Source organism: Megalobrama amblycephala, linkage group LG1, assembly GCF_018812025.1.
Source record: "Megalobrama amblycephala isolate DHTTF-2021 linkage group LG1, ASM1881202v1, whole genome shotgun sequence".
Classification (NCBI taxonomy): Eukaryota; Metazoa; Chordata; class Actinopteri; order Cypriniformes; family Xenocyprididae; genus Megalobrama; species Megalobrama amblycephala.
Window position 1 is genome coordinate 24,430,853 of NC_063044.1, and position 53,199 is coordinate 24,484,051.

A 53,199-nucleotide genomic window follows, 5' to 3' on the forward strand; every position below is an offset into this window, starting at 1 on the left:
TCATCTTCGTGTAACTAAACGAGCCAATGCACATTGGCATGCAATCATATGCATCAGCTGCTTGCCTCGCAGCGCGGGTATATAATGAGCAGCAGGTGCGTTGCATCTTCAGCTTTTCGCTTCGGAGCCAAACTTCTGCAACACTGAAGAAAGCTACTGAAAGCACGAGTGTGAACGACTCAGCTCTTCGAGACGTCTCTTGGTTGCGGTGCAGGCGGACAGCGCAGCAGCGGGGCCGATTTCTCCTTTGTTTTTCTTTTTTTGCCTTTCTGTTGAGCAAAAAGCTGTAGTCAGCGTGAAGGCCGTTCTCACGGCTGGTGAAACGGTGCGCCTAGAGCGCTAAAAGCTGTTATTACAGCTGGTAAGAGAGCGCCTTCAAGGAGAGTGCACACGACAGGCTGCACATTTCCCTGTCTGTGCTGCACAGCGGCCTTTCCCCTGCGTGCTTCAGCACCTAAAAGAGTCAGTCCTTGAAAGAGCTTACACTTCTAAAAGAGCTTTTTACAGACGATGTCGTTTTTTACAGTATGTCATTTCGATGCTGTGCGTTACCTGGCGCCTGCGGTCGTTACCTGGCGCCTCGGGATGGTCACCAACGCTGTATCGCGTGCTTGGGCTTAAGGCACGCTGAGGCGGAGTTTGTGGACGAGTCATGTACCCATTGTGGGAAGATGACCGTCGCGGAGTTGCGGTCGAGACTCCACTTCCTGCAAGTCTCAGGGGTGGAGTCCCGGTCCCGATGCCTCGTTCCAACCGTTTTTTCCTCCTCAGAGGGTTGCTTCGGGCAGTGGGGCCGGTGACTTGAGGATCACGGTGAGCGCGCTTCCCCCTTCGGGGAACCAACCCCTAGGAACCCTCACCCCTCTTGCACTCCGCAGCCAGTAGAGCTGCCCGGTTGGAACGCGGTGGACCACCCCAGAGGTGTGTACCATCCGTTACCTTCGGAGCTCCCCAAGATGACCAGATGTCGATCGCTGCATCGGAGGGTGAGCCTGATACTTCTGGGGATGAGGATTCGGCGCAGTTGCCTCCTTCGGGAGTGACTTCTGTGCCCGATTCGGACCCGGAAATGATGGCTATGCTTTCCCGGGCCGCCAACAGGGTCGGGCTCGTGTGGAATCCTCCACCGTGTCCCGAGCCCTCGAGGTTGGATGATTGGTATCTCGGGGTGGCAAGGGCTGGTTCTCAGCCAGCCCCACCCCAGTGCCTTTCTTCCCGGAGGTGCATGAAGAGCTCACTGGCACGTGGACGGCACCTTTTACTGCCCGAAACCGTGTCGGTGGGTCCTCCTCCCTCACCACCCTTGATGGTGGAGCGGCTAAGGGTTACGCGAGGCATACCCCCTGTGGAACGGGCCGTTGCTATGCAACTGTGCCCTAACTCCACCTGGCGGGGGGAGCCGTCTCTCCCTTCCCGGGCCTGTAAGTACTCGTCGGATCTTACCGGCAAGGCTTATCAGTTCCTGTGGGGAAGCCGCTTCCGCCTTACACGCTATGGCCATTGTTGCAGGTCCATCAGGCCAAGGCACTGAAGGACCTGCACGAGGGTGGTCATGATCCCGCAAGTTCTGCAAGAGCTTCGTGCCGCGACGGACCTCGCGCTTCGTGCGACGAAGGTTACGGCGCGGTCAGTGGGTCGTGCGATGTCCACGTTGGTGGTCCAGGAACGCCATCTCTGGCTGTGTCTCGCGGACATGAGGGATACCGACAAAGTCAGGTTTCTTAATTCCCCCGTGTCCCAGACCGGCCTCTTCGGCGACGCGGTCGAGAACTTTGCCCAACAGTTCTCGGCTGTACAAAAGCAGTCTGAGGCCATCAGTCACATCCTGCCGAGGCGGTCAGCTGCTGCACCTCCACCGCCGCCCGTGGCTCACCTCAGACTGCCCGTCGCCGAGGGCGCCCCCTGCAGCCACCCCCGCTCCCACGCCGGCAGCAGCAGCAGCCTCCATCCAAGCGGCGTTGTGGAGCCGGTCGCGGGCGGGGTGCCCAGCCCGTCCAGCACCCCGTAAGAAGAAGGGTGGCAAGGCCAAGTCCAAGCGGCCCTAGGACGGGCGACCCGGAGATGGATGGGACTGCTCTTCAGGAGGTGGTTGACCGCACCGCTCCTTCCCCCGGAGGAGGGCCGGGTGGAGAATCTTTTGTTCCCCTTTTCTTTTTGTTCCGCCGCTGGCTCAACGGCCAGCGGTACCCAACTTTTTCAATAAAAGAGCAGTTTCCTCTATCTCCAGGTCCGAAGAGGGCTCGGAGAGCAGTGGCCAGGGCTAGAACCTCACCACTCTCATCCACCTCTTCTGTCGCCAGCGGACAGCAGCGAGCAGCAGGTAGGCAAAACCTCGACTGCTCCCTCTGTCCACCCGTGGAAGCAGGTAAGTGTCCCATGCACAGCACACTCGCAGAGTGACCCCGCTTCGGGCCGCCTCACACAGAGAGCCTCGGCTGCCCTCGCCTTGCTGCCCCCCCCGGTACGCCGGTGGTCCCCTTGGTGCCGCTTGTGCGGTCTCTGAGAGCCTGGCTAGCGCTCCCCAGTCCGTCTCGCTGGCTCCTTCGGACCATCAGGCTCGGCTATGCGATTCAGTTCGCCCGGCGTCCCCCGGTCAAGTTCAGGGGCATCCTCTTCACTACAGTGAAAGATGCCGATGCCCCTGTCCTGCGTGCGGAGATCGCAGTCCTACTGGCGAAGGACGCGATAGAGCCGGTCCCTCCAGCCGATTTGAGGTCAGGGTTCTACAGCCCCTACTTCATTGTACCCAAGAAAAGCGGCGGGTTACGACCGATCTTGGACCTGCGAGTTTTGAATCGGAGCCTCCACAAGTTACCGTTCAAAATGCTCACGCAGAAACGCATTTTCGAGTGCATCCGTCCCCAAGATTGGTTTGCAGCGATCGACCTGAAGGACGCGTACTTCCATGTTTCGATTCTTCCGCGACACAGACACAGCCACCCTTCCTGAGATTCGCGTTCGAAGGTCGAGCATATCAGTACAGAGTCCTACCCTTCGGGCTGGCCCTGTCTCCCCGCGTCTTCACGAAAGTCGTGGAGGGAGCCCTCGTTCCCATGAGAGAACAGGGTGTTCGCATTCTCAACTATCTAGATGACTGGCTCATTCTAGCACAGTCTCGGGATCAGTTGTGCGAACACAGGGACTTGGTGCTCAGTCACCTCAGCCAGTTGGGGCTTCAGGTCAACTGGGAAAAGAGCAAACTCGCCCCAGTGCAGAGGATCTCTTTTCTCGGTATGGAGTTGGATTCGGTCGAACAGATAGCACGCCTCACGGAGGAACGCATGCTCGGTCGGTGTTGAACTGCCTGAGCTACGTTCAAGCGGCAGGACAGCGGTCTCCACTGAAGCTCTTTCAGAGGCTCCTGGGGCATATGGCGGCTGCAGCGGCTGTAACACCGCTCGGTCTGCTTCATATGAGACCGCTTCAGCACTGGCTTCACGGCCGAGTCCCGAGATGGGCGTGGCAACGCGGCACGTTCCGGGTGCCAATCACTTAGGAGTGCCGCCTAACCTTCAGTCCGTGGTCGGACCCTTTGTTTCTCCGGGCAGGAGTGCCCCTAGAACAGAGTGTCCCGGCATGCTGTGGTTCTCACAGATGCTTCTGCCACCGGCTGGGGTGCCACGTACAACGGGCATGCAGTGTCAGGGTCTTTGGACGGGACCCCATCTGCATTGGCACATCAATTGCCTCGAGTTGCTGGCAGTACGCCTTGCTCTGAGCCGCCTCAAGAAGGCCTGCTTCAGGGCAAGCATGTACTGGTCCGTACGGACAACACTGCGACCGTTGCGTACATCAACCGTCAAGGTGGTCTACGCTCCCGTCGCATGTCGCAACTCGCCCGCCATCTCCTCCTGTGGAGTCGGAAGCATCTGAGGTCGCTTCGCGCCATTCATGTTCCCGGTGTGCCTCAACCGTGTGGCCGACGAGCTATCACGAGCTGCGCTGCCAGGAGAAGTGGCGGACTCCACCCCCAGGTGGTTCCAGCTGATTCTGGCAGAAAATTCGGAGAGGCTCAGGTAGACCTGTTTGCCTCACCAGAAACCTGCCCACTGCCAGTTGGTTTTACTCTCTGACCGGCGGCACACTCGGGCACAGATGCCCTGGCTCACAGCTGGCCCCGGGGCCTGCGCAAATATGCGTTTCCCCCAGTGAGCCTACTTCGCACAGACTCTGTGCAAAGGTCAGGGAGGACGAGGAGCAGGTTCTGTTAGTTGGCGCCTTACTGGCCCAACTCGGACCTGGTTCCTCAGAACTCTCATTCTCCTCGCGACAGCCCATCTCCCTGGCCCGATCCCTCTGAGGAAAGGACCTCCTTGACTCAGAGACGGGGCACTCTTGTGGCACCCGCGTCCAGACCTCTGGAAACCTCCATGTCTGGTCCCTGGACGGGACGCGGAGGTTCTGAGTGATCTCCCGCAAGAGGTACTGTAGACACCATCACTTCGGCTACGTGCACCTTCCACTAGGACGTGCTCTACGCCGTTGAAGTGGAACCTGTTCGTCGAATGGTGCGCCTCTCGCCGAGAAGGACCCCCGATCATGCTCGGTCGGAGTCCGTGCTTTCCTTTCTGCAAGCAATGGGTTGGAGCGAAGGCTGTCCTCCCTCCACCCTCAAAGGTGTATGTTGCCGCTATCTGCCGCATACCATCGACCATGCAGTTGAGGGTAAGTCCCTGTTGGTCAGACACGATCTGGATCGTCAGGATTCCTTGAGGGGGGCCAGGAGACGGTTAAATCCTCCTCGTCCCTTCCTCCATACCCTCTTGGGATTTGACCCTGGTTCTCACAGCTCTCCGGGGTGCATCCCTTTGAGCCTTTGCAATCAGTCAGACCTGAAGACTTATGTCTCTTAAGACGGTTGCTTCTGGTTGCATTGGCCTTCCCTGAAGAGGGTAGGGGATCTGCATGCATTTTCGGTCGACGAAACGTGCCTAGAATTCGGGCCCGGTGATTCTCACGTGGTATCCTGAGACCCCGGCCTGGATATGTGCCCAAGGTTCCTACCACTCCCTTCAGGAGATCAGGTAGTGAACCTGCAAGCGCTGCCCTCGGAGGAGGCAGACCCAGCCCTAGCTTTGCTCTGTCCCGTCCGCGCTCTGCGACGTTTACGTGGATAGAACGCGAAGCTTCAGGACCTCAGATCAGCTCTTTCATCTGTTACGGAGGCCAGCAGAAGGGAAAGGCTGTCTCCAAGCAGAGGATGGCCCACTGGATAGTGGATGCCATCGCCCTTGGCGTATGAATCCCAGGGCGTGCCCTTGCCCGCTCAGGTTGAGAGCCCACTCCACCAGAGGGGTGGCCTCCTTCCTGGGCGCTGGCTCATGGCGCCTCGCTGACAGATATTTGTAGAGCTGCGGGCTGGGCGACACCTAACACGTTCGCTAGGTTTTATAGCCTTACGTGTAGAGCCGGTATCCTTCCACGTGTTACTCGCATCCACTAGTCGGTAGGCACGTGTTGTAGGCCCACTCTTAAGTGTCGGCTTGCAATGCCATTCCCGCCACTGGCCGGATACGTGCATACTTCTCTCCAGTCGTGTTCCCCGCTTGGCGAACCCTGTCGAGCTCCTCCGCCTCCCCCTTCGGCTCGGACATTGCGGAGTGTCTGATGCCAGGCCTACATCCGTCGCTGACGCTGTCTGTTGGCTGGGGCCCATATGCCGTGACCCCTCTACGTGAGCGGTCCCATATGTGTATTTTCCACGGTTTAAAACTCCCTACGGGCCGAGTCCGTGTCTTTCCCTTAGCAGAAGCCAGCTCTGCTGTCACCTGTCAGATGAGTCTCCCCCTACCAGGTGGAGCCATCCCAGGGACTCCATATGCGTACTGCCCCCCGGGCCAGTCCATGTGTGTATTTCCCACGTAAACTCCTCCCCCATTGGGTAGGTAGTGGTCTCCGCAGCGTCCCTTACGGGTTCGCTTCCCCAGTGTGTCTAGTTTACTTAGTGGGTAGTGGTTAGACAGCAGTAGACTCTCTCGGTGTAAGCTCGCCCCCTTCACCGCCAGCCGGTGCTATGGGCGGCTGAGCTTGCGCTGGGCACTGGAAGGGGTTTCGTAACTGTGGCGCTTTAGTTGGGATCCCAATTCGTCGGTCACTACTGACGTACGTCGAACGTGACCGACTGAAAGGGAACGTCTCGGTTACGTATGTAACCCTCGTTCCCTGAAGGAGGGAACGGAGACGTACGTCCCGTCGCCACAGTTTCTGTACCCTCGCTGTAGCTGCGGACACCAGTTGTCTCCTCAGCGAAAAAACAGAGTGCGATTGCATCCGCTTCCTATTTATATACACCTGTCGGGGCGGTGCGCATTATGCAAATATCGCACACCAATTCCATTGGCTTGTTTTAGTTTACACTCGAAGATGATAGGGCTCTCTAAGCGATATCCCAATTCGTCGGTCACTACTGACGTACGTCTCCGTTCCCTCCTTCAGGGAACGAGGGTTACATACGTAACCGAGACGTTTTGTGGATAACACTAATAATATTTTGAAAAAAATGTGTGCAATGTCTATTCCTAATACGGAGAATCGGTAGGTTTGGAGTAAGTCAAAACATATTGGACATTGGTAGAGTCAATCATTGGTAGAGAGTGTGCTGACCTATAATTTAACCTCATGGTTATGGGCATCTTAACTGTAAGCAGAAAAATAATCTGGCAAGAGTTACTAATATTGCATTGGCAGACCACAGGTTAAGTTGGGTGAGGTTTACACCTCAAGATGTGTTGGAAAAGTGAAGTGTATATTAAAAGACCCAACTCATCCTCTGTGTGATCAATTTGTTTTATTGCCCTCTGGAAGATGATTTTTAATGCCTAGAGCAAAAACTAATATTGTGTTCCTGCTGCGATAGGATTTATTAATCAAAAAGCTATGTGATTCAGTATGATGGTTGTTATGTGTCTTGTAGTAGGTGTCTGTATGTGTATTTGGTTTCGCTGGTGTGGTCAAAGACAAATTTCAACCTTGGTTGACAATAAAGATGTATTGGATTGGAAGAAAGCCACTAGATGGCACTGTGTTAAAGTGTTATGTGTGGAGTACAATATAAATAATTATAATATAAATAATATAAATGTATAATAACATATGATATAAAAAGAAGAAAACACATGTTCAACTAAGAAATAAAAGACAGACATGTTGAGTCTGCACTGAAGACTTTTTATTAACATTACCAAACAAAACACAGTGTGTGTGTGGCTGTCAATAAAACTGAAGTCAGAATAGTTTTATTGTATATTTTAAGTTTCACAACATTCTTTACACATTATTTATAGTGATTCTTTACAATACAAATGGTTACAAAACAGCTTTAAAGAAAAACTCTTACATTTTGTAGATTCTTCTACTAGAATTTGAGTTGTTTTCTCACCAGATCACATGATTCTTTTCCATTAATATGATAAACGTCATTAAAAAAAAAAAGTAATTTACATAGATATAATAGTGTAACATTTTTATGAGAGAAAATCACCTCAAAATCAAAAGAAAGCCATGACATGCATTTACAAAAATAAAGCATTTTAGGATCAGGATGTTTCCCATTATTGTAAAATTAGGTTTGTTATGAAATTTGTATTTTAGTCTGAACCCCATATTTCAATGTATTGTTTCGCTGAGGAGTGAATGGATAGACCAAAAACAATATTATAAAGCAGCATCTAACATCTATAATAGCGATCATTTTCATATATAACACACAAAACATAAAATACGGCTGGAGAAATAATATTATTTACAGCTGTAAGTCACTTCCAGATATTGACAGCTGACATGGATCAGAGTTTGAAGCACTTAGTTGACAAGAAGTCTTCACAACGCACCTTATAAAGTAAAAACAAAAGGGAACAAAGATTGTTATTTATTATCGTCAACATAGCTTGTATAAAGCTAAAGAATGTCAAGATTAGTAATTCAATTAAACTTCAAAATTTAGGATAAAAATTGTACATAATAAAAACAAATGGCTTACTTAGACACATTTATGAGTCACGTCCAGGTATTTATAAGTTCCAGGACAAGGATTAGAGAAAAGTGAGTTTGATGCAGAAACAGCACAACTCGTTTTTCTATTGCACCTGATTCATGAACAGAAAATAATAAGTACGTAAGATTAGCTTTAATGTACCGAAGACATAAGAACGACATTTTCCTTGCTCTTGTAAAATACATAAAATGAAATGTAAACATTTTACTGTTATCTGTCAATCTTACCGAGAGGAAACTATAATGGTGACTGGTGTTCTGCATTTCGTATTTGAGATCTGAGAAGCTGGAAGCCCATGAGCACATGTTGTGTGATCGGTCCGTCCGTAGGTGGCTCTAATAATCCTTATTGTTCCCCGACCTGATATAAAGACAAAGAAAACTGTGGTCTTGAGAATTGTGGTAAAGTTTAAGAAATTCTCTTCCACTGCTTCATGACTCTCTCATTCTGTCCTGTTTAGGCAGAGAAATATTAAAACTACTGAATTACTCACTACAGCTGAGGATCCCAGATCTTCCTTCACAGATCACGTATGCATCTATACCTGCAGAGGGGAAACATACAAGATTATATATTACAATTACTTGAAATAAAATAATGTAGATCTGTACTTGATTATGTTGAATCAATTGCTGTTCTTACCATGTTGGCACAGGATCAGCAGCACTGAAAATCAAAGTCAAACAGAAACAAACTGAAACACTGAATTGAACAGCTGAAATCATGTCAGTTGAGTCGAATCTAAATCATTACTTACAAAGGATCCCGCTTAGCTTTAGCGTCAGCATGTTGAAGGTGTGAACCAAAGGGAAACTCAGGAAATCTGTTGAGGAGGAACATGGGAGCATGGTTTTTATAGCAGACACAGATGCATTATCATTTGTTTACTGTAGATAACCAACACGGAAATGGGAGTTTATAATCTCAGAAATTTCAAATCAAGCAAAATTCTAAAAAAACGAAAGTTTTCTGCTAAGAACTGCATGGATTTGAGACAATATTAAAGCACTGAATTCAACCAACACCATTATGAAAAAGTATGTGAACCACTAGCAGTGGTCTGTGCAAATGTGCAAAATTTTAACACAATGAGAGGGATCATACAAAATGCATGTTATTTTTTATTTAGTACTGTCCTAAATAAGATATTTTACATAAAAGATGTTTGCATTTAGTTCACAAGACAAAAAATAGCTTAATTTATTAAAATGACCCCGTTCAAAAGTTTGTGATCCATTGATTCTCAGTACTGTGTGTGGTTACCTGGATGATCCACGACTCTTTGTGTGTTTTGTGATGGTTGTTCTTGAGTCTCTTGTTTGTCCTAAACAGTTAAACTGAGCTCTGTTCTTCAGAAAAATCCTCCAGCTTCTGCAGATTCTTCAGTTTTCCACCATCTTTAGCATTTTTGAAGCCTTTCCAACAGTGACTGAATGATTTTGAGATCCGTCTTTTCACACTGAGGACAACTGAGGGACTCAAACACAACTATTAAAAAAGGTTCAAACATTCACTGATGCTCCAGAAGGAAACACAATGTATTAAGAGTCGGGGGGTGAAAACTTTTGAACAGGATGAAGAGGTCCAAATTTTTCTTCCGCTTGAAATATATATATATATATATATATATATATATACATATATATTTTAGTACTGCCCTTCAGAAGCAACAGAAGATACTTGCATGTTTCCCAGAAGAAAAATTAAGTACAATTTACCTTTTAATTCAAACGTTTTCACCCCCCATCTATTAATGCATCATGTTTCCTTCTGGAGCATCAGTGAATGTTTGAACCTTTTTTAAATAGTTGTGTTTGAGTCCCTCAATTGTCCTCATTGTGAAAATTACTAAATAAAAAGATTTAGTACATTACTAAATTAAAAATAACATGCATTTTGTATTATCTCCCTTATTTTGTTAAAATTATTCACATTTTCATAGATTCTGCAAGTGGTTCACATACTTTTTCTTGCAACTGTATATAAAAACCTTAAACTCAAGCTTTATAAATTCAGATGTAGCAATACAAATAACTACAGTAAATGAGGAAATTGTGACAAATAGATAGTTTCTTTTGTTGATTGTTAACTTGGCTTATTGATTTTCATGATCATATTGCACCCTATTTTACTGCTTGCTTTGATCATATCTTCAGTCACCTTCATGACTCAATTGAGAGTCCTGGAAATCGAAACATGCAGATAATTAATCAGGAGTGCTCAATTCTCGACACTACTATAAAGGACATGTGTGGTTTCGTGGGTCATAAAACACTTCAGGTTAAAGACCAAGCAAAGATCACAAACTATAGATAAATGTAATAAAAGATACTGGAGATGATAATAGGATACGATAATAGGATATATTTATATTTTTTTTATCATTTTTTATCATTTTGAGTCTGGGTCACATTGATTATTTATGCCTTTGCCAGAATTCAAACTTTCTCATTATTTCTTTCATAACATCATCACTGCGACACATTATACCCAGAGTTATGAATCCCTGTGCTGAAACTGCTTCCTATTCAAGTCATTTTGCAGCACCACACACCACTCTTGTTCACGCAGATGCATTCTGGGATCAAGTGAAACTGATGAATCTGTTTCTACAATTTCTGAAGGAAATGTCAGTGGAGAAGATGTAGTGTAGATTCAGTTAAAATCCAGAATATTCAATACCAGTAAATGCAATTCAGAGGAAAATAAAAGTATTATGGTTGAAGCTCATATCTAACTCGCATCCTATTATCATCTCCAGTATCATTTATTACTTTTATCTATTGTCTGTGATCTTTGCTTGGTCTTAAATCTGAAGTGTTTTATGACCCAGGAAACCACACATGTCCTTAATATTAATGTCGAGAATTGATCACTCCTGATTAATTATCTGCATGTTTTTATCACATGCAACTCACAGATGAAGAGAACAATAAAAAGCAGCTGATTTAAAAATAGGTCAACAATATCCAAGTGCAAGCACTAGTCCCAGTTGGTCTAGCACAGTACACGTGGCAAGATTTGTTTTCTTAAATGGACGTATATTAAAGTAATTATTGACATAAAAAAATGCATCTTCAGCAGTTTCTTGAAAATGGCTAAAGACTCAGAAGCTCAGGTTGAGGTAAAGGTCCATGAGAGGGATTTTGTGCCTCTTTGGGAGCTTCTGGAGGGTGCATAAGTCTGAAGTAGTGAGTTTAAGAGCCAGTGGTTGATCTGTAGGCAAACATTAAAGCTGATGAAGTCAATCACAACTCCAAGGTTCCTGGCTGTCCTGGAAGGAGTTATGGTTGATGAACCTACAGTATCTGGATGGAAAAGTTGTGATGAAGTGTTGGGTTTGCACCGACCACAAGCAGCTCTGTCTTCGCGAGGTTCAGATGAAGGTGGTAGTCCTTAATAAAGCAAGAAATGTCTGTCTGTCAGGCAAAAAAGTCTTAATACAAACGCCCCAAATGAAACACTGATCACAATGACGGTGACCAAAATTTTCAACATCAACATCTAAACCTCTGTTAATTCTCAATAAGAACTGCATACAAATGACCAAAATAAAGTCAATCTGGTTAGTAATAAGTAATGATGTTTGTGGAGTTGTTTAATCCTCTCCTGAGATCTTAATGTCTTTTCAGTTGATTTCATCTAAAGCTGTGGCTGGAAGTCAGATGTGGTTCTTCAGTGATTCTACTCATTATCATCAGCTGTTCAGTAACCTTGATGACCCTATTGAGAGTCTTGAAAATTTCCAGAAAAGTTGTTACTAAGTAACTCTGAATGAGATTTTATTACTGTTACTGGAGGATTTTTTTTTTTTTTTTTTTTATAACTGTGAGTCCGGGTCGCATTGATTATTTAAGCCTTTACCAGTATACAGACTTTTTCATTATTACTTTTTTTCAAAACATCATCATCAAAACACATCCAGTTAAGGTCCAAGGATATTCAGTAAACCAATTCAGAGGAAAATAGAAGCATTATGATTGAAACTCATCTGAAACTCCTATTATCCTATTATCTTTTTTATCTATAGTTTGTGATCTTTGCTTGGTCTTAAACCTGAAGTGTTTTATGACCCAGGAAACCTCAAACGTTATGTCCTTTACATTATTGTCGAGAATTGAGCACTCCTGATTATTTAACTGCATGTTTTGATCACATGCTAAAAAATAGCTTTAATAAATGGTGCGTCATTCAGACACGCATATCACAAACATTTACATTTAATGAACTGATGAAGAGAGGCAGAGACGTGCTCAGACATTTTGGGGGGCAGGGGCTCAAGTGGAAAAAAGGGCACTTCATATAATTATTTATTTAAAAAAATAATAAACCCTTAAATATATTAAGACAACTCTGACTTCCTTACCAATTTATTTTAATTCCCTCACACTCACACAATTGTTTTATTCTTGATTTCTACAAAATAATCAGTTCACACAAAGACCATGTTCTTCTTTAGTATTGGTTTATCACAAGAGCAACATCAAAGGAAATAATGCCACAGTGTGCATGTTTTCTCCACTACAATTTTCAAGTAGCTATATATTTTGAATAAATGACTGCACAAAGGAGAGGGACATAGTTTCACTAATAATTTGTTTATTTTGCACAAATCAGTAAATCGTTTTAATTATTTTGGTGTTATTGGAATACTTCTTTCATGTAGTGGACAATTTTAAGATTTTGGTTAATTTTTGCTGTCTTTTATTCTAATGGAAAGAAAACTTAACTCTAACCCCACATATTTAGATGGTGTTTGTTTTAAGCCTACTACCCCCCATCTGTTTGCATCTGTAGATTTCTTCTAAATTAACCAAAACAAGCTAATCTGCACATTTAAACACATCAAGAGTTTTTTCCCCTGAAATGTTATAAATACATTATATATTATAACAAATGCCTGCAGAGGGCGCCAAAAGTCTGGTGATTTTTGTTGTTACACAACACAGCTGTTACGGTACTGGTGTAGAGAGACGAGGCAGATACGGATTTCCACAATACATATACTTTTACTAGAATAAACCAAGGCAGGAACACCAAACATACACGTTAACACAACAGAGAACGGAAAAGGAGTGCAGGGAGTGAGTGCAATATATAGGAGTGCTGACAATAGAGTCCAGGTGCAGGTGATCCGTGATGATGAGGAACTGACAAGGGAAGTGAGTGCAGGTGAGGAGAACAGGAGGATCTTGGGATATGGAGTCCAGGGAAACAAGGGATCCGTAACAGTACCTCCCCCTCCCGGTAGGCGCGTCCTCGCGCCGTAGATGAAACAACCGGGAGGGGGGCGGGCGCCCTGGAGACCTCAAGCTGGTGCAGGGGGAGGAGCAAACTGGAGTGGAGGTCTCCAGGGCAGGTTCAAAAGCCATGGCGGGTCAGGGGCTGAAGGCAGCCATGGCGGGTCAGGGGCTGAAGGCAGCCATGGCGGGTCAGGGGCTGAAGGCAGCCATGGCGGGTCAGGGGCTGAAGGCAGCCATGGCGGGTCAGGGGCTGAAGGCAGCCATGGCGGGTCAGGTGCAGCGGGCAGCCATGGCGGGTCAGGTGCAGCGGGCAGACATGCAGCGGGCATACATGGCGGGTCAGGTGCAGCGGGCAGCCATGGAGGGTCAGGTGCAGCGGGCAGCCATGGCGGGTCAGGAGCCGAGGGCGGCCATTGCGGGTCAGGAGCCGAAGCCGAATTGTCGCCGAGCCCAGGCGGCGCTGAAGGACCGGCGGGAGATGGCGGAACCAGCGGCTCCACCGACCGAAGCGCAGCCGGGGCTCCAGAAGGCCGCAGTTGAACACAGACGACAGACAACAGAGTGAACACCAGGGGGAGTGAGGAAGCCAACTGGAAACGAGGGACGGAGGGACGGAGCGGAGACGGAGGAGTGCAGTCCAGAGGGGAGGGCAGGCTGACGAGGGACCAAGGTGTGAACGGGGGCAGGATGGAGACTTGTGAGGCTGGAGGACTGATGGGCAACGGTGGAGACGAGGGAGGTTGGAGCCAGGGTGTAGGTAATCGCCCAGAGGTCCGAGGTGGAGATCTGGGCGAGGGGCTTGAGGTGGAGGTGACGTGTAGAGACAAATGGAAGGAGGCGGGAGAGGGAGGCAGGGAGGGAAAACAGTCTTTGGGTTGGAGGATACAAACACACAGTTCATAGTAGGAGCGGCTGGCTCGGCGGCGGCTGGAGCTGAGGGCTCGGCGGCGGCTGGAGCTGAGGGCTCGGCGGCGGCTGGAGCTGAGGGCTCGGCGCCGGCTGGAGCTGAGGGCTCGGAGGCGGAGACTGGCGCTGCTTGCTCGGCGGCGGAGACTGGAGCTGCTTGCTCGGCGGCGGAGACTGGCGCTGCTTGCTCGGCGGCGGAGACTGGCGCTGCTTGCTCGGCGGCGGAGACTGGCGCTGCTTGCTCGGCGGCGGAGACTGGCGCTGCTTGCTCGGCGGCGGAGACTGGCGCTGCTTGCTCGGCGGCGGAGACTGGCGCTGCTTGCTCGGCGGCGGAGACTGGCGCTGCTTGCCCGGCGGCGGAGACTGGCGCGGCTTGCTCGGCGGCGGCTGGAGCGGCTTGCTCGGCGGAGACTGGAGCGGCTTGCTCGGCGGAGACTGGAGCGGCTTGCTCGGCGGAGACTGGAGCGGCTTGCTCGGCGGAGACTGGAGCGGCTTGCTCGGCGGAGACTGGAGCGGCCTGCTCGGCGGAGACTGGAGAGCTTGGCTCGGCGGAGACTGGAGAACTTGGCTCGGCGGAGACTGGAGAACTTGGCTCGGCGGAGACTGGAGAACTTGGCTCGGCGGAGACTGGAGAACTTGGCTCTGTCCAAAAGTCTATAAGCCAGGCCACCTCACTTGGTGGCTCGCACAGGGGTGGAGCTGCAGGCTCGGAAAGGGCTGGAGCGGGCTCGTTCATCCCCTCAAATACAATTAAAATCCCCACAGGCACTGGAGCTGGCTCTGTGGGGACTGGAGCGGGCTCTGGAGAGACTGGAGCGGGCTCTGGAGAGACTGGAGCGGGCTCTGGAGAGACTGGAGCGGGCTCTGGAGAGACTGGAGCGGGCTCTGGAGACACTGGAACGGGCTCTGGAGAGACTGGAGCCGCTTTCTTCCTCCTCCTCCGCTTACTGGGCCCAGTAGAGGAATGTGGGTCCAGCATGGGGCAGGCAGGGAGTTCGCTGGAGGGGTATGCGGAGGAAGACGGAGGTTGACTGACTGGCCCGGCCAGCCGTGTTTCTGGATGGACTAGAGACAGACACCCATCCTGAACCCAATCCACGATAAATTTGGAATCATTTAACCATAAAATGGAATTTATGGTTTCGCTTAAGGAGAAACGATAATCGGGTTCACTAAAACGGATGGTGTCATCATCTAGTCCATCCAGAAACAGGGAGATCAAAACTGCTTCAGGCCAGTCAGACACATAAGCGAGCTCTACGAACTCCTCCACATACCTCTCCAGCGAACGACCTACCTGCAGGAGCCCGATAAGGCGTTCGCTGGCTGTCAGGGTGAGAGGCGTTGGAGGAGCTGAATCCAGGGAGCCGGTGAAAGTCTCCATTTTTTTTTTTTTTTTTTTTTTTTTTTCCTGTGGAAAATCCGGTCGTTCTTAGGTCCGTTCTTCTGTTACGGTACTGGTGTAGAGAGACGAGGCAGATACGGATTTCCACAATACATATACTTTTACTAGAATAAACCAAGGCAGGAACACCAAACATACACGTTAACACAACAGAGAACGGAAAAGGAGTGCAGGGAGTGAGTGCAATATATAGGAGTGCTGACAATAGAGTCCAGGTGCAGGTGATCCGTGATGATGAGGAACTGACAAGGGAAGTGAGTGCAGGTGAGGAGAACAGGAGGATCTTGGGATATGGAGTCCAGGGAAACAAGGGATCCGTAACAACAGCACGATCAAATCCACGTTTAAAGCTAACCACCATAATTAAAACATATATATTTTTATATTATATATTATTATATTTATTATTATTATATTATAATATATATTGTGCATAGCACATTAAAATAATTGAAATTATTATATGACATAAATTACATTAGTATCAAATCAGGCAGATGGGTTGCTTGTGGTCAAACTATTAACGCGGCATTAAACATGTAAATAAATCTCACCCTTAAATAGTTTCACAATAGTTTCACAAATTTCACATACATAGGCTGCCTGAAAGAAATGCATGGGATGAATCCATCTAGGGCTTTTTTTCTTTTTCGCTTCTCATCACCAGACAGCAGTTGTATTTTCCCGGGAATAGTTGGCACAAGTTTTCAGCCAGCAGCAAACATGAGGTGGGATGTGGCGCGTGTGCGGGAATGAGTGGCGTGTCGCGGAGGGAGGGCAGCTGAACTCGACAAAGCCGACCTAATATATGGTATTTATTATTTTTTTAATTATTATTTATTCAGTAAACATATTTTTGACAGGGAAGCTGTGTGCAAACAGGAATATTTATTCATTTATTTTTTTTAAAAAAGCATCCCAGAAAAAAGGGCACTTTGTCTTGAGGAAGAAAAAGGGCAGGGGGTCAAGCCCCCTTTTATGTCTATGTGCACATGCCTGAAGAGAGGTGTGACGTGTGCTCTCTTTGGCTTGGATCTGTTGCAGAGGCTTGGCAGTGGATGCTGGAAGACCTAAGAGAGCATTACAATAGTCCAGTCTGGATAGAACAAGAGCTTGGACAATGAGTTGTGTAGCTTGCTCCGATAGGAAGGGCCTGATCCTCCTAATAATGTATAAGGCAAATCTGCAGTTCTAGCAATGAATTTGGGATTTTGCTGGGCACCAACTCTGCCACTTATATTCAAATCCCATGTATACATTGTTTTTTGAGCTTAATTTAGTGTCTGCTGTGTGTAACATTACCTACCATTAGCCTTTACCATTTACCTGAGAACATCAAATCACTGATTTATACATTAACCTGTAAGAACACACACATTATTGTCCTCATTTTCAGTTAATTTTCACTTTCACTTATTCTTTTCTTAAGGTTTATTCATATCCCTATAAAATAAACATCTCTTAGCATGTAAATAAAGAAGGTCCTAATGAAGCACATGAGGTTGTGTAAAGGCTTGTAACAATCAAATTGATAACAATAGCTTTAAAGCCATGTCAGTGGGCAGTAAATGAGTATAATAATGGCTGTAGAGTAAGAGATGATAATTAATGGTGAAAACATTGTAAGTTAAATTAATATCAGAACAAAAGTTCAACAGAATTATTGTAGACAAACACAACACAAGTAACTTCCAATTATTTGTTGGGTTAATTAATGAAATGTATATTGTGTATGTTGTTTGGTTAAAAATCCATACAGGTAGTGGACTTAAATTGTTTTACTTTGGATTACTTTGAATTTATGTCTGAAAATATTATATGAATAAAGGAATAAATAAAGGAAAAGAAACCAAGACAGATGTTTTCACTCCATCGCAGATCTTCTTCTTCGCCACCAGGAGGCGCTAGCAGCTGTGTATCCCATATATCAACCACAACTGCTCTCCTGCGTTATAAACATTTATCAGAAATTCACACATTTCCATCCCTTTTATCACGATCTTAGTCACCCTCTGCACTTCATCTCCCAGAATCCTTCCTGGTCCACACATTCTAAAATTATCACAGCTGTCTGTCCAACCCAGTATCACGCCAAAGCATCTAATACACACGCTGGTCCACTAGGCAGTGGTTCTCAAACTTTTTAGCGTGGAGAGTACCCCCTGAAGGGTTACCATCCTTCTGCGTACCCCCTCTCTTCCACTTCGACTGCAGTCACACCTTTTCCAACAATATTTGCCCCCTAAATTGATTTTCCAGTGCATATTTTTACGTTTATGAATAACTTTATAAAATAAATAATGTTTTAAATAAAAAATGTTTAATAGAGAAATATGCAATGATGGTAAAACGAAAATAAAACTGCCAGCAGATGGCAGCAAGTCACTGTTTTTATGAGTGAGTCATCGAGTCATTCATTCAGTAACGAAGTGGCTGTGAATGAATCATTGAATCATTGACTCTCACGATTCGTTCGAAGCCGCATTCGTGTGCTCTGGTTTTCGTTAGAAATATTTTTTCGTTGCAAAATAGAGTAAATACTGACAGTACTGTGTTTAAAATGTTCGTTTTGTTTTTTAACCTGTTGTATAATAATGCACGTTTGCAGTCATGTGGATATTTGGGTACAATTGCATTCTTCCCTGATTCTTCCTCGTTATCAACATACAAGAACTCACACAAGGTATGTTTTTTGATATACCTTGATATAAATCCACTATCTGTGTCTATTTGTTCTTCATGCAAGTGCTAAATCCCCACGTTTACAAAGGTGCATTGTCGAGAACGACAGTAATTTAGCGCGATTTAAGGCAGCAGATTCGGCACGCAATCTATGCATGCTGCTTGTGTGGATGCAGTCATTTTAGACTGCAACACATGAGGTAATTTGATTAAATGTAATGGATTTACGGCATTTTGCCAGTTAGAAATACATGCTCGGTTTTAATATTTTTTAAGGTATGGTAGAGTTAAGTTAACTACTCCTTATTTTGTTTGCGTACCCCCTGTTGTCACCTCACGTACCCCCAGGGGTACGCGTACCCCAGTTTGAGAAACACTGCACTAGAGGATGAGTGTCAGTGTCACGATTTGCCTTCTAGGCCTGAAAATGACACGCATATATGAAGGTGAAGTACCAGCAGGGGGGCTTAATGTCAACAACTTCCCACATAATTCCCACAGAACTGGATATTGTAAGCCATAATATTTCTTCAGGTGCGGTCATTTAAAAAAAATGTTTCTGTATTCTAATGTTATATTTGTGTTTGTGGACTGTGGAGCTTTTTTTATCTATGGTGCGGTCATGAATGCTATTGGAGGACTGTTTGATTTTTCTTTTCTTTTTTTAACATTATTTTTCCTGTCTTTGAAGAAAATGAAGAGACTTTCTGTTTTTGAACAGGTGGCTATTCTTGTAACATTGAGGTAAAACTTTAACTCTGAACTGAAAAATATCCGATGTGGAATGAAACATCTGTAATGTACTTTTGAGTGAACTGAGAACCATTTGAGCATTCTATCAGAACTGTTGTTGTTTTTCTATTTTAGAGTATTATTGTTGAAAGAAAATAAAATGAACAAAACTTTATTTATTTATTTATTTATTGTACATTTCTTGGTGAAATCGTAAGAGAAGTGAAACAATGAATTTATTTCATGACTATTGTTTTCTTTATTCATTCTCTACTCTATTTAAGAAATAAGTGTAAAACTTCTGTTATCTTGGAGGGGCATTCCTACTGTCTTGTGGGCTGATAGAGGGGAAGAGGGGTTAATCAACACCAGTATACTCTGGGGAGCTACCGTGTATTACTAAGTTCCAGAGCCTCAATCCTCATCAGTCGCTGCTACAAAAGGCAAAAGCAACATTAACAAGGCAGATAAAAGCATATATATATATATATATATATATATATATATATATATATATATATATATATATATATAAGTAACATCTTTTTGTCAATAGCATATTCAAAAATTTCAGCTGAACTGTAAATTAAATTATGCCAGATTAAATTGTAATACTTACATATCCTAAATTATGTCCAAAAATGCTGAGATCCATAGAGAGAAAGACTGCAATCGACGATTTAGCCAATTTCAGCCTGTCTGCAGTGAAGGGGAAGCTGTTTGAGACATGCAAGAAATCACTATGTGATGATTTTTCTCCTCCCTACAGTACTTAACCCACCTGTGCGCTGATATTAGGACCTTCCTGCAAAATTTCACTGTGGCGCGCTTTTAAACCAGTATTACAATAACATAGGCAGAAAAAATTGCTTTTGTTAGGACATTTAAGTAACTATATGATAACGTTAAAGCTTACCTCAGAAATCTTACTAGCAGTCACCGGCGCTTAGTTGCAGTCGAGACCTTTAAAACGCGCATACAGTAAATATTAAATTCCATAATCTAACAAAATCTTTTGTCAAATGAAATGTTAACGAGTTTACCGTGGTAAAGATTTTTTTTTACCTTGCTTGCTGGTCTCTCTCTCTCTCGGGGAGAAGTCTTCATGGGGTGCATTGGTACACCGGCCACAGACTGTGGCGCTGCCGCGCTGGTTCTGTCTCTAACATACCCTGGACGCGAACGACGCAATCCAACAAAAGACAGAACCCATTACAGTAACTGTTTGTACCGAATGCTCCGGCACAACACGACAAATCCCAGACATTGGGACAGTATAACTTACTGATTCCCCGTTATATGTACGGTACTCCGAGTCCAAGCGCTCGCGCTATTTCTGACACAAGGTTTGCATTTTGTAAAGGTCCAGTAGCTTCAGTGTGTTCAGTATAGACAGCCGCGGGCTGTTAGCATTGTAGACACGCGGTGTAAGGCAAATCATGCCAAACCAAATGTACAAAATAGGAAAATAAAAAAACACGATGGAATGGAGCCAGAGGATCCGTTACAGCAAATACAGTAGTACACTGCAAATTTTTTTTTTTTTTTTTTTTTTTTTTTTTATTATGCATCAAACAATGATACAAACACACAGACAAAAACCTCTACAGGAATGACATTTCACAAAATCTTAATGTAAAGTTCCACAAACAAATAAGAGAAAGAAAAACAAAAAAAAATAAAAAATAAACAACATCTTAAAACACATACAGAGGAAGCATTATGCATCAGAGGTATTACCAAACAAATCATCATAAGATTTCAAAAATCTGTCACTTTTCTTGTTTTTAATCAATTTAAGAGATTTGAGAAAAGCATCAATCTCAATTAAAAAGTGTGAAAAGGTAGGCTGCGAGTTAGAGAATTTTTGTTTATGAATAAAAAATTTTCCAGATAAAATAAAAAATTAACAATATAATTTATTGAAGTATTAGTTGAACCTTTATAATAACAAATTATATCTTTTAATTGAAAGGATTTGGAAGAATCAAGATGTTGACCTATATGAAGATACAAGCTATTCCAAAAGTTTTGAGTTTTTTTCACATTGGAAAAATAAATGGATCAGCGTTTCCTCATTATTTCTACAAAAAGAGCAAGAATTGTTAATCTCCATATATTTTGCCACAGTTCCATTTACAGGATATATTTTATGTAGTATTTTAAAATGAACTTCTTTGGTTTTATTTGGGATGCAGTATTTATGAGGTAACAGCCAAGTTTCCTTCCAGTCTATAGAATCAATAAGAGATGCCCAATAAAATTTGCCTTTAGGAGTATTACATGTTTTATTTTGAAGTATTTGTCTAATATGCTTATTATTACATTTTTTGTTAAATATACTAATTCCATCTAAAATCAAATCAGGTTCTTTTGTGTCACTCTTACTAACAGTTAGATGACATTTAACAAGTTGAATTAGACCAGAAGGAACCGCTTTAATTACTGCATTATATTCTTTAAACGGTAAGGGGAAATTATGAACAGACATAAAGTTTTCATAAGACAAAAAATTACCTGATTTATCAAAAATAGAAAGAATACCAATTATATTCCTATTAAACCATGTAGAGAGAAAAATAGATTTATTCCTAATCATTATATCAGAGTTGTTCCACAGAAAGGTTTTATGTGGTGAAAAATTGTGGGTGTAGCATAACTTCCAAGCAAGAAGAGCCTGCTGATGAAATTTGGACAGTGCTACTGGCAATCTATTAGGTAAGTAGTTACATTTTAATAAAAAGGGAAGGCCACCAATTTTTGTGAAAATATAATTCGGAATAAAAAACCATAAAGAACTGGGATTAGTTAAACATCTTTTAATCCAATTTATCCTAAAGGTGTTCACTGTGTCACCAAAGTCTAACACTTCAAGTCCACCTTTTTTCCATCTGCCTTCATTTGAAAATAATACCTCCAGAATTTGCCCTTTAAATTTGTGCAAAAGAATTGAAACTCCAGCAGAGTGATTGGAACCATGGCTACAATAAATTAAATTACCCCATTGATTCTTCCAGAATTTAACATCCAACTCAGATGAATGGGTTTCCTGAAGGAAAATTAAATCAGTTTCGCAGCTTTTACAAAATAAAAAAATAGCTTTCCTCTTTACCACATCGCGCATTCCTCTTACATTTAAAGACATAACAGACAATGAACTAAACTTGAAATCCATAACAAGTAAATAAAAGATAAAACAAAATATAAAGTATGTACCAACACCTGAAGAAACTGTATGGAAACTTTACTTTAAAGGAAGGAACGATATACAACCAATTAGGGTCATGGAACAAATAGACCTATATTGTAATATTGAACCTAGATAATCACTGCTTTAATATAACCAACAAAACAGAAAAAAAAAAAAAAAAAAAAAAAAAAAAAAAAAATTGATTAAAATAAAAAAATAGTACTACAAATAATAATATGACTGGCAGAATGTAAATAAATTAATCTGTGCTAACGAAAATCCAGCATACGATTTAACATAAGAGTCAAGTTTAGCAGTAAACTCTAGATTGGATCATTGAGAGAAAAAAAAAAAAAAAAAAAAAAAAAAAAAAAAAAATAATAATAATAATAAAAAATTCAGTCTCTGCTCAGATATAAAGCACTTATTAACCAGGAGAATCAGCTAAAATAAAGCTGGATACCGTTTAAACCCAGAAAGAACAGAAGAATGCATGGGCCTACTACCCTACTTCACACTGGCAAAGTCAAATCTCTTTCCATCAATTAGAGCAAACGATCCACGGAAAGAAGCCTTTTTCCCTTCATCTCGGGCCTTCTTGACCAATGGCCAAAGCTTTTCTCTTGCCACCCTGTCCTCTGGGGATAAGGCCTCAGTAAGTCGTAGCTTGTTGTCACGCAGGAACTTACAACCTCTGGCAGCTTGCCAAACAATATCTCGGTAACGACGAAGAGCAAACAGGATAATTATAGACCTGTGTGTACCATCATTTCTTCGCGGGCCGAGACGATGGGCGATATCCACCGCATCCTCCATCCTCTCACTGATGCCAGGAACCACGTTGCCAAGGATATCGATTGCAACACGACGGACATCTTCTCCATCCTTTTCTTGTACACCATGCAGCTTCAGCGTCCACCTCCAACTGTACCGCTTGCAGTCTCCGACCTCTTGTTTTAAAGTTTTGTTCATCTGTTTAAGATCCTGAATCTCAGCAGATACGACTCTCAAGGCCTCCTTGTGAGTAGTCACCTCGGTAACAAGCTGATGTACGGTAGAAGACAAGCTTTCAATTTGCTGTGCTGTAACGGCAGTTGTCTTGTCAATAGTTGATATTTTCTGGAACATCTCGTCTCGAAAATCGCGAATGGCCGCTAAAATTTCAGAGGACGACACATCGCGCTCACTGTACTCTCTCTTAGACTTTTTTTGACTCGGCTTTAGAGGGGTGTCGGGAAGAGGAGAAGCTAGAAGGCCATAAATGTTAGGTTGAGAGTCAAACCACTTGCTCGTCGGCTCTTCGCTGTTCGATGCAGTTTGGATCTCAGATGAAAATGTACATGCACTTTGAACAGGATCCATCTGTGACTCAGGTGCAGGTACTGACATGGTAGCAACTGGAGCTTGTTTGTTTCTCTTTCTGCCCATAAATTTGGCTCAAAACGTGAGATTAAGCAACAATCTTGTTTACTTGTTCACTCATATAAAATATATAAGCTATGTTGGTTGTAATACCGTCCAACCTAAAACTTTCCCGACGACACTTCAGAAACACCACCTCCTATCTTGCCGCCATCTTGGCTCCGCAATCGTACACTGCAAATTTAAAAAATACAGTAAATCGCTGTATGACGTCACAGAAAATTCCCATGATGCAAAGGGAATCACAGTTATTTACTGTAAAGAGAATTAGCAGTATAAGGGTGATATATGGTAAATAACTGTAGAAATTACAGAAATGTCTAACAGTGCTGGTCGTCCAAGATATATTGCAGCAGAAGATAAACTTACCCCTACAATGTAGTTAAATTCCCTGCTACATTAATTTGGCATCACAAACAGGATCATACTTAGCCTGTTTTTTGTTGTAGTATTCTGTCCCAGGTCTGTGAGCAAGCAGAAAATTGGCAGAACTGGAAGAACTGAAGAAGGAGTTTGCTGAGATGCAGAGGAGGTTAGCGGAGCAAGCTGGTGCAATGGATCATGCCAGAATGCAACAGCGAAAAGCTCTGTCATTGGCAAGGGCAGTAATGGAGCAGCAAGAATCCACATGTGCACCCCCAGCAACAGTCTATAGAGAGTGTTAGTCCTTGGACCAAGGGATGATTTCCTAAAAAGAGAGATGAAACGGAGGATGAAGGAAGAGCAAAGCTTGACTTTTGCACAACAGATGCAGGATGCCATCACATGGTCTGAGGAAGCACAGTCTGAAGGTAACTTGAAGACTTGAAAAAACTTAAAAGTTGTATTGTGAAAATATGATGCTAATATACTTTTTAAAGATGGTACCCTTTTTGTTAGTATATTTGCAATGTACTATTGAAAAGGGAATGGAGGGGGTGGAATATAGCTTATTTGTAATATACAGTTTGACACGTACTTGATGATAACAGATGCTTTTTTGATACTCCAACAATATATATATATATATATATATATATATATATATATATATATATATATATATAAATATTTAAATGCCTTTTATAATGATCATGTTAATCTAGAATCAGAGCGTAATTTACAATGCATAGGCCTAAATTCATCCACTTTTCCAGAAAGACATAAAATCATGTGGCCAGTGTACTGGATGAAGAACATGTTAATGAACCACTTCTGACAAATTATGTTTGAAATGATTATTATTGCCTCTGACATCAACATCATTGTGTAGACCTATTTTACAATCTATAAATGTTTTATCCTATAGTTCCTATGTATTTTTAATGATCTGAATCATAAAATAAACATAAACATGTGGTTGAAAACACTGAACATGTGACAAGTGCTGAATGCATCCGTCACTGGCTTAGCAAGTCAGAATCTCGTAATAAATGTAAATCCGACAGTGCTGGCGTGAACGCACCTTGATCCCACCAATGTGATCATAAAAGGTTAATCACACATCAGCAGCACTTGGAAACAACACAAACAGTTTCAGATTGATCAACATATCATTTGACCATTATTCAACTAAAAAGTCAAAAAAAAAAAAAAAAATGAATAAACACTCGCAGAAATCAAATTCGCAGAAAGAGCTGCTTATGGTGATTTCTCCTGGCGAGTTCAAGTCTGACTGGATTTTTTTGCTTTTGCGCCCAGGGAGCAAATTGGGGGTTAGGTGCCTAGCTCAAGGGCACCTCAGTCATTTCCTGCTGGTATTGAGAATCAAACCCACAACTTTTGTGTTACCAGTCTGACACCTTTAACCATTAGGTCACAACTGCCCCAATTTAGGCCTATTTATTAGGCAGTATTACGTTTTAACGGAAATTACTATGAAAACTGCCCAAACTCGTGCTTTTGGGGCTATATGTCTTTTTATTTAATAAAGAAAATGCGAAAGTGTAAAATGAATGAAGGTCAATGTTACAAGAAGGACATGTCTGATCCAGTTTGCTTGCATGTTTTGAGATTATGCTGGCTGGTTTTGAGAAAAGAATGAACAAGTCTCTATTAACTAACCACTATGGATCTATTTGAAAGTTAAGACATTGAGACACACTTACATTTACAAACCCCCAAGTAACTGTTGCTGATGCAGTGGTACAGAGAGTAGTTACATTAGCTCATGCATGTGTGCTGTTAATGGTTACAAGAGATTTACATATATAATGTAAATAATAATCCAGGAAATATGTGTGAAATACAGTGATTTAAAAAAAAATTGAATATTAATTAGGATATTTTGCTTTAATTTTACAGTTTTTGTTTGGTAGCTGCTTTTGCCAGTCATTGATTTTTTTTTTATTTTTTTTTTTAATGGGCTTTAACGCCTTGAATTTTACCCTTTTTTTTTAATGTATACTTTTTACATTGTAAGTATCAGTAAACAAAATGCTGCACGAAATAAGAACCAAATCCTTTGTACACCTTCCCAGAAATGATATTTATTTATTGTCTATAAGACAAGTTCTACTAATCTTATCTGGTTCCAAAATATGATCCATTTTCATTTTTATTTTATTTATTTATTTATTTTTTTTGACAAGGGCTGAATATTTGGAGAACGTTCTTATAACAAAAATCTGTTAGCTGAATAAATAGCCACATGGTCAATGCATATATTGCAAATATAGGCATCATGTTTAGCAGTATTCCCATTTTTGTTCCGTAAGGACCGTCTGACTTTCATTTGACTCTATGTGAAACTGAAAGTGTCCGACTTCACAGCCTTCTTCATCACCGAGGATATACAGCACTTCAGCAACGCCGCAAATATCGACGGATCTTTTGCCAACAGCAAAACAGCAATTAAACGCTTGCAGAAATCAAGACTTAGAACGCGCTGTTTGTGTTCATTTTTTTTCAGGTGAGTTTACCTCTGACCTCAGCTGTGAGTTCACAATTGTGATGATATGACAATGTAAGAACTCTGCGCTGTTCAACGTTCCTATAATGGAGCGGGACATGGAATATTCGGAACAATTACATGTTCCTCGAACTCTTTTAAATAATTCTAAAGAATTATTTAATTCTTTAGAATTTTTACAGGGTCCAGGCAACAGGAATTGTGGTGTCCAATAACTGCATTGGAAAAACTACTTGAAAAAAGTTCTGTTTTTCAACAGGTTTTTAATTTCCAAGAATGTTCATACGTTGAATGTGTTTTTTTGACCTTGATGGATAATATATTTCAAAAGCAGATCACGTGAGTGCATCCTCTCTCTTTATTCAGAAGAACTTAAGAAACCCGCTAAGTGAGTAATTATAGCCTACACAACAGCTTACTGCTGAGTATAAAATAGCGGACGAGGCACTTTATTTACATAGTGACGTCACCTTTACTTTAGGTTTAGTTGATGTCAAGTGTTGAGCATAAATGGCGCACAGGTAAAGTGATTAACAACGAATGAACATTAACATGTTAAAAACCGTGAAGATACATCAGAGTCAAATACAGGCAATGACGGTTGTTAGCCTTATTACGATTTTCACATCGAGGTAGCAACAGCGTTGCATAATTTTAATTCATTTAAAACTGGCAGATATACATTTGGAAAAAAAAAAATCATAACTTCAAAGTCTCTTGTTCTGCGAAATTTATGCAAGAATATTAACATCCGAGTTAGTAGACAGGCTATTTATAGTCAACAGAATGTGTTAAAAGGACCATCAAAATAAAGTGAAACCAGATGTTGATCCAGGAACATGTTGTACTTGGTGAAAATCACGTTCACCGTGATTCTGAAACCCAAATTGTTTTTTCCTGTCATTGTTGAAAAATTTGTATGTTTTTGAAATTTGTGTTTTGCAGCCAGCAGTAGTCCGGATTTACATTGGCCCAGCCAGGGGCGTAGTTTGTGTCAAACTGCAGTGTGTATCATCTCTCTTTCTGTGTGTTTAAAAGGAGAAATGGCAGAAGCCAGTATTTCAGTGGATCAGGACGAGTTCAACTGCTCAGTGTGTCTGGATCTCCTGAAGGATCCAGTGACGATTCCCTGTGGACACAGTTACTGTATGAGCTGCATCACTGACTACTGGAATCAGGAGGATCAGAAGAGAATCTACAGATGTCCATTATGCAAACAGACCTTCACTCCAAGACCGGTTTTAGGTAGGAATGTGGTGATCGCTGAGATGGTGGAGAAACTGAAGAAGACGAGACTCCAATCTGTTCCTGTTCCTGTTCCTCTTCCTCCTCCTGTTCCTGCTCGTCGTCGTCATCCTCACACTGGATCTGGAGATGTTCAGTGTGACTCCTGCACTGGAAGAAATCAGATAGCAGTGAAGTCATGTCTGGAGTGTCGAAGCTCTTACTGTCAAAATCACCTTGAACATCATGAGAATCTCTTTAGAGGTAAAAGACACAATCTGATGGATGCCACTGGACGACTGCAGGACATGATCTGTCCTCAACATGATAAAATGCTGGAAATTTACTGCCGTACTGACCAGCGGTGTATCTGTATGCTGTGTTTGGTGGATGAACACAAAAATCATGACACTGTATCAACTGCAGCAGCGAGGACTGAGAAACAGGTACTGCTTAATACTGGATCTCAGTGAGCGTCTCTCCTCATTTGCTAAGTGATTTTTCTATCAGGGAAACTGAATTTTTGTGTTTTACTGCTCAAAAGTTTGGGATAACTGTTTTTTTTTTTGTTTGTTTTTTGTATTTTGATCAAATAAATGCAGCAATGTTGAGCATACAAATCTTTTACAAAAACATTTATTCATTAATTTAATCATTTTTGTTTTCTGCAGAGTCATTTGGATGAAACACAGAGAAACATCCAGAAGAGAATCCAGCAGAAAGAGAAAGATATTCAGCAGCTGAGAGAGGCTGTGGCGTCTCATAAGGTGAGTTTGGAGAAGAAGAGAAGTTCGAGTCTCAGTTTGGACTTTCCTCCAGTGATGGAGCTCTTCTAGTCCCACTGAAGCCACTGTGTGATTGTGATGTGTGTAACAGCGCTCTGCACAGACCGCAGTGGAGGACAGTGAGAGGATCTTCACTGAGCTCATCCGCTCCATTGAGAGACGTCGCTCTGAGGTGATTCAGCTGATCAGAGATCAGGAACGAGCTGCAGTGAGTCGAGCTGAAGAACGACTGGAGCGACTGGAGCAGGAGATCATTGATCTGAGGAGGAGAGACGCTGAGATGAAGCAGCTTTCACAAACACAGGATCATGTTCATTTCCTCCAGGTAACACAGATCTTCTCAAACACTGAGGACTTTAACAAGCTTCTGGAATTACAGGGAGTTTGTGTTTTTATCTTTGTGTCTGTAGAGTTTGTCGTCTGTCTCTCTCTCTGGATCTACAGATGGCTTCACTGTCAGTTCTCATCTGTCTTTTGATGAAGTAGTGAAATCTGTCTCTCAGCTCAGAGACAAACTGCTGCAGTTCTGCAGCGAGGAGACAGAAAAGATATCTGGAAGAGGTAAATACTCATTTATTGTTAGAAATGAGTTCAGCACCATTCATTAAATATATAAATTGTTTAATTTCTTCATGCGAATTAACTATATGCATGGAGTGTTCTTTAGAACTTCTGCAATAATATAAGCCAGCTGGAAAACTTCCGGTGAAATGTCAATAGCATCAATAGTGTAATACGTAGTTAATAATCAAAATATAGTCACTTAAATAGTCAGGCATAGCATTAATTTAGTTATTTAAACATAAGATGACATAAAAAATAAATAATAAATAAATAAAGATGTACCTTAGTGTTCCTCCTTGGCTAAATTCAATTCAACCATCGTTTTCACACTTTTGTGTGAAAAAAGCGTCAAAAATGAAATATTTATTGTGCACTTTAAGTTCATTGAATAAAATGCGAGTTCCCTTTCAAGGGAACTCGTGTTGCGTCGAGAAATGACGCTATGGGAACGCAACACGTGATGTCGTCCTAAGAGCAAACTGGATGAACGCTTCCTGCCCTCGCGAGCACAACCTCCGTGCCGAGGCCTCACGATTTTTCCTGATTTCCACACCGAGGTGTCGAGATCCTGGAAGAAACCAGCCTCCTATCGGGTGCATAGTGCTCAAACCATGCACTATGCATCGATAGTGGGGCTTAAAGAGCACGGTTATGGGGCAATGCCAAAAGTGGAAGAGACGCTTGCGAGCTATCTCTCTCCACAGTCAACATCGTCCCTAAAGGCCCCAACGCTGCCCACTAAGCCAGTAAGAGTCACATCTGGTTTAGTGGGCAAAGCATATCAAGCCTCTGGTCAGGCTGCAGCATGTCTACACACTATGGGCATGTTGCAAGCCTACCAGGCGGAATTGCTAGGAAATATTGATGAGTTTGTCAGATTTGTCTCTCCGGGCCACCAAGGAGACGGCTAGATCAGTAGGCCATGCTATGGCAGCCCTGGTGGCCACAGAGAGGCACCTATGGCTAAATCTGAACTCCATCAATGATAAGGACAAGAACTTCCTTATGGACACCCCTGGCCTCTTTGGTGACGCAGTCAATACTGTTGTAGAGAGGTTTCAGGAAGCCAATAAGCAAGTGGCGGCATTCCAGAAGCTCCTCCCTCATCGCTCTCATATCCCTGGGGCTGCTCAGCAACACGAGCAGCCCCAAACATCAAAAGCCAGCTCCTCACAACACCGTGCTGCCCAAAAGCAGAGCGTTACCACCCGTACTCCCCCTCAGAAATACGGGGGGTCAGGGGGGCGTTCTCAACCGCAGCCTTCGAGGGGTAAGATGGATTTTAGGAACGTCCTTATCGCCAAGAAGTCTGCGGGAAAAAAGTCCTGACGCTATCAGTGTCAGGACCCCGAGAGCAGCCTCCTCTGAAGAGAAGTGGTTTACACCTCACCATACCGTGCCCAGTTCTCTTCGGTGCCCTCAGGGGGCCATTCTGCCAACCCTGCCACCTCGTGTGCTTCAGGGCGCAGCGGTCCCCAGTGAGCAAACACCCAAGTATCCGCCCGGTACTGGGATGCCCGCCCCCTCTGAGGAGGGTCTCAGAACAATCAGTTTGGTCATCCCCTGCCAGAGGCCAGTCTCGAGAGACTGGTTCCCTTAGTAGAATATCTGACAGTGTGGAAGCTACTGCCAAATATTTCTCAATGGGTCCTCGAGATGTCATTCTCGTTCGCATGGAAAAGTTGGGGCTAAGGTTAAACGCCAAGAAAAGTGTGCTTTCTCCAGCTCAGAGAACCACTTTTCTGGGCGTGGTTTGGGACTTTGTTGTGATGCAGGCGCGTCTTTCGCCTGCTCGCATAGAATCAATCCTTTCTACCATAAACCAGATAAATTTAGGCCAGTCACTCAAGGCCCCGGTATACTTCAAACGAAATCAAGAAAGAACTGATGTAACGTCATTTCGAACAAAATCGAACAAAACTAGACAGGCATTGGTCATTATAGCTGCGTGGGTATTAACGTTCCCACAGCGTCATTTCTCGACGCAACGCAAGTTCCCTTGAAAGGGAACGTCTCAGTTATGACTGTAATCTTAGTTCCCTGAAGAGGGAACGAGATGTTGTGTCGCCCTGCCATACTTCCTGCATGCCTGTCAGCGACTACTTCAGACACTTTGAAGCTAGCGTTGCTTTGTTTGAGCATGCTTTATAGTTTCCTGGTCGTGACATCACCCGCCTCTGACGTCTCGTCACACCATTGGATGGATTTCACATGTGCTTCATGACATCACGTGTTGCGTTCCCACAGCGTCATTTCTCAACGCAACGTCTCATTCCCTCTTCAGGGAACTAAGGTTACAGTCGTAACTGAGACATTTTCACAAGTGTGCCAAAATCATTGATCTTGATTACAAAGGGAAAGTGCAGTACTTTCTGAGCAAGAAAAGTTATTGTTTTTATGAGATTTTGTAAGTACTTTATACTTTACATTGACGAAATATATTTTTAAACCTAGTTATTTTATAATGTTTCATATTTATTCAAAAGCGAAACTAAGTGAAAAAGTATTACAGGAAATGGCTAATAGGCGCCACCACCTGTGTCACAGCCACCAGCACTTGACCAGACCTCATGCAGAGCTCCACGGATTCTGGCGGGGATCGACCATATGATCCATCTGCCACGTCACATGCTGTGCCCACTAACCGTCTGCTCACCCTGTTCCAGGATGACTGCCCAATTGAGGATTATGTTAATGAGTTCCTTGATCTATCTCAATTGGTGTCCTGGAACGGAGACACCCTGAACCGTCTTTTGGGCTGGGTTAGACGACCGACTTTACCAGCAGGTCACAGCGTCAGCAACTACATGCTCCCTGGCCCAGTACATTGATTATGTGCTGTGGCTGAGTGGTTCTTCCCTCACAGTCTGTGAGGTTGATGTAGACACCACCACCACTCAACCACAGTCACCCTCATCCACTCCAGTCACCGTGGTCACCAAGCCTGAACCTCCAGTCTTCCTACGAGAGACAGACCTTATAACCAAAGTAAGGGACCCCTTCCTTTCTGTTCGAACTGCTTTAATGAAGTTCCTTGTTTGCCAGTCCCCATCTCCAATATCCTTTCCTAAGATGGCAGCCAGTCAAGAGTCCCTTCCCAAGATGGCCGCCGCCACACCTGAGCCCTCTGCTCCAGTCCCCGAGTCAGTTCCAGTCTCCGCTCCAGTTCCAGAGTCAGCTCCAGACTATGCTCCAGTCCCTGAGCCTGCTCAAGAGTCTTCTTTAGCCAACAGACCCAGAGTTTTGACTAAGAATTTTTATCCGTCCCTTACCTTGGTGGCTGAGCCTGGGGTCTGGGCCAAGGCCATGGAGGCCGAAGGGCCTAACCCGCCATGGCCTCCCGAATGGCCAGCTCTGCCGTAGCCTTCCGAATGGCCAGCACCTCCCTGGCCTCTCGAATGGTCAGCACCTCCGTGGCCTCCTGAATGGCCAGCACCTCTGTGGTCTCCCAAATGGCCAGCACTGCCATGCTTCCCGAAGGTCCTACTTCACCATGGCACCCTGATCCGTCCGGTTCCTCACCTGCACTCACACATCAATCACCTGCACCTGCAAGTCATCACACTCATCAGCACTCTCTATTTAAGCAGTCACCTTCCTCACCATTGTTGTCTGGTCTCGTCTATGGATAGCACAACGTCATACGAACCTTGGACTACTTACCTAAGCCATCCAGTTCTTTCTTCATCCATCTTCCATCATCTGTTCTTCTTTCTGCATTGATCCATTTCTGCATAGAGACATTACCCATTACTACTTCAGCTAAGTGACTGTTTAATGTGCTTGTGTCCATTCTCACCTGCATCATCTATCTGCCAGTTTCCATGCCTCTGTTTTCAATAAACAACCTGTTTAACAATTACCTGCCTGCCTCTGTCTGTGTCCTGACAACCTGCTGGATATACCAGTAATTATTGTCTTTTTTATTTTTAAATAAAAGTGTTTTCTATCAAATGTTGGATTTCCTACATTTTGAAAGTTCGGTTTTACAAAGGGGGGCAATCTCAGAAGGATGAACAAATAATGTTTGCGGTCATCACATTAAAAATAACATTTGAAGTGCTGGAAAAAAATGCATGTCTAATTACAAACATGGAATTTCTTAAATGTTCCCAATAGTTTCGTCTTTATTGCAATCAATAAAACTGGTTTATAAATTAGGTAAATGTGATAACTGCATTAAAATATGAAAACAACATTAAAATGTCAACCACTGATGGTTTCGTGTCACTGTACAGTGAGTACAGAATGATCAGCTAACAGTTCACCGGAAATGCCCAAGCTGGCTTAATGACAACAACGAAGTAACCATGCATATAGTCCGTTAAACTGCAAATGTGTTTTGTTGTCTGTAGTGAAAATCGTCCAGGTCATTCTGGCTCCTGAATGTCGGACCAGAGAGAAGTTTCTACAATGTGAGTTACTATGAAAACACACACAAGTCTAAAATCCAGTCTAGTGAGAGTATGCAAAAATCAATGGCATTATTCAGTTCAAGGTTTTAAAAAAAAGTGTCATTTGATTATAGCTATACCTGTAAACTGTGACACATTCAGTGATGTCACTTTACAGTAGTATAAAACACATTTGGCCTGAGAAATTGAATGTTTTGAGAATGCAAACATTTTGATATTAAACTTTAAATTCTTAATGGGACTTTCTTTCTTCAGTGAAACACAAAGGAAGATATTTTGATAAATGTTTTGGTGTTTTTTTAAAGGGATAGTTCACCCAAAAATGAAAATGTGATGTTTATCTGCTTACCCCCCAGAGCATCCAAGATGTAGGTGACTTTGTTTCTTCAGTAGAACACAAATGATGATTTTTAACTCCAACCGCTGCCGTCTGTCAGTCAAATAATGCATGTCAGCGTGAGTTTTTTTTAAGGCGACCATTATTTTAGAACGTTTGCCTTTAATGTTTCCATAGCGACGCGTCTTGCGTGTCACGAGCGCTGAACGTAGCCACAATAACACTGTATGACAGATGGATCGCTATTATTTAGTTTTTCCTTGTTTATTTAAAATATTCACAAACTTGCTTACCATGTCATCAACTATCTGATATTCCGATCCTCAAATATGTGTAAGTGAGTGTGTTTTGTCTTTAAAAGCCTTTATAAATGTTCTTCATCTTGATCTATAATGCGCGATGGGCGCCGCCATCTTAGTTTGCCCCGCAGTTCACAGAGTCCTGTCAGTCGGATTTACAGCAGGTGAATTCATCCGTTTCTCCCGAAATATATGCAAGTAAGTTGCTGGTGAACTGGAAAAATAATAGAGTAAACTTTATAGTTACTTAGGTCCATTATGTGTGTCTGATATGAATAAATGTCGGCAAATTGTATTTGAATGGATTGTTATTGCTCCTTCCACTGATGTCTGACATCAGTGTGTATTTTATAAACTCTAAATATATTGTTTAATGGTGCTTATGTGTATTTAAATGTCTGAAACCTTAAAAGAAACATTATGTGGCTGAAAACACTGCATAGTTGTGATATATGACAAGAGCTGCGCGCATCCGTCTCGCACCCAGGGCGCGAAAGCACAGTTTGAATCTGGCAGTTATGCGACGTCGCTGAACGTTCGAAATCCCATATGTGGTACCGTACGCCCAGGGGCACAGAAATAAAAATCCCATATGTGGGACCGTACCGCTCAAAGGGTTAACCCCAGTGCTCTTCACTGTCAATCACTTTTATGTTCCACAAAAGAAAGAAATGTATAATATGACAGCATGAGGCTGAGTAAATGATAACAAAATTTACAGTTTGGGGTAAAATATTTAAATAAATGGTTAGTTCAACCCAAAATGAAATTTCTGTCATTAATTACTCACCCTCATGTTGTCCCAAACCCATAAGACCTTCATTCATCTTTGGAACACAAATTAAGATATTTTGTTGAAATCTGAGAGCAACGAAATTACCACATTCAATGTCCAAAAAAGTAGTAAAAACATCGAAAACTATTCATTTGCAAAGAATATTTTATGTAAATTTCGGTTTTACATTGATCTCCATCAGATTCCCATCTGTTGACTCTGGATCTGAACTCAGTGAATAATTGGCTCCATCTGTCTGACGGAAACACAGCGATCGCTTTGGCTAACAAAAAACAACGTTATCCTGATCATCCAGACAGATTTGATTCTTGGACTGAGGTGCTGTGTAGAGAGAGTGTGACTGGACGCTGTTACTGGGAGGTGGAGTGGAGTGGAGATGGGAGATCAGGAGTGGATATATCCGTGACATATAAGAGCATCAGCAGGAAGGAAGAAGGTCCTCTGAGTGCAGCTGGACGTAACAATCAGTCCTGGAGTTTCTTCTGCTCTCCAGACTATTGCTCATTCTGGCACAATAACATTGAGACTGTCCTTCCTGTAGTCAATGTCTCCAGTAGAATAGGAGTGTATGTGGATCACAGCGCAGGGATTTTGTCCTTCTACAGCATCTCAGACACAATGAGCCTCATCCACAGAGTCCAGACCACATTCACTCAGCCGCTCTATGCCATGTTTGGATTAGATAAAAATACAACTGTGAAACTGTGTCAACTGACCAATTAAATCATATAGAGATTGTATATATTATTTTGTCATATCCACCTTGAACTTTTAATAATCAGATATATTAAGAGTAAAACTTAAAACTAAGTTTTGTTTTTATTTTTTGAGTACAGACATTTTATACAACAGCAAACAAGATGACATTAAACTTAATATAGTTGTTAGCTGTTAGATTAAATGGCATTCAATGGGTTGAAATAGATTGAGGTTTTATTGACCAAGTTTAGATGCACTCTCATTATTTGCTTATAATCACATTGATGGCTCAACCGGACTGAAAAGTTTCTGGTTCAGTTTCTGAACATGGAGACTGACACATATGTTGAAATTTTGTTATTGTACACTAATGTATGAATCAGTGTGCAAAGTTTAGAGTTAATATTAACAGAACTTTTTCTTCAAAGGAGGAAGGGAAATTGCACATTTTGTGTCCTATATGCTATTATGTAAACAGGACACAATCGTTCTGGAAGAATGATCAGTTATTCGTTTCATGGGCCACTCACTGCAAGGGTAAGCCAATCTCTTCACAGCACCTTTCCCATTGAATGGTGGAGGTGATTGAATTGGCCAATATACATATTTGGTCTTCATTCTCTGGCGGGCTTAAGGGCTCATTCTACAAAGGGTTTGGGAATTGTTCAAGGGGATGTCGGTGGGAGATATTTGTGCAGCTGTAAGCTGGGCTTCCCCTCATACATTTTTTTCAGATTTTTCAGTCTTGATGTCACTGCACCTACTATGGCTCCTGCAGTTTTTAAAGCTGGCTCTTTGGAGAAATGAAAGGTTAGTTTTCTTTCTTGCAGGGTCTGTTCGGTGGCTTTGGAAGGCATACATTATGGGTGTTGGCTATATCATTCCCATAGTGAGATACCAAGCGATTGTTTGAAAGAGAACGTTAGGATACTTGCGTAACCCTGGTTCTCTGAGATCCTTAGCCTGAATGCTCCCATTTTGATGTCTGCTGATTGTAGTACAACTGAAGGCTTGTTCAAATAGGGTAAATGCAATTACTAACCACATAGTCATATCCCGAAAAAAAGCCAGTACTGCACAGTACTGATTGCTTACACCAAACACTGATCCCTAAACCTACTTGTCACTGTAGCCTTAAACAATGAAAATGGCTGCATGGCAGGATTTCTGGTGAAGTGGTTACACCTGAAACACCTATCCTTACGCTTAAAAACCCTTTCAGTTGGAAACCTACATACAACAAATCGGGTCAGTCTGACAAATGACAGACATAGGGCCTTATTTTAACGATCTAAACGCAAAGTGTAAAGCGCACGGCGCAGGTGCACTCAGGGCGTGTCCAAATCCACTTTTGCTATTTTAACGACGGAAAAACGGTCCGTGCGCCGGGGCGCATTTTTGAAATGGGTTGTCCCTATTCTCTTAATGAGTAATGGGCGTAACGTTCAATAAACCAATCAGAGTGTCATCTCCCATTCCCTTTAAGAGCGAGATGCGCTCGCGCCATGGCGGATTGCTATTTACATGGCGGAATTTGTTGGCGGAAAAGCTGAACGCTTGTCAAGCGAAGAAACCGATCTGCTCGTGCGCGAAGTTAAAGCGCGCGAGCAGATCATCTACGGGACAAGCAGGAATCCACCAAAGCTTCCCGAGGTGAAGAAGGCGTGGGATAAATTAGCAGTGATTGTGTCCTCGTCTTCTGGCATCAGAAGAACGGCTTTACAATGCCGAAAAAGCAAAACACACCGATTCAACTGAGGAGTTCAACGAGTGATGTTTTGCTGAAATTACCTGTTAAGTGGCCAGTCAATCTTTCAGTCGTCTGCGTTGGATGCAGGCTTTCAAATAGCTCCGCGCGATGAGTCAGTTAATATATATATGTGTGTGTATTGGCAGGATTGTTCAATTAATTAGCCAATTTCGTTCATCATTATAAGTAGTAATAGGCTGAATTGAAAATAGGTAGCCTAATTCTAATACACGCAATGACTATTCATCATTACATTTTATATTTATGTAGCCTACACAATAATATTCTTTAACACTGTAATCCTTTTGTTTTTAATATTTGGCATGTTTGTGTGATGCGCATCCCTGTGTGTAATAAGCAAAGTCAACGCGCACTGTGGACGCGCCCAGAGGCGCAGTTTCTACCAACGCGCTCTAACAAAAAATATTGCGCCATTGACTTTAGACTTTAGACCAGGTTTGAGTTGGTCTATGGCGCAGTCTATTTTCAGCTCCTTAAAATATCAATGCGCCGGCAATGCGCCTGAACACACCTCTTTTTTTTAGACCAGCACGCCCATGGGCGCACTAACGGGCGCAAATGCATTTACTAATTTAAGGACGTGGCGCTGAACGGGAAAACGCGAATGGCGCCGGACGCAAACTAGCAAACACACTTGCGCTGCGCCTTGCGTCGCATTGCGCCGGGTGTATTATAGGGCCCATAAAGTCAGTATGGTTAGTAATATGACTTAATTTATTTTTTCTGTTGATTTTATCTATAGCTGTGGCTGGAAGTCAGTTGTAGTTCTTGTGTTTCACTTTATGAGTGCAAGCATAATGTTGAACCAACATTGCATTGTAACACTGATTCAATGACATTACCATTGTTTTGTTTATTTGTTTGTTTGTTTTAATGAAATTTCAAAATTTTTCCAACATTACTTGAAGGTGCAGACGTGATGTTGATTCAGTACAGTTAAAGTTGACATTTAACATTGATTTTACATTGTTTTGATGGGTGATTGCTATCTGAATGTTCATAATACAGACCGTTCAACTGGCACTACCCTTTTGCTAAATCAGTTGTTTGTTTAAAAGAATTTGTTTTGTTTTGTTTTGTGTCTATTACCAAAAAATTGTGTGCATCTCTAACATCTCAACCAACAGGATTTGTCTGTTTCTGAAAGCTCACAGCTTCTGATATTCCAGATCATCAGCATATTTCAGATTTATCAGATTGTTTTTGGTTCACTATTTCCTCTAGTATAAAGTTGAAAATAATAAAGTTTTACAATATATAAACATTTTTAAATGTGTTGTTCTGATATGATTTATTGTTACATTAATAATTGGAATATGACAGCGTTTTGGATGCTCTAACAACAGCCATTAAACATTTAATTCTTATTCTAAAACATTAGAGTATGAGAGTTTTGCTGTCACTTTTATTTCATGTTCAGATGTGTTTATGTGATTCATGTAACATCTACCCAGCTAACAATTTTTTTAGGTTAGTATGATCCTGAAACATTCTTCCAACTTAAGTTTTCTCAACATTATAAGAACGTTGATTTGTAACATTCCAAAAAAAAAAAAAAAAAAAAAAATTATATATATATATATATATATATATATATATATATAAAATATCATAAAAATATCAGCATAAAAATATGAATTTCTCTTAATGTTAATAGAACTCAATTTAGCCCCTTAACTGTCACTGCCCCGCTAGTGGGACGCTTCCCAGCCAGCACAGCCATGTAGGCTCCACATGGGTTAGCTCAGATTAAATGAACACTCTTCAGTGTGCACACTACAGGCTGTTACATGTAACACTGAATCAGTGTTAGACTTAATGAGATAATTAAGTGATGATTGAGCATTATCGAAGATAGCTGCTGTTAACAAGCAGAATCAATGAAGGAAAGAGAAACAACAAGAAAAAATTGAAACGCAAGAACTACAACTGAAGAAGACATTAAAACTCTCAAGATCTCAACAGAGGAACAACTCCACAAACAACATTACTAGCTTCACTTTTTACTAACCAGATTGACTTTATTTCTGTCATATGTCTACAAAAGAAATAAGAAATATTGAGAAATAACAGAGGTTTAGATGTTGATGTTTTATTGAAAATAACGGTTGTGTTTGAAGTCACCATTATTGTGATCAGTGTTTGTCGGGCCCTTGACCCTTGACTTTTTAACATGAATTTTTCTCTGGCTGTTTGTTATGGCTAGAACAGCAAGAGAAAATTGAGGATGTCGAATTGATGACAGATGATGTTGGCTTGTTGTTGATGATACAGTTGTTATCATCATATAGTGGCCTTATTTGCTGATCTCATGAGAATAGTTGACTATAGTAGCCTTGTGACTCTACAGCAGGAGATTCAGCAGTGTTTTAATCAGATAATTCTTAAAATGTGTACAAAAGTTTCATTCTCCGGTTTAATAACACATTACACAATAAGCACTTTGAACTCCTGCAAGCTTTACTCACACACATACATCAAGAATAAGCCTATGAATCTGAACAATGGTGACATGCTTCATGCCACAATGCATTCTGGGTGCATAATGCAAAACTTATCCATGGCCCCCAGAGTGCATTGTGGCATGAAGCATGTCATTGTTTAGATTCTTAGGCTGATTCTTGATGTCTGTGTGTGAGTAAATCTCACAGCAGTTCAAAGTGTTTAGTGCAATCTGTTTTAAAACTGGATCTTTTCTAGAATCACAATAAAACAAAGTTAAGATATTGCTCAAACTCAATCATAAGATCAGTGAATTAAGATTATATTCTTTTCATCAAGCAGTCGACAACATCTGATCGTGTTTTCTCTTGCTTTTCTTGCCATAACAAACTCAGTTGACGCCAGATAAAACACTCATCGCCATGTTGGTGACATAAAAATAATTAAAATTTTAAAAAATCAACAAAAAAATCTGTTAATTAGAGCTTCTGTAGACGTATAACAGACATAAAGCCAATCTGGTTAGTAATAAGTGAAGCCGATAATGCTGTATGTGGAGATGTTTAAAGAAAAGATACTACAAAGGACTTCCAGCCACAGCCTTAGATGCAGTCAACTGAAGATAAAAGACATTAAAGGTGCCCTAGATTCAAAAATTGAATTTACCTTGGCATAGTTGAATAACAAGAGTTCAGTACATGGAAATGACATACAGTGAGTCTCAAACTCCATTGTTTCCTCCTTCTTATATAAATCTCATTTGTTTAAACGACCTCCGAAGAACAGGCGAATCTCAACATAACACCGACTGTTACGTAACAGTCGGGGTGTACGCCCCAATATTTGCATATGCCAGCCCATGTTCCCAACATTATGAAAGTCATTAGACAAGGGCAGAACGTCTGGATGTGCATAGCTGAATCAACAGACTAGGTAAGCAAGCAAGAACAATAGCGAAAAATGGCAGATGGAGCAATAATAATTGACATGATCCATGATTACATTATATTTTTTAGTGATATTTGTAAATTGTCTATCTAAATGTTTTGTTAGCATGTTGCTAATGTACTGTTAAATGTGGTTAAAGTTACCATCGTTTCTTATTGTACTCACGGAGACAAGAGCCGTCGCTATTTTCATTTTTAAACACTTGCAGTCTGTATAATGCACAAACACATCTTCATTCTTTATAAATCTCTCCAACAGTGTAGCATTAGCCGTTAGCCACGGAGCACAGCCTCAAACTCATTCAAAATCAATGTAAACTTCCAAATTAACACTGTACTTGAGCGATTAGACATGCTGCATGACGAACACTTTGTAAAGATCCATTTTTAGGGTTATATTAGCTGTTTGAACTTTTTTTATGTTGTTTAAGGCAAGCGCGAGCTCTTGGGGCGTGGAACACAAGATTTAAAGGGCCACACACCCTGAATTGGCTCATTTCTAATTATGCCCCAGTTAAAAAAATGAATTAAAAAAAATCTATGGGGTATTTTGAGCTGAAACTTCACAGACACATTCAGGGGGACACCTTAGACTTATATTAAATCTTTTAAAATAAAGTTCTAGGGCACCTTTAAATCTCTCAATACAGTAGATCAGCAGAGAAGGATTAAACAACTCAACAAACAGCATTACCAGCTATTAATAACCAGTTTGACTTTTTTCTGCCATTCATATACAGAAGTTAGATGAATTTTGAGCTTTGAGCAATATTGGATATCATTATCGGAATGGTCTACGGATTAAGCAAAACAACTGGACATTTAAGAAACATCAATCAATCAAAAACTTATGATAGATCTTTATTAAAACATAAACATGGCATTCATGTGTAAATTAAATTGTCCATTGTCCACTGTCAGGAGACTACAACAGACAATCCGGACTGTGGAGAGGATTATTGGTCCTCCCTGTCCCCTCCAGGACACTGTGCAGGCTCCCAAGGCATATGCCTATGTAGTACCCCACTGCTTGGTGCAATATCTATGTAAACTTGGTTGATATTTATTCATATTGTCCATAATACTGTAAATGTTCAATGTGCTGTATCTTTATAATTTTATATTTTTATTCTTAAATTTATTACTATATTTCTTGTTGTTGTATTTGTATATGTGTGTACTGGAAGCTTGAAAAATTCCTTGTATGTGCAAGCACACTTGGCAATAAAGCTCTTTCTGACTCTGATAAACAGATGAATTATCATATATATTTATGGTTGTGTGCAATACATTATTTGTCATTCAGTGTTTGCGAAGAGGTCTGAGATTAAATACTCACTAAACATAAAACGATTTCATCTGTTTGTGTTTAATAGCTTTAAATTACAATACACGAGCACTAGTCAAAGCATATCCATTGGAATTACAACCATTGCCGGAACAACCTGCAGGCAGACGTGTTTATTCTGTTATGTTCTGTTTAGTTATGTTTTCACGCTGTTTGCTTTGTCCCCATTTTCCTGTGTTCTCTAGTTAGTTCCCTTGTTTGTTATTTAGTACCCACACCTGTTCCGTTTTGTCTTTGATTACACTTCTCAGGGATTTAAGCCTTGAGTTTCCTTGGTTCTTTTGTCCTGTATCATGTTAAATGTGGTTGTGTTAAAGTTTATCCTAAAGTTTATGTTCCTTATTTATTTAAAACTCTTTTTGTCCTCTATCTCTTTCATTGTGTGCTTCATTACAGCCACTGTGACTATCTAAATCTAAATATGTGAATTGTCCTGTAAAACCTAAAAATGAACTGGTGACCACAGCTGACATTTTTTTTACCATAAATTTCATGGAATTTTTTTTCACTGTACAAATATTGAATGCCTAGTAATTCATACAGGAAGTTGGCTCAACTACTACCTGTAAATTGAATCTACTTCACACTTCATGTCTGCTAAACATTACTGGGTTAATCCAACAAAATGAATTTACTTGTCAGTTTGGGTTAACAAATCATTTTTTACAGTGTAGACACTCAATGATCAAACTATGTCATCTTACTTATTAAATCATATAGAGGTTGTATCAATTATTTTCTCATATCACATGATGAATTTAACATGCCTACCAAACATGTCACTAAAGTACAATCCCATTTTTTTTAAGTTATGATAAGCCCTGAACTTTGTGCAGGGGTTTAGGAATGTGGTTGCAGAGATTTGAAAAGAGATTAGAGAAAGTATGATCATAATGTTCCAGTAATGCTGACAAACAGCAACAACAAATCACCTGAGAAACACCTGAACTGACAAAAGTTCAATGTTTAACTGCCGCACAGATATTAATTTTCCATGTTTTAAGCCACGAATATTTAGATCACTTCTGAGCAAACTGCAAGTTTTGCACACTTGCGATCCAAATACAGCACCTGCTGCAGTTTTACAATCACTAAAACAGCCTGACATTATAAAATGCTTCAAGTTGATGTGCCCTATTAAAAGATGAAATTCAATATACACCTTATTGATGGTGGGTACTCTATACAGGCAAGCAGATCAAAGCAGATCTACATAGAATATGAACATGCTGAATTTCACATTGCGCATTTTGGGGGTTTATTTATGCGAAATGTTTAGGTTACAATGTGGTTTCATCCATGATACAATTAGGATATTGTAGTGATCTGTATTGTGCCATGAAGTAGTTGCCAAGAGTATGGAAATCAGTAAAGATGCATCCAAGGATATAATCATGGTCAGTTTTTAACATTTCAGCAAACCAAACGGAAATGGAATCATTTAAAAAAAAAATCTACTTACAGTACATCACACTTACAGTAAGTCAGTTTCTACAGAAAAACCGGTTTCTCAAGCATGTTATCAGGAAGATATATCAGATTTCCAGTTCATATAAAAAGTAACTCAACTGTCAGGCTGCAATATCCAACGTCCATCTGTGTGTGTTCATACAGTGAAATGGCAGAAGTCAGTATGTCAATGGATCAGGATCAGTTCACTTGTCGAGTGTGTCTGGATCTACTGAAGGATCCAGTGACAATACCCTGTGGACACAGTTACTGTATGGGATGCATCTCAGGAATCTGGAATCGAGAGGATCGGATGGGAATCTACAGCTGCCCTCAGTGCAAACAGACCTTCACGCAAAGGCCTGTTTTATACAAAAATTTGATGTTTGCTGAAATGATGGAGAAACTGAAGAAGACAAAACTCCAAGCTTCTCCTGTTTCTGCTCCTTTTCTTGCTCCCTTTCCTGCCCCTGTTCCTGCTCCCATTCTTGCCCCTGTTCCTGCTCCTTTTCTTGCTCCCTTTCCTGCCTCTGCTCCCGCTCCTGTTCCTGCTCATTGTCAAACTGAATCTGAAGATGTTCAGTGTGACTCCTGCACTGGAATAAAACAGAAAGCAGTAAAGACGTGTCTGGAGTGTCGAAACTCTTACTGTCAAAATCACCTTGAACAGCATGAGAATCTCTTCAGAGGTAAAAGACACAATCTGATGGATGCCACTGGACGACTGCAGGACATGATCTGCCCTCGACATGGAAAACTGATGGAAATGTACTGCCGTACTGACCAGCGGTGTATCTGTACAATGTGTTTGATGGAGGAACACAAAAATCATGATACTGTATCAACTGCAGCAGCGAGGACAGAGAAACAGGTATGAACTGAAAGAATTTTGCATTTAATTTTAGTGCTGTTATAACAGCTAGACAATTATGATTGTATAGTAAAAATCTAGAAAAACCCTAAGAGGTATGTGGTTTTACTGGCATAAACACAATGAATCTTTCAAATTTAATGCAATAAACTCACAAGGTGCAATTCATTTAGCTATTATGGGCCTATCTTATCTTATACTATCTGCCTCGAAAGAGATTTGTAAAAATCGCTTGCCATGTGATTTTTGGCCGTTCACACTTGCTAAATCTGATTATCTTTTAATTGGATATGCACAAAAATAGGTAAAGCCTAAATGATAGAGTAGTTCAAACATTTTTGAACAGAACAACTTCTTTCAGATTAAGAAATATTTCAGATTAAGAATCACAGGGCTGCTATAATCAATAAAGTAAAAAATAACTCACCACCCATATAATGAGAGATATAACTATGAATAGGATTAGTTAATCAGCTCACTACATGATGACTTTATCAAAACATAACCAAAAACACCTGATCAGATTTTCGCTTAGCTTTCTTTGCCATAACAAATGTGCAGTAGCTAGTTACAATAGTCAGAGAAAAACTAATGTTAAAGAAAAAAGGGTCAAGAGCCCAACTAAAAACACTGATCATCATAATGGTGAGCTTAAAATACTTTAAGGGGCCGTTTACATTACATTGTTTTCAGCTAAAAATAGAAAACTTTTTATACATTCATTTACACAACAACGGTGTGTTAGGGGCCTGAATATGCAAGCTTTTAAAAAAGGGTTACAAAGTACAAGTTTTTGAAAACAATACCATTATCATGTCCATGTAAACAGCAAAAATACAGATCTGTGAAAACAGCGATGGCATGCATATGCGTATTTTGTGTTTAGTCATGCGTGTTTGGCATGAGTGCTCTGTAAAAGAATGTGTATCTGCGCAGATGCACAGTCTTTTTTTTATAAAGTCACATAATACAGAGCATAATACAGAGTGCGGATCCGTGTGAACAGGGATCTTTTTGATAATGTTGTGATCTGTACAAAAGAAAAAAACATTCCTATTTTTAGTACATCATTGTCATGTAAACATACCCTAAGTCACCATTAAGGACTCATTCTCTCATTGATTTTGCTTGTTAATATCAGGTATCTTCCCTAATAGTCAATCATCACTCAATTAATCACTTAATTATCTCATTAACTTTAACACTGCTTCAGTATTAATTTTAACAATGTTGAGTCTGGCCTTAAATAAACTGTGAGCAGAGATAATATAACACTGTGGTTCTTGCTGTGTAGTGAGTCTAAAGACCTTGACTAGCTAGTTCAGGTGTGTTTTTAATTAGGGTTGGAGATAAACTCTGCTTGAGGACCCCCGATGTAGGTCTTTACAACAGAACATGTCCATGTCCCTTTCCTTATGACCACAGGGGAGACTTCTGATAGAAACTTCCTGCAAGGCAGCAAACCATGTCACAAACATCTCATGCAAACTGGATGAATGGTCCACAAGAATGTGGGAAAATTAGGTCACATAGAAAATGGAAATATAAGTATTACATTCAAGCTTTATTGACAAAATTATTATGACCCTAAGTTACAAGAATAAATGTATCTCACAAAGTTTGGAGTCTCTGGGGTTTAGGGTCTCTTGTGGACAAACTGGTTTTGTGCATAAATTAAAGGTGATAAAGAGGATCTTTTCGTCGACTGAGAAACCAAAGACTGTTACTGAGATTTTGAAATGAGCGCATGCATAAGAACAACCCCCCCTTCTTTTGAGGGAACGCCTCCCAAAACTCGTGCACGAGTAACGGAACATGAGTGTTTACCACCGGCATTCGCTGTGTTGTGTTAGTGGATTCATTATGTCGGACTCACCGCAGGTAACTCATAATCTGCAGTTGTTACTCCTGACTCCGGACAAAAAACATCGCATGCGGCGCCTGTGGAGTGTGGAAAGTTACTGGAGCGTGCAGCCGCGCACGTCTCGCACAAGGAACATCATGGCAGTGATTGACAAGCCAGAGGGCCAATCCGCGCACGTCTCTCAATGTCATGGCAGTGATTGATGATCACGTAAACGATTGGCTGATGTTTTTAAGGCCCTACCTCATGCACAATGATGTATATTAATATTATTCCTTTCAGTGCACCTAATAAATAGTCTTTTATCAGTTAGCAAAGACAGTTTCAGGTAATATTGCAAAAATGTATAAAACAAAACATCCTCTTTAGCACCTTTAATGAAGAAGAACTCTAAAACACAATAGAGTCATTAGGCTTGTTAGGACATCAACTTCCATTAAAATGGAGGAGCCTTGTGCCTTATTGCATCGTACTAGAGAAAACCAGAAAATTGATTTTGGGTTTTATCAGTATTTGTGTTTCATACAGGCACATTTGGAGGAGACAAAGAAGAAAATTCATTGGAGAATCCAGAAGCGAGAGAAAGATCTTCAGGAACTGGAAGAAGCTGTGGAGTCTCATAAGGTGAGAAAGAGAATCTGGAGACAGCTGGAAAAGTTTGTAAATTCCTGTCATGATTTATACCCTAGTGGTTTTTGAAATCTATTCTTTCTGTGTCGTATATCAGCACTCTGCACAGACCGCAGTGGAGGACAGTGAGAGGATCTTCACTGAGCTCATCCGCACCATTGAGAGACGTGTAAGGACTTAGCCTATTTATTAGCTCAATTTAATTGTTACAGGGAATAAGAATTGAATCAACTGTAAATGATTCACTGTAAATGATTTAGAATTAATATTTAACACTTCATCAATTATTCGTCCAGCGAAAATTGAGGTTAGAGTATTTTACCAATTCTGGACAAAATATTATCCTGCGGCCAACAGTAACAATATTTTATTATGATTATTGTTATTATTGTAATTATTATATTATAAGCAAGAGGTAACTTTGATCTTTGAGTTTAAGACAGTAATTTGATACACAGCACAAGAAACTCGTATATGTGAAAATCAAAACAAGATTTATTGACTACTTCTAATGATTACAGGAAACTAAGGCTAAACACACACACACACACACACATACATACATGCACACACATTCGCGGAGTTGATGAGTTATGAAAAGTCCCAAGTTCAGTGCTAACTTAACTCATAACCTGAGGAAAATCACAAAAGCAGAGCTTTGGCTTGATTCTTTAGGTTTAAAGGAGTTTCACCAGTTTCCAGCAAGAGAGAGAGAAGTTTGCTTGTACCTGCGTTTGCTGTGACAGCTGAGGTAGTCGGGTTGTTCCGTGACTCGTGTACAGCGGAATCCCGTTCTGGATTGGCTGTCTTTCAGGTGACGTCTTCTCGGGAAAGCCCTGTGGGTTGCGCGGAAGCTTTGAAGGATGCTGCTGGCTGAGCGTCTGGCTTGAGCGGCTCTCTTCTTGGGAGACTTTGGTCAGATATTTCACGAAGTGTTTTGGAGTCTGGATGTGACGGCTGTCGAATGATCAGCGGCGCAGCTCGTGGTTGAAGTCGGGTGTTCGATGGAAATCAGCCCCGGTCAATCAGTTATCAATGACCCATGCGACTTTTCCGCCGTGGTCAAAGTAGCGGTGTTTCGGCTACCGGCTTCTGACCGATTTCGAGCGATTTCTGACCGACTTCTGGCTTTTTCTGACTTCCAGCTTCTGACCTCCAGCTCTGACATTAGCTTGTTCGGACAGCATAGTTTTAAGGGAGCGATCCTCCAATGAGACGTTGCTACGGAGATTAGACACGCCTCGTCTATTGTCTATTGATCACATCGCGTGATATCTGCAGAACATTCTCCTGTTTTATTAACAACTTTATAAAGTTTCTTAATATTTTCCTGATACTGAATTTCAATGTTTCATTCACACAGAATTACACAGAATTATAAATTCTGTATTTAGAACTCAAACATGACACTTCTTACACACATATTACTAGACTGACCTAATTAAAACAATGATTACAATAATGCATTTGAAGAAAACCCACATATTGAATACATTGAATAGACATGTTAGTAATTACATTGTATTATTCTGTATATAGTTTAAAAATGATCTCTTAATGATGGTCCATTTGAAATTCAAGATTGAGTCTGTAAGCATAAAGTCATTGAACTTTGACCGGAGTCACGAGTGACCGGGTCACGATGGACGGTCAACACAAGGGAGGTATCGATAGGACAGATTCGTCTTTAAATCCGTTGATGGGTCTTTTCCTGTTCCGTCCGATAATACAAGAGGGTTTTGTGAGAGAATCTATAGATTTAATGTGATCAGATCCACGTGATGGGTTCTGATTAGTTTATTGCTGATGAGCTAAGAAGTCCTTTAGACAGAGTCCTTTGTTAAAAGAAGTCACGTCATCACTTCAGGAAATGGATCTTTTGGACCAAATGAAGCTTTGTTCAATCATGCCTCTGGCTGATGAAGCCATTTGGTAACGTCTGTCGAACGAGTCCCTACAGAGGTCACTCTGAGGTGAAGCAGCTGATCAGAGATCAGGAACGAGCTGCAGTGAGTCAGGCTGAAGGATTCTTGGAGCAACTGAAGAAGGAGATCAATGATCTGAGGAGGACAGATGCTGAGATGAAGCAGCTTTCACAAACACAGGATCATGTTCATTTCCTCCAGGTAACACAGATCTTCTCAAACACTGAGGATTTAACAAGCTTCTGGAATTACAGGGAGTTTGTGTTTTTGTCTTTGTCTTTGTGTCTGTAGAGTTTGTCGTCTGTCTCTCTCTCTGGATCTACAGATGGCTTGACTGTCAGTTCTCATCTGTCTTTTGATGAAGTAGTGAAATCTGTCTCTCAGCTCAGAGACAAACTGCAGCATTTCTCCAAAGAAACTATAGACAACATATCTGGAAAAGGTTCATATTAATTTATTCTCAGAAATGAACTGATCATCATTAATTGAATATAAAAAAATGCACTAAAGGTTTAATTTCCTTTTGACATGAGAATTAAACTGCAGATGTGTTTTGTTGTCTGCAGTGAAAGCCATCCAGGTCATTCAGACTCCTGAACATGATACCAGACAAGGGTTCCTTCAATGTAAGTCAATATATGAAACCCAAACTCACATACTCCAATAACATATTTCAACTAAAAAAAAAAAAAAAAGAAAGAAAAGAAAAGAAAAACTGGCAAGAATTACATCATAAACTTAAACTAAAATAATAGCAAAAAAAATATGTATTTCAGGTTGGTCCAAATAATGCACATGTGCAGTGTAGAGCAAAGGTTGAGCACAAGTTTCACTACACCAACCACCATACAGCTGTTTCTAGTTTCCATCCCTTACTGCTCAGTAGTATGCTAGTATGCTATCCAAAATTCAGCCAGAAGATGCAAATAGTAACAACTATGGTAAAGACCAAGCAATGACTTTGCTGATTGGTTCTTTTATTTGGAAGACGGGACTTCCTTTACTAGAGCCACCACATTTCAATTTCTCCATTCAGTCTTTCTGTGTTCATTGTGGAAGCACGTAAACTTTAATCTGTTGTGAATTGAAATAATTTGAAACCAGTTTTCTAGAACTTGAGTAAGTTGGGTTTGGTTTTATCTATCTTTGTAAAATAATGGGTGACGCATCAAAACTCATATTTCTATTGGGGTGTTGTCTCCGAGGAGGCAAGGGAAGCAGTGCCTCCTCAAATAATTGCATGAGAACATAATCCATAACACAAAAATAAAACAATGCAAATATTACAATAGTGCAAATAGTGTATGAATCACTTGTTTTTCTGAGGTAACACTGTCCAACAGCGACACCAGCAGGTAAAGTTACAGCAGAAGGCCGTGTCCCTCTTGCCTCCCCTGATCCCATTGAGTTTTAACAGACCCCCCTAAAGCATGTGGTGGGGATTGGTGGGTGGTAATTGAGAATGAATGGGGGGAAATCACATGCAAGGAGGTAATACCTCTTTCTTAAGTCGCTAATGTTAATTTAACCAGTAAATGTGACAACATTAAGTGTAACTGGGACATGAATTTACATTTGATTCATATATACAGAATATATATATATAAATGTGAAGACTTTGCGCCCTCAGTTCAGAACACCACTGCACACTATTGATGTCTACCAATAACCTAATCATAATTAAAAGCAAAAAAATCCTGTAGAATTATATGTTAGTGATGAACGTCATACTTCAAGATTTAGATGCAGATTATGTGTTTGTATCCATCAGATTTCCATCAGCTCACTCTGGATCCAAACACAGTGCATCCATGTTTCCAGCTGTCTGAGGAGAACACTGCGATCAAATACACAGTCCAGTACTACAGTTATCCTTATCATCCAGAGCGATTTGAATATGCGCAGGCGTTGTGTACAAAGGGTGTGTGTGGATGCTGTTACTGGGAGGTCGAGTACAGCGGTAGTGACGGTGTGTATATAGCAGTGGCGTATAAGAGCATCAGGAGGAAGGGGCAGAGTTTGGAGTGTGCATTTGGATGTAATAATCAATCCTGGGCATTGTTCTCTTCTCCCTCGAGGTGCTTATTTAGTCACAACAACATACACTCTACACTCCCTGTAGTGTCCAGCTGTAGAATAGGAGTGTATGTGGATCACAGAGCAGGGATTTTATCCTTCTACAGCATCTCAGAAACAATGAGCCTCATCCACAGAGTCCAGACCACATTCACTCAGCCACTCTATCCAGGGTTTGGATTACATCTCTACTCAGCCACAAAACTGTGCCGTCTATACAATTAAGTTAAGTACTTACACAGTCAAGTTAAGGCTGCTCTGTACCTGCTCAAAATTTCAGTACAGAGTAAAGAAGTAATGCCTCTAGTATCAAATTATGATTGCTGTGTAAATGCATTGCACCTCCGAGTAGTCTGTGTAAAGACACCTAAATGCCACTTCAGAAGCGCTTGTGCCACCTTTGCAGTGTAAATCTGGCAAAATAATGTACATTATATATAGAGATTCTACAAAGAAATTGTAATATCACATATATTTAAGGATTAGTCCACTTTTAAATAAACTTGTCCTGATAATTTACTCACCCCCATGTCATCCAAGATGTTCATGTCTTTCTTTCTTCAGTCGAAAAGAAATTAAGGTTTTTGATGAAAACATTCCAGTATTATTCTCCTTATAGTGGACTGCAATGGCATCCGAACTGTTGAAGGTCAAAATTACAGTTTCAGTGCAGCTTCAAAAGGCTTTAACGATCCCAGAAGAGGAATAAGGGTCTTATCTAGCGAAACGATCGGTCATTTAAAAAAAAAAATACAACCGTTTATGCATTATAAACACAAATGATCACCTTGCACTTGCTTCAGTTGCACAGTTCTGTTTTTTTTTTTCCGTAAGTACAATAGGGAAGGCGTAGGACATACAGCGTAAGCTTTTTGAATAATACGGAAAGCGGAAGCATGTGCAAGACAATCATTTGTGTTTATAAAGCATATACAGTTGTATTTTTTATATTAAATTATCAGGAAAAATTATTTGAAAGTGGACTAATCCTTTAAGCACTATGATAAATCAGTAACAGTGAGACAATATGGATTTTCTTATTTTCTAATTAATAAATTAACATCTGAATTTCGAATGATCTCCTATATGATAACATTGTATACATCTAAAAATTGCGGGACTTGTGTTGTGGGACTGGGAACTAATAATCAGGAAAATGTAGTGTGATTGTAAATCAAAAGGCTTTTTTACACAGCTCCATATTATTTCAGGCAAATTAAAAATGTCTACCAACAAGGGACAGTGAAGTAAAAGAGTCCTGTACTCGCATTGTGTAGTAAACCACCAAAATAGCAGCAGCGACTGCTACATTTCTCTCAGATAAATCAAATGCTTAACCCACTCATGCATTGTTGTATTATATTCCAAAAATCATCTCCTTGAGTAAGATATTTCACCCAAACTCAATGGTCTGGTGACATCTGCTGTTCTTCCTGAAACGCTAATTCTAGCATCACTGTTACATCACACCTTAGTTGTGACTTTCTGGCTCTTTGAAAAAAAAAAAAAAAAAGTTCAACTTTTAATCCTGCGGTGTTGTACCTGTTTTTTGTTTTTTTGTTTTTTTCTGTGTAGAGATGCCTAAAGTATAATTCAATCTTTTGGTGGAATTAATCGATGAAATTGCTTATTTTTTTGCTAATTTGTGTTGAAAGCAACTTTCAGATCTTATTATGTTGAGTTAATTAAATAATTGCTTGTATATTTTACATGGTGATTGGTTATATGTTGATTGATAAATGAAGCTATAATTCATTATGAGCATGGGCTTCATAAAAAGTGCTACCAAAAAATCTGATCAGTGGACTTAAAAATGATTTTACTTTGGATTACATTGAATTTATGTCTGAAATACTATATCTCATGAAATGCAGTCAAAATTAATAAAGGAAAAGTAAACTGTGACATATGTTGTGTTCACTCAATCTCAGATCTTCTTCTTCACCAACAGAAGGCACTATCATCCATAATAAGCTCTTTCCTGCATTATAAACATTAATTAATGGATCAGAAATTCAAGCATTTCCATCCCTTTCAGATATCTCACAGCATGCTTCTTCAGTCCCTGAACCGCCACGGCTTCTTGTAAAAGTTAATGGTCATTCCAAGGGAATATTTAACTGCAAGATAATTAGTTGATTTCATTGCTGTAATAAATGTGCCTTATAAATGCACAGTTAAAGCAAACAGAAAATAATGTTTAAAAGTCAAGGGTCAAAAGCCCAATTAAAGAAAACACTGAAACATTCTCACAAGGGAGCATTTTTGACCCACATACACAAATGTAGTGCTAC

The 53,199-nt window shown here is 41.3% G+C and overlaps 3 protein-coding genes across 6 annotated transcripts; 2 read left to right on the plus strand and 1 right to left on the minus strand.

Annotated features, from left to right (window-relative positions):
• Positions 1-7,153: 7,153 nt before the first annotated feature.
• On the minus strand, positions 7,154-8,847 carry LOC125265497 (L-rhamnose-binding lectin CSL3-like). Its single transcript, XM_048185758.1, has 6 exons — positions 8,751-8,847; positions 8,636-8,659; positions 8,487-8,537; positions 8,221-8,353; positions 7,979-8,084; positions 7,154-7,829 (listed from the first exon to the last, which is right to left on the minus strand). The coding sequence occupies exons 1-5, from the start codon at positions 8,839-8,841 to the stop codon at positions 7,979-7,981; spliced, it is 405 nt and encodes a 134-aa protein (XP_048041715.1). The 5' UTR covers positions 8,842-8,847; the 3' UTR covers positions 7,154-7,829.
• A 17,322-nt stretch (positions 8,848-26,169) lies between these two features.
• Positions 26,170-36,983, plus strand: LOC125265323 (E3 ubiquitin-protein ligase TRIM47-like). 4 transcript variants are annotated; one of them, XM_048185459.1, is made up of 7 exons: positions 26,170-26,463; positions 27,502-28,133; positions 28,359-28,454; positions 28,564-28,797; positions 28,883-29,033; positions 33,392-33,451; positions 35,065-36,983. In XM_048185459.1, the coding sequence occupies exons 2-7, from the start codon at positions 27,507-27,509 to the stop codon at positions 35,604-35,606; spliced, it is 1,710 nt and encodes a 569-aa protein (XP_048041416.1). In that variant the 5' UTR covers positions 26,170-26,463; positions 27,502-27,506; the 3' UTR covers positions 35,607-36,983. The 4 variants fall into 4 exon arrangements, with proteins under 4 accessions (XP_048041416.1, XP_048041431.1, XP_048041435.1 ...); XM_048185474.1 differs by lacking the exons at positions 33,392-33,451; positions 35,065-36,983 and adding an exon at positions 31,584-33,369 and having other exon boundaries at positions 26,172-26,463; XM_048185478.1 differs by lacking the exons at positions 33,392-33,451; positions 35,065-36,983 and adding an exon at positions 31,549-33,369 and having other exon boundaries at positions 26,173-26,463.
• Positions 36,984-43,695: 6,712 nt separating this feature from the next.
• LOC125249198 (E3 ubiquitin-protein ligase TRIM47-like) lies at positions 43,696-47,085 on the plus strand. The gene is made up of 3 exons (XM_048161434.1): positions 43,696-44,410; positions 46,803-46,898; positions 47,002-47,085. The coding sequence occupies exons 1-3, from the start codon at positions 43,709-43,711 to the stop codon at positions 47,083-47,085; spliced, it is 882 nt and encodes a 293-aa protein (XP_048017391.1). The 5' UTR covers positions 43,696-43,708.
• Positions 47,086-53,199: the final 6,114 nt, after the last annotated feature.

Excerpts from the sequence above, each read along its gene's own strand:
- LOC125249198 (XM_048161434.1), top strand. The coding sequence starts at position 43,709 with ATGGCAGAAGTCAGTATGTCAATGGATCAGGATCAGTTCACTTGTCGA. Across the intron at positions 44,411-46,802 it reads CAGCGAGGACAGAGAAACAG|GCACATTTGGAGGAGACAAA; the intron begins GTATGAACTGAA and ends TGTTTCATACAG. Across the intron at positions 46,899-47,001 it reads AAGCTGTGGAGTCTCATAAG|CACTCTGCACAGACCGCAGT; the intron begins GTGAGAAAGAGA and ends GTCGTATATCAG.
- LOC125265497 (XM_048185758.1), bottom strand. The coding sequence starts at position 8,841 with ATGCTCCCATGTTCCTCCTCAACAGATTTCCTGAGTTTCCCTTTGGTT. Across the intron at positions 8,538-8,635 it reads GCTGATCCTGTGCCAACATG|GTATAGATGCATACGTGATC; the intron begins GTAAGAACAGCA and ends TCCCCTCTGCAG. Across the intron at positions 8,085-8,220 it reads ACCATTATAGTTTCCTCTCG|GTGCAATAGAAAAACGAGTT; the intron begins GTAAGATTGACA and ends TTCATGAATCAG.
- LOC125265323 (XM_048185459.1), top strand. The coding sequence starts at position 27,507 with ATGGCAGAAGCCAGTATTTCAGTGGATCAGGACGAGTTCAACTGCTCA. Across the intron at positions 28,134-28,358 it reads CAGCGAGGACTGAGAAACAG|AGTCATTTGGATGAAACACA; the intron begins GTACTGCTTAAT and ends TGTTTTCTGCAG. Across the intron at positions 28,455-28,563 it reads AGGCTGTGGCGTCTCATAAG|CGCTCTGCACAGACCGCAGT; the intron begins GTGAGTTTGGAG and ends TGTGTGTAACAG.